Source organism: Argentina silus (assembly GCF_951799395.1).
Source record: "Argentina silus genome assembly, chromosome: 3".
NCBI classification, from domain to species: Eukaryota; Metazoa; Chordata; class Actinopteri; order Argentiniformes; family Argentinidae; genus Argentina; species Argentina silus.
Window position 1 is genome coordinate 17731872 of NC_139657.1, and position 72089 is coordinate 17803960.

The 72089-nt window shown below is 41.1% G+C and overlaps 1 protein-coding gene across 1 annotated transcript; it reads right to left on the reverse strand.

Moving 5' to 3' along the window:
- Nucleotides 1-4451: 4451 nt before the first annotated feature.
- Nucleotides 4452-47988, reverse strand: galnt18a (UDP-N-acetyl-alpha-D-galactosamine:polypeptide N-acetylgalactosaminyltransferase 18a; the record flags this gene model as incomplete). Its single annotated transcript, XM_083666485.1, has 11 exons — nucleotides 47751-47988; nucleotides 27535-27730; nucleotides 27152-27318; nucleotides 23342-23525; nucleotides 19868-20065; nucleotides 19080-19194; nucleotides 16927-17112; nucleotides 16553-16690; nucleotides 13653-13748; nucleotides 9239-9403; nucleotides 4452-4601 (listed from the first exon to the last, which is right to left on the reverse strand). The coding sequence occupies exons 1-11, from the start codon at nucleotides 47983-47985 to the stop codon at nucleotides 4452-4454; spliced, it is 1830 nt and encodes a 609-aa protein (XP_083522611.1). The 5' UTR covers nucleotides 47986-47988.
- Between the last annotated feature and the right edge of the window lie 24101 nt (nucleotides 47989-72089).

Below are 72089 nucleotides of genomic sequence, written 5' to 3' on the forward strand. Positions count from 1 at the left end.
CTGGAGATGCCTCTTTTTCTCAGAGATTAACACCATTAGGGAGCAGAGAGGTGGCATGCGTCTGACAACACACTCACAACACACTCACAGCAAGGTCAGAGATGCTCCACCCTGTCATGTGTTTCCCATGAAAATACAGCTAATGTGTATACTAGCTTCTAGACACCCACCAAGAGCAGCAGCTGTAGACCCAAGAGCAATACTAATGTGTACAGCATTAACATCTGAATCAACCAGTATAAGCAGCACAAAACCAGAGGGTATTACTGTAGTCTAGATCCCCCAGAACAGTTGTTGAGTGGTCTGGTCGGCCCCTTGGTGGCATCTCTCCTCCTCCAAGCCAAGATGTTTTCTTGCATTATGCCTGTAATGTCCTAACATCTTATTATCTGACATGAAAGGCATAGAGTTTCTCCTGTCCCTCCAGAGTCCATATGGGGGGAGAGGGTTCTTCCTTGTTGCTGTTTTACAGGTCCTTGGAGGTTGGGGGTGGCGGAGGGCATATCGCTGGTACATCGGTTAGTGAGATATTACAACATGAAGGACCGGAATTCACAATTATCCACAATTTCTCAGCAAACTTGCTACTTTGCTCCCTCCTGTTGCTAGGGAATTGTGGGTAATTGTGAATATCGGTTGTTTGTGTTGCGTTATCTCACTAACCGATGTACCTGTAATGTTGGTTCTTATTGATTCTAAGAGTACAGTATTACATCTGCTATGTTCATGCATGCATTTTGTTATGGTGGGTGGTCCAGCACCCATTGGCGAGGAGTGTGTGCAAGTCTTTTGGTGGCGGCCTTCCACTTCTAACAATTGAAATTGTTGCTCAAGGCCATTCACCTTTGAGTTTTTTTTTTTTTTTAATTTTAACTTTGAGATGTTTCTTTTTTTTCATATTTTTTTTAATTTTTTTTTTTTATAAGAACCATGTAAAATGGTTCTATATGGCACTTTTAGGGATGCTTTATATGTATCAAAGCATGGAACCATTTTTGGTTCCAAATAGAACTGTTAGTTCTAAGAGTGTTCGACATTACCTAGACGTCTTCTATTTTGATGAAATAGAACTTTGCCTAGATGTAGCATAAGGACATTTTGCAATGATACCGTGTTGCTCCCGGGGGAAATACACACACACAATGACACAATGAAATGGGCTGTTCAGACATGTGGGTCTGGCTCCCAGAGAGACAGCCATTGGCGTATAGACTTGTGAGTAGGGATTACTAATCAATAGTCATTGTCCTGATCGTCCTTACTCCTTAAGTAATATCGAACATCCTAAAAGGGGTGCCCGATTTGATCCAAAACATGAAGCGAGTTATAAGGAAAATTCAATATGGCTGCCCAAATACGTACAGTGCCCTCCATAAATATTGGAAAGAGGAGTAATTTTGTCTTCTTTTAGCTCTATACTCCAACAGTTTGGATTTGAAATCAAGCATTTGCCTTTGGGGTCTGTCAACATGGGGACCAAAGAGACGTCAATGAAAGTCAAGGAAGCCATTATGAGGCTGAAATATAAATAAAATCTATCAGAAACATAGCCAAAACCTTAGACTTACCAAAATCAAGTTTGTAACTTCATTCAAAAAGAAAGAAAGCCCTGGTGAGCTCAGCAATCGCAAACGAGCTGGTAGGTCAAGGAAGACTTCTACAGTAGATGACCAAAGAATGCTCACCATAATTTAGAAAAAAAACAACAACAACTGTCCCACAGATCAAGAACACTCTCCAGGAGGTAGGCGTGAATGTGTCAGAGACTACTACTACTACGTATTCTATCCGCAGAATACGTCACCAGCTGAACTACAGAGGTTTCACTGCAAGGTGCAAACCACTAGTTATACGCAAAACAGACAACAACTGAAGGTGGCTGCAGTACTGGCCTGGCCTGCAGAGCATCACCACAGAATAATACCCAGCATCTGGTGGCGTCAATTGGTTGCAGACAGGCAGTTATTGCATGCAATGGATTGTCGACCAAATATTACAAAAGTTAGAGATAGCTTAAAGATAGATTACACTGTGTATATTACACCAAAGGATCTGAATGGTTATTCTAGCCCCTGTATTAAAATATCCCCTTTGGATGAATTGTCCTCATCGATAAATTAAATTCCTGCAACCACACCAACTGGCACTCATATAAGAATAGAGCTGTCGTTAACCATTGGGGCTTTCATATGCTGTGTTCTGATTTGTAGGTCACTTTCAGAGCATAAGATTAAGCTGAAGCAGGGGAAACTGTGGGAAGTAGGCGGTTAACAACAGGGTGAGTCTATTCGACACCAGCCTATATATATATCTTTAGAAATCTATTAGGGTAAGACCCTTTAGACTGAGGGTTTAACTCGTTAGACGGAGGGCTGGACCGGGACTCCTGTATAGGGTATAATACCAGAAGGCAGCTGTCAAAGGGCTCTCAGACAGCAATGCCAAACTGTGATCATGAAGACGCAGACACAAGGGTCTTGAAAAAGGTGCACAGACAATAATTTTTCGAACAGTGGATACAGACATCATAATCTTACTTCCTGGTTTGTACTGTACTGTTCCAGTGGCCATTTGCCATATTATGTCCAAAACATTTAGTGAATGAGGGCACCCCTTCAAAATCGGATTTATATATCCCAAAGAACTTTTGTACGAAATTTAGCACTTTTATCCGCCGTGTAACAATTTCATAAAATTTTGACTCAAAGGAAGCGGACCATAAGGACAAAGTGCTTAGTGCTGTGAGATTGTTGCTTTATTGACCTAAGGATAACTAGTCAATACTGCCAATTGTGATAGTCGGAAAGACATTTGTAACCTGAAATAATATGAGATATTATTTTGCCCATAAAACTGTCAAAAACTCAACTTCATCTGCAACAACTTTAAAGTAATGAGCTGTCTCTTTCAGATTTGTCCTGCCTCTTTATATCCTCACAAATGATGTGATGTTGGCCAGTTCCATCTTCTGTGGCAGCTTTGTATTTTGCAAAGACAATTCAAACACATCACCATCATTACTGCTGCAATGACTGAGAATCACAACATTCTACCAGTGCATCTCACAAAATAAATTACACAATTGTATGATTGAAATAAATGTGTACACTTTATTCCATAGTAGTGTAACGGAAACATTTTTTTTACTTGAATACAATTGATTTGTTGCCTCTCTGTTGTAGAATCCTCTTCAGCCACAACTGTAATGTGCCTTTGCATTGTTTCAAATGAATACTGTAAATTGCTTATGTGAGAGGGTAAGTACAAACAGCAGCCTTAATGCAGTGATGTTATAATATGCTGTGAGAGTGGAATCTCATGCATCTTTCATTACCTATAACTCTTCAGCTCAGCATCAGTGCAGAAGAGGATGAGGACTGACCTGTTAGACAGATGAAAACGTCTTTCCTCCTCTTTAGCAAGTCATTATAATTTAAGTGGAGATATATATTTCTCTGTAGGACACGCAAGCTGTGGAATGGAACTGCAGACATCTTTGTGTGATCATGCTATTGGTATAAACTTGAAAGCATCCCTTCTCCTATTCAATCCTCTAATACTACTTTAAATTCAGAGTATCCAGGCACAGCAATACGTCATCTAATCTACAAGGCTAAATCATGAAATAGCCATAGGTGCGCGAACAAAGCTGAACCACTTTGATTGAATTTCAATTTAATGTGAGGGCTGATAATTATGTTTTATTTTCTGCAGAATTCACGATAGGAAAGCAACCATACAAAATCATTTAGCAGTCAGCATTTTTATTGTTGTTTCTTATAAATATCAAGTACAGTATATACTATATACACTTACAGTATAAAATAGCTTGAATATTTCCCCAACATATTGTCTTCAAAACTCAACAATTGATTTCATAATAAAATCAATCTACAAACCTGAGACACAAATGAACATAAGTATAACTGAAAGGTTAACAATTACATGCTACTCAGTAGCAAAACGTATATCAGGTATAACAGAGCCAATGCAAGCCATAACAATCCGCTAAAAAATACATTTACACATTTCAGTCTCATATCGTAACCCAGTCTGCCTATTCAGCCCCACATATCACTATGGAAAATGTTTAACATTTATCAAATGATGATGTCTTTGGGTCAAACAGAGACACATCAAGGTGCTTACAGTAAAGTGTCGCCTTACATGTAATCAAATTCCTTCCTTCCTCAATATTTTTCTTTTTTGAAGACATTTAAGTCTCTTGTGAGTCCAGTGTTTGCTGTGACCTCATCATGGGGTGCATTCCTGGCCAACTATGTTGCAGTCAGTCAGCACGCATCAACCAATGGTAGCGTGCAATGTCATTGACTGCGCAGTAGGGCATCAGATTGCTTTTTCATATGATGTGGTAAGCTGATGTATTAAACACTTATCCAGGCGTTGTTAGATCTGCAATGAAGTCGACCTGGAATTCACCGATGATCTCCTCATTGGGCAGGAGGGCCTGTCAGTATGTTGGTGATTGTCCACTTCTGACCAGAGCACTTCTGTATCACCAGCTTGTAGCCAAACTCTGAATCGCTGCTCTCCACCAGCTCTAGGCAACGCATGGTCTTCCTGTTTTGAATGGAGCCTCCCTATGTGGACACAGGAAGCCCAATTAAATTTCATTCAATTCAATTGAATTAAATACAACCTTATTTATCTCCTCAGAGGCAAAGTATCATCAATAGCAAGTGCCTGTGGATGGGGAATAGTGAAGGTACAGAGAAAAGTTCAATATCATCAATACCATAGTCACTGTCTCTGCATACATCACTGCAGTCAATACAACTGCAGATGGTAGGAGCTCAGATAGCTGTCAGACAGTGTATATGTTACAGGAAATGTATGAAAAAGGCAAATGTATACATACATCTATACATTTTGCAATTTAGCGGTTAATGTATACATATCCCAGTTAATATATACATTTCACAACTCAATGATTAATGTATACTGTGCATATCGCTGCTTGCGGTAAATCTGTACATCCCCGGTTAATGTGGACAGAGACACATGTTTAGACGGCGGTAGGCCAGTGCGCTTCATCACCGCTCCGCAATTGCAAAGCAGCCTGACACACATGAGAACAGCATCTCTCATCAGTTGTGTATGTGACACGAAAAGCTTGGTAGGCCTACCCAACTAACAGAGCAGAGAGCGCATAAACTAGCTACTAAAATGTGATGGCTTAAACCAAGTTTGGAGTTGATATCCATAAGATAAAAAGCTAGATAAGTAAATCCGCCAGCTACCAAGTCGGTTCGGTTTGCTGCTTTGAGGAGTTATCGATGACAGCAGATGCGTTACATAGAAGATGATAGGATACTGTATGTGAATAAACATTCGTCGTGCACGGAAACCACACGCGTGCGCGCGTGCACCAATCATGCGAGCGTTGCCAAATTCTTTAACGCTCCCATTCTATTCAATCATTTCATCCACACCGCTTGCGTGGTCTGCGAGCGTCTGCAAGCGCATGTTTTACCCCGCGTCTCAAATAGAAACTGATCCTATTTGAGACGCTGTATATGATATTTCGCAAGTCCCGCTTCTCCCATCTGTTCATTGGATTGGGGAGAAACCCTGTTAGAATACTCAAACGTGCATCCATAGGCTACTTCTCTCCTGCTTGTCGTAATGGAGTCTGATGTGGGCACCTAAATGTTCGGCATTTTTCACGTTGGCGCACGCGCGCGGCCGGTGTGGTTTCGGTGTTAAAAACCATGCGCGTCTCATTCTGCGGCTTTCATTCATTAGCAAGTTAGCTATCAACTATCCAACCGGTTTGGTGATCTGCATTTGATCAGATAGGTCATGTGCGATAATGAGCATACAGTTAAGTAGGCCTAGTGTAAAGTGTGATGGGCATACGAACATCAGGAGGAACAAATGTTTGCACAGTTGCTTGGCCCACATAATAAGAGATGTCCACATGGCTGTATGGAGCGCACCTGATCTGGACCGCAACTGCAAGTGGTTAAAGCGCAGTTTAAACATGCGTCTCTGCCCACATTAACCGGGAGATGTACAGATTAACAGTGTAATGTATAGATTAACCGGGATATGTACATATTTCCCGTTTCATATACACACACTAAGCCTCCATCCCTCAAGCCATTAGACATAATTACAGACTGAAATTCCCCTTTGTAATGTGATTAGTGATAGTTTAAGATAAGAGGACCAGGATGTTGGGTATTCTTTAGAAACACCTGGTGTAGAGCTATACAGCAGGCTTTAATGACAGGAAGGATCCATATAGATAATGTTGACACAATGTAATTGGATGCATTGTTCTTTGATGAGAATTACCGAAGGCCTATTTCATATCTCATTCGATTAGTGTATGCAAAAATGACTAAAAATGCTACGAAGGAGCTTCGAAAAATACTACAGGCAAAATGGCTAAGAAATTGATACCTCACCTGCATCTTGCAATAACTATGATTGATTTCACCACAAAACAAAACCAACAGCTCAGAACAGAAAAATGAAACAGCTGCAAAATGTTATTGTTATCCTTGAGTCTTTCATTTATCTCCAAGTCTGAAGAGGAGCAAATGGATTAGATCACCAGCATTTCACTGTCTCTCTGTATAGTTCCCTATGCAGTGACCAGAGTGGTTTGTCTAAATATCAGCATGTTGTTGACTGTGGTGCCCTAACATATTGAATCAGCAAGCTGTGATCTGAAAAACAAGGTGGGTTGACATTGTTTAACCTCCATGAACAAAACATTCAAAATGCAAAACATTTAAATGACTGCATATTGCAGTTAACTTTAGCCTCAAATAAACAACATGAGAATAATTGTTCTCCTTTCTTAAGTGTGAACTGTCCCACATGAGAAATGCATTAGCTTTCTGTATGCATATCACCTTGAGTGCCATGTACTTAGGAATCTGTACTTTACCCCAGTCCCTAGGGAGAGTGTATGAGATGGACTCTGTCCCAGCCCTGCTCTCCACGAAACACACCCATCCAATCTCCTGAGTGGGCCAAACCAGAATATTGATTTGCTATCTAAGTGGAAACAGAATTCAGTTGGCTGTAAGGGAATGTGACCTGAGCTCTGATTCTAGAAAGGTGCGCCAGGGAATATGAACTTGGGAATCTCACTGTGCAGTATTATCTGAAAATGTTAACCTCCAAAGTTGCACTCACCAGTACCAAGTAAGTGATAGCAATTTATTTGATGGTGCACTTGCTCTCCTAAAACTTCTCTAAAAGTTTATTTGAAAGTGATTTATAGTTTTCAACACCTTATACTGGCTCTGTCACAGTAGCAACCCAATAATCAACCAACTCAAGATTCTGTCCTGTTGTATGTGTTAAATTTTCATAGGTCTTTAGATAGCAGTATTACTTCAGCAAAACGTACAGTAACACATTGCTCTCAAAAACATCTGTTTTGAAGAGTGTGCAGAGTAGACTGGGACTAGAGCATATGTCCTGCAGCCTAGTAAATGGTGCTCTCTGTTGCTGCACATCCTTCACTCTCAAGGTTCTACCTAAAGCTTGTCCCTGTAGTACAGCTCTTTGAATAACCCTTTTTGCTTATTGGTTCCAAAGGGTTCTCCCATAGGGACAAGCTGAAGAACCCGTTTTTTTACTGTCGTCAGCTAAGCAGATGTGACATATAAGGTGTTCCAACGGAGCGTACTGTAAGGATAGGTCCTCTACTGTGCTTCACATTTGTTATTTTAGATTACCTTTTTTATTGGGAGATTGCAAGTGGTATGGTGCCTCTAAAGGGCCAAATAATAACCAACCAATAAAATAAGAAGCTGCTAAAAAAATGTTTGATGTCGACTCTCATAGATTTATGATGCAATTTCGCTTTCAACCCTTAGGGGTCAAACACAGTTCAATATTTCAAAAGATCTCTTATCAATAATTCACAGCTCCTGACTGCCTTGAGATGAGACACCCAAACCCTCTCGCTCGTTCTTTCCCCTCCTCTCTTGCTCCTTCCCCTCCTCTGCCACTCTTTCCCCTCCTCACACAGAAGAAGAAAGGACCTTTGGCTTCAAACACTCATTAAGCGCTACAGTACATCTCCAACTGTCAGGTTTTAAAGGGGTCCTTGTGCCTTCTCCTGGGACAGCCCCACTGCTTTTGATCTAAGAGCCACAGAGAGACAGTACTGTTATGTTACACCAGCAGCCCACTATTTCCCTGTGGCACCATTGTTAATGGAATGACAGGTTGAATACTAACAACAAATCTCCATTCATCATTACTAACACATATCCACAAGGATATATTTCTGAATATAAAGTTGAATGACAATTTTTTTATTCCAGTCCAATTATTCATCCAGATTTTCTACTTCCGTAGAAAACAGAACTTTGCAAGGCCTATTCATTTCAGTCTTCCTGCTCAGCTTCAGAAATGGAGGGTCCATCATTTGAGCCCTTGGGGGAAGCGGCCTAATGGGTTTTGCTCTCAAAGTTATCAAAGTACAATGAAATACGTTTTTAAGTATGAATTTTGTCGTTGGCCCTAATTAGGGTGAGACTAACTGCCACAGTCTGTCTTTCTATAGCTTCTACAGAGTCATAGATGATGTTCATTGTTCCCCACAGAGAGAAGCTCTAACTAACATGTTTAATGAGACAGAGTCCAGTGATCTGCTATGGCCTTTCATTAGAGGTTGACGTTCCTTGTGACACTGCTTAATGAGAATCAAGGACACTGAGTGCAAGTCTGTGAACCCAAAAGTACAGCCTAGTCACATCACAGGCCAGTCACAACACAGCTGCTCTTCTGTACTCTGTAGATGCTCAACAGAGCAGAACACGTCCTAATTAGCCTGATTCATCTAGACACCTAATTATGACTTTGCTGTATAATTTCTAATGGTAAAAAGGTCATAGAGAAGATACATAGAGAGGATATTATAAACTCATGCATCACATCATGATATAAAGAGCTGATAGGGGCAGGCAGATCAGTGGTTAACCTCTGCTGGCATGTATATCTTTTTTTATAAATACTCTATATTTAGGTCTCCTTAAAAAAAGATTCTCATACTTTCCTGGTAAAACTTTTTTGTTCCTTTTTTATCTGTTTATCTGCTCCTTTTTTCTTTCTTTTGTGCAGCATTGTACATGACTTTGAGCTGCATTCTTATGTATGAAAGGTGCTATATAAATAAAAGCATATTATATTATTATTATCATTATTATTATAAAATGTGCTGCGTGTACAGTATAATGTCCTTTACCTGAGTAAAGAGCCAGGCGAACTTCATGTGCTTGGCTGTAGCATAGCTGCACTCTAGCAGTCTCGGTCGGCTGTTCACGTCCACCAGGCACTTGTTGTCATCGTCATCGATGGTGGGGCTCAGGACCCCCAGGTGTAACTGCTGTGTGCTCGTGTAGTACACGTTCTAAGGGAAACAAGACGACAAGCAACAGATGAACGCCAAGCAAACAGAACAGAGTTGAAGAAATGGCATGCTTTCTGAACAGAGCATACGCGTCAGAGGTAATTGGGTGGAATGATGTTTGTCTGTTCATTGCAAACAAAGCATTTAGAAAAGCAATTATCCAAATGTAAACCAACTGTTGAGCCTTTAAGCTGCTATTTTCAGAACCTGAGAGAGATGACGGAGGTGATGTGTGTGAGAGTGTGTGTGTGTTTGTGTGTGTGCGTGTGTGTGGGGGTATGTGCGTGTGTGGTGTTAATAACAGTGATTAAACATAGATTGATATTCAATGTATAGACTGACATTCCATTAGAAAAGAAGCCTCACCAGTCAGGTGTCATCAAAGGGTCTCAGTGGAGGAGAGGACTCTCTTTCTCCTCCCTCTCTCATTGACTCTTTCTCTCTCCCCCCCCCCCCCCTCTCTCTCTCCCTGATGATATCAACTGGACCAAGGAGACACCTTGAAGTGTGTACTGGATATGCCTATTGATACACAGTATCAACACTGCAGGTAGGAATCTTCATACACACGATAATAGGCCTATACATTCTCCCACATATATCTAAAACACTGTATAAAAACACTGTATAAAACTTGAAAAATAAACGACTGTAATGTCACGTTTTCACAACCCTGACGGATGGTGTCCCTCTCTTTTACTCAGCAACATAAACCAGCAAACAACAGTAAAGAATGAGGAGAATGAGGAATCCACTAGAGTGCTGATTTAAGGGTATAAATATGTACTGTAGTGAGACCGTAATTACTGGGGTTTGGTGCTGCCACTTGTTCTGACTGTGGAGAGGAGGTGGGCACGGGCAGCAACAACAGCTGTGGCGGAGAATACATGTTGTCTCCATACGTAATGATGAGGTTTCACTGTGTGGGCAGAGCTGTGGGGGGGGGGGCAATGCAGCTGGGCTGAGGAGCCGGGAGAGCGGGAGGAGGCAGCACTATCATGGCCCAAAAAGGAGGAGGCAGCACTAACATGGCCCAAAAACCTCCACACATACGCAGGCAGGTACACACACACACACACACACACACACACACACACACACACACACACACACACACACACACACACACACACACACACACACACACACCATACACCCTCTTTCATAAAGGGGAAGGAAATAATGGAAATGGTCATGGGGAAGGAAATAGTGAAAATTGTCATGGTAACTAACTGTGTGTGTGTGTCATACCGTAAGTGATATCAAGCTGTGTATCTCAGTTTGACCCGTCGTCAACAAAATAACAACTTCCTGCAGTACGTATGTATAGTATGTATATAGAGGTGCTCAAATGTCAATAAAAGAAAAGTAGTGAATAAAAATATTATGCAGCTAAATTTTGATGAGGGAAGGTGTACTGGACAGGTTTGGAATGACAGCTCTAATCAACTGTACAACTCATTTGATACTCAGGCCTCAGTGAAACTCAAGACCTACAGACCTGCAGCCAGACAGCCCCTACAGACTCAAACTCAGAGGCCACTACAGTCTGCCAGCATCACTACTTCTCTTATATCTTTGTCTTTGCTTGTTTCATATACCGGTATGTGGAGCTCTATAACAAAATTCCAAGTACGTACCCCCATACCTACAAATGGCAAATGATCTTGAAACTTGAAACTCAAACTGACAAAGCATCAGGGACCAGGCTACTGATTGTTGTGCCATAATATAGTTATGGCACAACAACATGAGACAACATATCCATGGATTGGATTCTACAGTGAGAGCAGAGGAGAAATACTGCAACGTAATTTCAGGATGGAAGCTGTAGTTCAGGCTATATAGATCCTCTGATAGAACCCAAATATCCATTATGGGTTCTACAGTGAGAGCAGAGGACATATACTGCAACTTTTAGGATGAGCGCTGGAGGGCATGTGATTCAGCGCATCACGGTATCTCATGTTGATAAGATTTTACCCCATCTTAATTGGCTTACAAGAGAGTCATCTTTGAAGCGAGCTTCTGCCTCAATGAAACAAGCATTTCAATGTCTTGATTTCACATATCCTCCTCTTATGCCTCAGAATAGTGCTGCGTTTTCCACACTCCATCTATCTAATATGATTCACCACCCTCTGAGCAGGAAACAAGTTCAATGAAAATTGCTTTGGGAAACAATTGTTCTTCCTCTGAACAAGAGAGGTCAGAATAATGTGTGATTTTACAATAAATCAAGTTTCGATTTTGATCCCAGTTGCGGTAAATGATTCTCTTTCGCACAGATGAACATGTCTGAAGTACGTCTGAAAGTTTAGAGTTGGATAATTGGATGTTAAAAAGACTCCCTTATGTTTTTAATAATTGATGCATTCTAAAAACATAAATCAATGTCTTCTGTACCTTAAAGCTGTGTCTTTATAAAGCATCAGGGCTGTTGGAATAAAAGTCCTCTGTCCCCAGTGGCAGAACGCTTTTCAAACCAACATCGATTACATTTCTTCAGCTGGCTGACTTCAGCCAGTACACAAGTTATTTTACTTTAATCTTGCATCAAGATCAATTCCTGCTACAAAACATCCAACAAGCCTTTCTTCTTGAGAGTTCAGTTCTCCCTGCGTTTACTCAATAGCTTGGTAATTCAGGTTTAATTTTCACAGGATATTGATCTTCACCAACCAATCTCTCCACTCAAAACTAGGACCATATCTGATTTCCATTACCTTTAAGACTTCAATACACACTTCTTCTTGCTTCAAGTCAGTTACAGACACTCAGATACTGTTACTGATACCACAAGTCTTTTAAAGATTTATACAGAATGACTTCTACGTCTTTAACTGAGCAAACAAAAAGTCTCTACAGGAGCAATAAAAAGAGAGTGTGTACTCTGCACACTATGCACCACTGACATATAAAAGCTTATTCTGTATTCATGAGAATCCCCAATGGATCGTTTAAAGTAGCAATTGTGGAATAAGCAGAATAACTGAGCTGTTTAAAGTTGCTTGTTGTTTTCAAGAGACTGGCGCTCATTGCACAGGAGATTCTCTCCCGATTTCAATTACTACCATGCGTCATTAGTGTAGGGGGAGGGAGGGGGGACATTCCTGAATGTGTGTGTGTGTGTGTGTGTGTGTGTGTGTGTGTGTGTGTGTGTTTGTGTGTGTGTGCGTGTGTGTTGGGTGCGGGGTTATCCACTTACTGTAAGGACTGAGGATTTGTACATTAAACAGCCAATGTTCACTCATCCCTCTTCAATTAATTCACTACGACATGAGACCCTCTATCTTTCTCCCTCATGATGCAATCCTTTTATTCCTAGGACAGGATGAAATCTCAATCTGTGTGGTCTCATTTATCATCAGACCGACTCCCACATACATGCAAGTCCTTTCAACAAAAAAAGGTTCAAACTGTTTGGGTTACCATAATTAACAACAACATGGTGTTTCCCTAAATGAATGTTTGTTTTGTTTTTCACACATTCTTTTTGAATACTAAATGCAAAATATTCTCTAATTTCAGTCATTCCAGTAGTGCATCTCACACAACTAAAGACAAACTGTATTTCAGACTTTGGCGCCTTCTATTTCCAATATCATCTCTTGAATTTCAGCAGAAAAGAATGGTGGTTTAATTCCATTTCTATGTCACAAGCTGAATAAACGTCTCTGGGAAAAATGTAAACTGATTGTGACAGCGAAACATAGAAAACTGCAAGCGCAGCAGTTTGGGAAGATAGATACAGTAGCTGTGTATGACCCAGATAGAAGTCAAGGGTTTAGAATTGCAGGCAGGAGTCGATTGTATTGACTTCTCCGACAATAGAGCACTGCAAAGCTGTCCCAAAATACTCAACAAGATGCACCACCAGGCTGTCTTGTTGGAGTTATGTGATGTATTTATGCTAATGTGAATATGTACTGTAGACTGCCAGACATAAATATTTCATTAGCAGAAAACCCAATTTATTACAATAACGTAACAGGGAGAAGTCAGATACTATATGCGAAAAATATATACTATATGAGAAAATACCTTTTTCTGAAAACTTTTATGATGAAGGTATACATTTGGTGGATGTAGACAATTAAACAGGGATGATTGTACTGAAGGACAGAGACCCAGTTGTAATTGTTGTGAATGTTCGTATTAGGACAGTATTGTTGTGTTTTACATGTTACTGGGACAGGGTTACATGTGTCCTTGCAGATGGAAGGGTCAGGGGTCAGAGGGCATTCACCTGTGGTGTCATCCCGTGACAAAGGTACAGGATGGGAATGTTGTCTGAGTCAGGTCCCTGGTCCAGACACAGGTCACCCCTAAGACCATTCTTCAACTGAAGGAGAGAGAAGAGAGGGGAGAGAGGAGGTGGAGGAGAGAGGAAGAGAAAAGAGGAGGGACGAGAGAGGGGAGAGTGGAGATAAGAGAGAAGAGAGAAGGATGGAGAGAAGAGAGTAGTGAAAACATAGGGGAGAGGGGGAGAACACAGACTGTTAAATAACAGAAGAGGAGGGACAGAGACAGAGACAGAGACAGATTTAGAGTGCAGAAGCTTCTCTCTGTACTAGTTCAGTGACAATGTGTTTCTGAAAAGCCCTTAAGCCTTCCTCTGTCTAGGCACCCAGGACTGTTAATTAGACTTTTATGGAAGAAAGAAACAGCACACAAACTGGTGTGTGTGTGTGTGTGAATACAATTTGAACAAATGGAAACCACTTTAGGCAGTTTGCATTAAGGATATAGCTAAATAGTATAAATGATTGTTTTCCCATTATCCTTGCGCCAACACAATGCTTTTAAGGAAAGATTAGTTTCCAGACACTTAGTAAGTACACTCACTGAACACTTTATTAGGAACACCTTCTCATGGTGGAGGTGGTGTAGCGGTGTGGGGAATGTTTTCTTGGCACACTTGGGCCTGTTAATACCAATCAATCATCGCGTGAATGCCACAGCCTATTTGAGTATTGTTGCTGACCATATGCATCCCTTCATGGCCACAATTTACCCATCTTCTAATGGCTACTTCCAGCATGATAATGCACCATGTCACAAAGCAAAAGCCATCTCAAACTGGTTTCATGAACATGACAGTGTTCTTCAGTGGCCTTCCTAGTCACCGGATCTGAATCCAATAGAACACCTTTGGGATGTGGTAGAACGGGAGATTCACAGCTTGAAAGTGCACCTGAAAAATCTGAGGAATGGCGTGATGCAATCATGTCATCATGGACCAGAATCTCAAAGGAACGTTTCCAACATCTTGTGGAATCAATGCCACAAAGAATTTAGGCTGTTTTGAGAGCAAAGGGAGGCCCTACACAGTATTAGTATAGTGTTCCTAATAAAGTGTTCAGTGAGTGTATGAATGCATTAAAATGTAGTATGGGGATAGGGTAAGACTTATGGGGGAATGTTACCTGAAATCAATTTTTATGTGTATTTCTAGTCAATCTATGGTGCATACCATCTCAAACTATCATCATGTTGTGTGCAGCAGCTATCTGTGTTTAGCTCCTAGAAAAGTTTCATAACATCAACACATTTTGCACTTTGATCCTGCTATACTATGCCAGTGGGACCCAGAGAGCAGCAAGCACTAGCTGTTGTGCTGTTCAACAGAAGGACCTTGCGTAGGAGGCAGAGGGGAATCTTGGGGGTTGTAGGAATTGACTTGGATCATCAGGACTGATCTGGGCATTCTAAGAGAAATCTTTTGACTCAGAGATCATTTTAAATCATGATTCTTTGTGAATGTGTCTAGTATGGACTAAAGAAAACAATAAATTACTGGGTAAAATGCTGTTATACAGCTGTATAGTATACAGTATGTTATGTATGGCTTCAAGCTGAAAAGTAAATAAACAATGTGAGTGAATTTGGACATTGTCTGATTCTCCTTCATTAAGATAGAGAGGGGATGAACTTCTGTCATGTGCATTATACAGTAGGCCCCGCCAAGAAATGCAACCTTGCTATTACTGTACTGTACAGAAATACATCTCTCTATTTTTGCCCTGCATTTGCCCTGTATGATCTACAGTTTGTCAGATATTCAATATGATTATCATAGAACAAATAGCGTAATCATGCAAACATCACCCTTAGCACACCCAAGTGAGGTAGTTTTGTGAAATATGTACTTCAAATATACACCCCTCAGTTGCACTCACAGCAGCACTCCCACACATGCTCAGTGATGGCATCAAATCATTCTAGCGCGCATGTGCACACACACACACACACACACACACACACACACACACACACACACACACTCATGTTTCAATTAAAGTGACCTATTTTTCAGGCATCCTCAACCAATCATTGCTTCAGTGCTTCAGTGGTAAAGTACGTAGGTGTAGTACACAAGCTGAGGGTAGAGACTGACTCTTACAATGGTGCCTTGCCTTTATAAAGGACATTTCTGTATAAGGATAAATTGTTTAACGGATGTCTCGCTTCACTTAAAAAAAAAAAAAAAAAAAAGGCAGGTGATTGCATATGACCTCCAAATGAAATTATTTATATTGATTATTTTATATTTATTATTTTCGCCAGGTATGAGCAAAATTCCGGGCGCTCGCTTCAGCGTGAGCCGTTGGTGCGACAGCACAAAAGCTGAAAAGTAAAAGCCGAAAGCAGAGCAAAGGAGAGAATTCAATGTTAGAAATCGACAGTTAGACAGTTAGTTAGACAGTTAGTTTAGATTTGTGTAAGGCAAGATCTGATTAACAAAACAAAAAACTACAGTTTTCATATTTCAAAATGGCTGTCAAAATCTGTGAAAAGTTGGCAATTGCTTTTAAAAGTTGCCTTCAAAATTTCAAAAACATTAGGCCAATGGGGGTAATATTACATTCGGAGGTCATACTGCATAGGTTTCAAGTTTCTACCATGAAGCATCTCACAGGAAATTGAGCGATAGCATCTTAACAATAATAATAATAACAACTTTTCTCAGTATTCAAAGACAATTTACATCCATGAAGAAGCTTTTTGTTGCTGTGTGCCTCTTTTTGGAATGATAATAATGATAATAAGTCCTCTATCTCAGGTAAAGCCATTTTTAGATTAAGCAACATAGTCACCTATTTAATTTTGACAAGAAACAATGGTGAGCGCAGACAGCATACTCACCACTCCATAGGCAATGGTGTCACTGTAGGTTCTCATCTCAGAGTAGATGTTTGATAGGAACCATCTGAATGATTTACACTGCAGTCTATTCCTCAACGCCTTCCTCTCCGAGATGTCTCCTATGTCGATCCCTGAGTTCTGGATAAAGACACATGTACAGACACATAATCTATTCAATTCATGGTTGGTTATGATTGCACTGCATAAACAGCAGATTCTCAGAGACAGATTAGTTTACTACTGGACTAGAAATCACTCTCCAGGCTCTCCATTTAACATGATCTTTAGTCCAGTACTAGGCTTAATCGTGGTCTGGGAAACTTACCCTAAGATGTGTAATGACATAGCCTACTCTAACATCCCTGTCCTATTACCTGTGGGGGGATGTTCCAGGCCATGTAAACATGGTTCTTATATTCATCCATCCACACCTCTGCCACCCTTAGAGCGTTCCTCCGCACATGAGCAGTCAGGTTTTCAGTGTAGGGCTTGTGAGCGCGCTCAATGTGCGCTATCCGAGAACAGGGCAGAACCTCAACACTGCCCCCACACTGCCATACCTGGAATTACACAAACAAAAGAGTCTAAAAAAATCTCTCGAAAGAGGGAGAAAAAGAGTTACATTCATCATTGGAAGTTCATCTGAAACCCCTATGCTCTTGATTGAGTGAACCCTCCGTTGGCATCACCACCAAAGCTTGCCTGTCTGAAACAGCATACTTTAGCACCTTCCCCAAAAGAGATTTTAAATATCACCATATATTTGTAAAGGGATTTACTTTACAGGGATATTAGGAGGAGCTATTCTATAGTATACAATGCAGCATATCAGCCCATGCCAAAGTGTGTGTGTGTGTGTGTGTGTGTGTGTGTGTGTGTGTGTGTGTGTGTGTGTGTGTGTGTGTGTGTGTGTAGAGTGGGAGGGAGAGAGAGAGAGAGAGAGAGAGATAGTGGGGGAGGGATTAAGTCACTATGACAGTGCAGTAGGTAAAGAGGAAGAAGACCAGTCCGTGGGTGAACATTTTTAAGTGAGTCTCCCACTATACTCCTGTTCAGTATAGCCTCAAATGGCTCATTGGGAATATATGGGGTGTGCTTACTTTTACTGACTAAAGACAATTGTATCTGCAGAAGACACTTCCTGTGATGTGTGAAGAAAATTTGAGAGTGGCCTGGGCTGAAATGATATGGGAAGCTATCAATACTGATTGTTATATGAATGTGTTCTTGGTCACAAACTGAACAGAACTTTATCAGGGATTTAGGGAAAAATTAGCTAATTGAAATGGGGTTGAATGGGGCACTCTAACAAAAGCGTTGTAAATTGTAATTCACCCAGAACCCAGACTGCCTGCTATGATAGGACACTAAAACAATCTAAAAGGAGACAATGAGCAGTAAACCCACACAGGAAAAAAATGACTTAATGAAGATCTATGAGTCTTTATTAAACAACAGCGTGTGGTTATCAGAGAGGAACCATCTGTAGAAAAACAGACAAATCACATTACCGATGATGCCACCCCCACTTGTTCAGAAGACCTAAATAGAACAATTCATTACTGTGAAAATTATACCCTGTGGACAGATGTGTGATTTCTGATACTGTAAAAAAATAGACCATTTACATAATTATTGACAACAACACTGATGATCCACGACTGGAGTCTCTATTACAGTATCTAGAACATTAGGGCCAATTATGTACTGGCACGCATAGCTTGTTAAAGAGAATGCTGTTAAAGGGATAGTTCACTCTATTTGAAGTTTCAGTCACAAATTTAAGGTCAAACTTAAAAAAGTGAAGGCCATTTCATAGCAGAACGGAAGTTTGGCATCCACTCGATACAATCTCTTAACTACATGTTCCTATGAAAAAAGACTGCATCTTACTTAAAAATCCCATTCAATACAATAATGTAATGCAGTTACTTCGGGATACATTGAAATTCCCCTGTGCAGATAGAAGTTGGAAACACAGCTGGACTGACCCAATATCTTAGCACTGGGTCATCAGGGTGGGAAGATTTACTCCTTAGTAATAGTCTTCACAACACTGCAGGACCACAATGATGCAAGGCCACATGGCTGCAGAACCACAAGGCTGCAGAACCACAAGACTGCCAGACCACAATGACCCAGGCACTGAGCTGCACACTGGAACTCACTGTGTCTCATCTCCCACTCTCAGTTCGCCATGGAGAGCTCCTCTACATACTGCAGCTCCTCCCCTGGCCAATCTGGTGTGGTACTGAGCTAACTCTACCTCCTCCAGCTACACACAGCAGTGCAGCAGGTACTTACACACAGGGCAGTGGTGGATTACTCACTCACATACACACACACACACACACGCACGCACGCACGCACGCACGCACGCACGCACGCACGCACGCACATGCGCACACAGACACACGCATAGATGCATGCACACACACACACACGTACCACAAACACACACCAGTGCTTCTAACAGACTCCTCATATGAGAAAAACATTAAAAAAAAGTGATAGAAATTTGACTCACCCTGATACCAAGCTCCACATTCTCTCCACCATAGACCTCCATCCCCTCGTCCAACAGGCCGATCTCCTCAAAGTACTTCCTGTCCACCACGAAGCAGCCAATCAGAGCTGGGCTCCTGGTTAAAAGATGAAGATTGGATCACTGGTGTATCATATTATTCTGAGCTCTTCTACTTACCAATGGTAATAGCTCTATGCACTTTGAAATAAACATAGCTGAAGTGTGCACATTTGGTCATTGTCAACATTTGTTTTCTATACTAAACCTACAGTACAAGAGGTTGTTTGCCTATTCACATTTTTCCAGTCAAGAAAGAGGATGATGTCTTGCATCATGTTACTGAGTTAAAGGCTGTCGAAAAAAAGATCCAGGAGGAAGAAAACAACTTTCATCTACTCGTCAACACTGATCCAACAGTGGGAGACTTTGTCCTAGATTTATATCATTCTTACATCATTCTTATCAAAGCCAAATAAACCACATAAACAAACCTTGTGTGTGTTTCTCGTTGCAATAGAAACACAGATTGTGAAACAGCATGCAATAGCAGCTAAGGCATGGCTTTACACAATACAGGGCCGACCCAAACTGAACTGTGCTGGATTGGACATGTTCTTTTCACATGGTCCTTTCCAGCATGAGTACAGCAATTACATTACAATGCAGTATACAAGCGTAAGTATGTTGGATGCGTAAACAGTCCAGTTAGTACAGCTCATCACGTCTCAGCTTGGTTTGGCTCTGTAGTGTGTAGTGTGATAACGGAATAAGTCTTGTTTCCCACTAACCTGATAGGAGTGGTGTGGTTGTGCTGGGTCCACCAGGCTTTGGGTGGGTTCAGGTAGCGACACCACAGCTCCCAGTCAAAACCCTGGGCAGAGAGTGGATACTCCTCAATTTCAAACGTATCGTATTTGATGTTGTCAAACGATGGGGAAACGATGCGAGTCCTGTCCTCCTGGATCCTGTATAGGATAGGTTCAGCCCTGTAGGGGAGAGCAAGCATGTTGAAAAACGCATGGACTGTCTCTATATGGCTAAAATCCAATATATACACATGCCATTTAGAATGCATGGAGAATATATACTGTAGCTGCAATCTAAGTAGTACGTGTATCTCAATGGGACTAAACTGGACAAAACAATAAATATAACAAAAACAAATAAAATGCTTGTGTGGATAATGGAACACAGCCGCTATCTTCCGAAGATAGCCCATTCACACAGAAAAAAACAGCAGTTCTTACATCATATAAACAATATCTTTCAGCACTGTCGTAACATCACAGGGAAGAGAGGGAGGAAACCAGTGTGACGATTATTTTTTCATCCGAGCCCACTAATTCTTAACGGCTCATTATGGCAACTCCCCATAAGGCTGTATGCTAGTGCTCCACACACAGAAAACACATCTGAGGTAGAGATGGGGAGGTGTTGATATGGTAAAGAAACAAACAACAAGGTTGGATAAAGTTATCTTATGAAGTTCACATCAAATGGGCCTCACATAAATCAAAGCCACAATCAAGGAAAAGTGCTTTTATATCAGTAGGACTCCAGTCTTCAGTCACAAAACATTTACACAGGCATGTACATTTTCAGTAGTGGAATAATTTAATGGAGGACATCAGGAAAGACAGTTAATCTATTGCTCTCTGTCATTTGGACAGAGACCAGATAATTTTAACATTTACTAGTGGAGTGAAGCGATAAACACAGCAGTCAGTCATTTAATGAGAGCATTTCTGAATAATTCATTCAAAATGACCACATTACGGCTCTGCGAATACATTTGGAACAGGAAGAGCTAATTTCACAATGCAGACATCAGAACACAGGCTTGTACTACGCTGTAGAGCTTAGATTAATGTTAACACATCTTCACAAACCTGTAGTTCGCAGAAATGTTTGTGTACATAAAAGATAGGTTTGGGCCTTGCCTGTTCCTCTTTAAACACCGTTGCTGCACTGAGGCGAATGATTTCCTTAGTTGTAGACTTGACACCCAATCTATAGCTGGGAGGACTGAGAGTAACTATTACTGTGTGTTCTTAGACCTGAGCCAAAACACATCAGAAGTGAGTGGGGTTGTTTTGGATCCTGCCCAGACTCTTCAGTGATTGTTGTGTCAGCCTGTCAAGCTGATTAACAGCCACAAATGACAGGAAACTCTGATAGGCGTACACTCAGTTGCCATTGACAACACATTGAACTCTATACTCTAAAATGAATGCTGGTGTTTGCAGACCATACATAAAATACTGAAACACATTTTTGTGATGGTTTTAAGACATGTTTTAGGATGTATGAAACACTAATCATGAGAGGTTTTGAAACATAACATGGGGTAGTGTTACATCAATAAACCAAGAGTTGTGAAGCACCTCTAAGAGATTTGAACTCTAATCGAGAAGTGTTTGAGCACCCATATGATGCAGTGCAGAATCAGTGCAGTGCAGAATCAGTGCAGAATCAGAATACCTCTTTTTTGGGAGCTCCAAGACACTCTTTCCTCTGAAGTTTCCAAATGCTCTTAATTATATGAGGAGTCCCTGCTCTACTAAGGTGTTTTCATACACTTCTCATTGGTTATCTCATCTCTGTGAGGTGATAAACTCCTCATCAGTACCTCCTTATTAAAAAGGCTTACTAGTCAAAAAAGTGTTTAAAAACTGTGGGTACATTCATGTTTTTCATTGGCTGCTGAGTTACAGTACATTTAATCACCAGCACCCATTGTTTGCTCAGCCAATTACAGGCAACAAAAGCATTAACAAAATATAGACACATCTCTGCCACTGATGCTGAGAATAGAGTTGTAGAATGTACTGAAGCATCTCCCAACTTTGCTCTTTGAGGTTTTAATACTGTGCGTACATAGTTGCAGTGATCACGTGTGTGTGTGCATAACCATAAGGACATTGACTAAGGAAGTCAATGTCCACTCCAGACTGATGGGGCTTGGAGACATTGCTGTGGTTAAACTGCTTGGGGTTTGCGGACGCCTTTACGTGCCTTAATGAAAGTTGCCGCTGGTATAAGGTGAGCTCACGTTTCTAGACTAAATTTTAGCCTAGTGGGTTTTTAATCTATCAGAGTCTATGAGAGCAGGGCACCAAAGAGCGGGCCATGGTGATAGGCGCGCACTGAATGGGGAAGGAGTTGCAGTGCTTAACATTCATTCAAAAACGTAAAACTTATTTCACAGTATTATTTGGAAGCAGTCCAAGGATTTGAGAGTTAGTTTGGGATAAACACAATGGTAGCAGCCAGCATATCGGACACGCTACTCGATCAGGGATGCGCCACTTACACGTAATGTCAAAAAATCATTGAATCTGATTCAGCTTACCCATTTTCCCTCTGGTTGCTCCCCGTCTCTCCCTATCCAAGTTAGGAGTTGTTGCCTGAGGCCTATGTTGTAGTGTTTGTTTGATATATTAGCAACCTTAAAGTATTATTTGAAAACAATCAATTAATGTTCCTTTTTGTAAACCGAATGAGCATTATCCTAGGTCCTCAGAGTCTCCATCCATCTAGTTAACATACATTATCAAATGTAAACCTTCTGGTTTTGTGTATAAAAGCTCATGTTTGTAGACCACATGAGTGATTCTTTGTGTGGATGTATGAATTTACCTTGCTTTATTTCGTAGCATTATTTGAAGCCCACAGATTTGAGATGGCAGTCATTATAGAGCGAAGTTTGTGCGAGTCACGTGACTATATTTGTAGCCCAAGATGTAGTGCCTGTTAATTTCAGTATCAACCTAGCTTTATTTTAACATTTTGCCTACTTGAGAGGAAGCCCATTGAGCCTTGGCATTTGAGGGTTAATTTAGGAGTTGAGGTGAACAGAACATTGTGGATGCGCAGTTGTTAGCCTATGCCATGGACTCGACGCGCACTATATGGGGACACAGATCACATTCAGTGTATCATAAAACTTGCATTGGGTTTACATTTAAACACCATTCAAATACCAGATCTTAGCTTTTTTTTTGTTTCAAAATAATTTTTTGAATCACGTTCTTCTAACAGTGTACTGTACCTCTAGACTGAGGGCAACTTCATATAATTCAAACAATTGTCTGCCTCATCTATGACATGCCTTATTTTATTAAGAAATGACTGTGAAATTGCATCTATTCCACAACTAGAATCTGCATCTAATCAAGTAGACTCCAAAGACCATAGACCAGTCCTCTCCTAATAAACATAGACAATGTTGTGGGAATGGATTAACACGTGTCGTCTCTCACCATCCGATGTTGAACTCCACGTGGGCATCAAACAGGGCCACGATCGGGGCGGTGGCAGCCCTCCACCCACTGACCCTGGAGCGGATCAGACCCTCCTGCTTGTCATGGCGGACTACCTTGATGAAGTCTGGATGCTGCGCGTTGGTCTCCTCCACAAAGTTGTGCAGGTTCTCCTTCAGTTCGGCTACATGCACATTCACACAATTACAGTATGAGTGTGTACACACACAAGCACACACACACACACACACACACACACACACACACACACACACACACACACACACACACACACACACACAGATGAAGGAAAAGGTTAGTGCATGGCATTACCTTGGAAACATGACCTTACCTTTACCTTTGAAAAGTCTCATACTGTGCAGTCACAAATTCTATCCATTCAACATAAGCATGGGGATTTGAAAGGAATTCTGTCAATCCTTAATCAGTTTTTGGTTTCTTCTTGAACTGTTGTTGACTTTCTAGTTGAAATGCCAATTGTCAATTACAGAGGTTTCTTACTGGGGATTCATGTAAAGCCCCCTTTGTATTCCTTATTGATGTCTCACAGCTCTCCTAGAGTACCGTCAGAAGGAACGGCGAAGTGAGTGAATTCTCCTTTCCCTCAATCCTTGGTTTGTTTGTTTTAATTTGACAGCTGGTTATCACAGCGTGTCACCATGGCAACCAGACGGTGTGATCAGGACTCATGAGGTCAGACATTGCAGTGTCATGATCTACCATTCAGAGCATGGCAGGGGAGTAATGCCACATAAGTGGAAAATGATCTTTAGACATCCAGGGGCTATTTAACATAGCTCATAAACCCAACAGAGACGCACAGAACAGAAATACAGAATTTAAACTCACAGCTGCTTAAATATGATTGCTGTGTTCTCAGGTCTGTGGTTTAGAGCACACGTAAGTTTAACCTTGATCTCAATTGCAATGTACTGCAAAAGTCACCTCACTTTCCACTAAGGGTCAATGAAATTGCGTATCATCTTAACCCTGGTAAATCGATGGTTTAAAGGGAGATTATTGAATATAAACCACTTTATTTTGTCACTTACTTCAATACTCTGATATTTGAAAACCTGAATTATATAATAATGAATATAAATAATCACCATTATTTATAACTGACATTATTTTATCTGTGAATGTTATTTTAGAGCCACCCAGCCTTCTCCTATTCATGTGGTTCGTAGAGGCTGGTGCCGCTCCGTGCCTTGGCTGAGAAGGTCTGCTTCCATGATGCTTTGACGGCTTCTAGGCATTTTGCGAGAAGAGGCATGCGCTGTCGCACGGACGGGAGATTACTCTACAGGCTTATCCCATCTAGCCTAGTCCTCTTGGAGAGTGGGAGGGCCCCTGGGAGCTCCATTTTGAGACCAGAGGAGGCTCTGTGGACATGTCCGGCTTGGAGAGGACCTCATCCTTCGGTTCCTACATGTAGCAGGTTGTGTAGAAGTCCCTCTGCAGCAACGATGCCCTCCACGTACCTTACCCTCCATCCAAGTGCCTCAGTATCCAGCAGAGCCTTAGGTCACAGAACGAGGTGTAGAGAACGGCAGTCCATGCTTGGATTAAACCCAGTGAAAATCGAAACAATCGAAATAATCCAAACTTGGCTTACCAAATTCTTCAGAAATCGAACACCCCAGGAGAATCATACGATTCTCGGTAAAATAGAGTTAAGAGTGGAAAGGATGAAATGGTGTGCTTCACTTACAAGCGTCACCAGCCTGTACCAGGCGTGATATGAAACTGAAAGAGAACCCTTGATGTCACCTACAGGAATGAGTTCTTCGTATTTTTCGGAATGGGATTGGTCTGGGTTGGCCACCCTAGCATTTAGCCATGTCCTCTTGCTTCACAGTGTATCAAGAAATCTACAGAGAGAATACCGTTGGCCACAAAGGAACATTTACATCTTCATTTCCACACTCTGTATGCTGTGGCCTTGGAACATAATGCCTGCGGGCTACTGCTCTGTCTTCAAATTAATTTACTTTATTAAGGACATTCTCTTTTTAATCTAATGATCCCAAATTGACAGCCTGAAAAAGCAGGCCTTCTAAAAATCTATTCATAAGAAGCAGTCAATTTTAAATCCTCGATTGGAACCATTTGATCCTCATTTGTCATCATATGATCTCTCTTCATGCTCATACACACACTTTCATGTTGAGTTATTAGTCTAGGGAAAACAGACACGTTAAATCTTCATCCTCGCCCTTGGCTGGAAAGCCGATCAGTATGCAGCTCTGTCCTGCTGCAATAACTAAGCTTACAAATACATTAATTGTGAGCCGTGTGGAGGAAATCCATAACGTTTATATGCAACACCAACAAATCTTTATCAGTAATTGCAAATATGTTAGCAGTAAAATACATTTCACGCCACTGTATGTGACTAAACTCCTGATGTGCAGTCTGTACTCGGGCATGGCAAATGTGAATAGATGTATCTTACAATGTCTACAGTGTGTATCTAGGTATAGAGGTACAGTACGATGTAGAAAATGTCTGAATAACTGTTTTCATGAGTGAATTTATCTGGTGCAGTGTGTGAAAAGATCCATTTAGAATGTACTGTATTGTATATACAAGGTTAAATATTTAGAATGTGGGTCGCTAATGGTCTTATTACATTTCTTGCTACGGTGAGCGTTTCATGTGTTCCAGAATCATCAACCAACCTGGGTCCAAAACTAGGGCAATAGTTTTATGAACTACTTTTATAGGCGGAGGGCATACACCAATATACAATATATCAGGAGAACTAAACATTTGGATTGTTGCTATCGGTGTAAAACCGTTGTTTAAAAGCAATAACACAACTCAAGGGTGTGCTATATCGTGAATATTGGAACGGCTGTGTGCGTCTTGCCCACCCAATCAAAAGTTAAGAGTTATTATTGTTTTTGTTCTGCCAATGGAAAAATAGCACAGAAAATACCAGTACCGTTTCTAACTTGTGATTGGGTTGGCAGCCTATAGCCCGCCTCCAAAGTCGCCCACTGCCCACCCCCTCTTCTCATCGTGTTCAGACACAAACACACAGAGCTCTCTCAGACCAGTCCGCTGCACAGAGTGTCTCTCGGAGCATGCCGAGGGGGAGGGGTGTTGCTATGACAACTATGAACTCTGATGGCTCAGATTGCACACACACAGGGCAAGGCAAAGGAAGTAAAAACACACACACAGTCCCACTGCTTGTGAAAAATCACACACTCAAACGCATAACCTGCTCTAACTCGTGTATGGATTGGAACAAATTAGTGGTCTAAATGTTAGTTTAACTTTAATTAACTTTTTGTTTATTACGCTTATTTTTGTCAGAGATCATGTACAAAAACAGTAATCTCGGAGAGAGGAGATGCTTTGCACCAGATTTAGCTGAAATTAATTGAAACAATTCAGTGCTTCCTCAAAGTGAATATTGCAAGCGCAACACAGACTATCTGCTCTTGCAAAGAAAAATATGCATCCTTGATACATTTGACATAGTCGAGTTTTTTCCTGCAGTGTCGTGGCTCGGTAGCAAGCAAACTGCTGCTTAGAAATGTTGTGATGTAGAATTGCACGATGTAGAATTGCACAAAATGCATTTACAGAACACCACATTTTCCTGGGAATTGGACTCCCAGACACTCCACCGAAATTGAGCATATTGTGCATTTTATTATAGTTTTAAAAAGCAATAGGAATTCCCGCCAAGCTTGGGGAGCTAATGGATGTTTTCAGGGTCTTAGACAAGCTTACTGATTACGGGAGATTACTATCACTGCTGCACAGTCTTACCATTGTTGCTGTTGTCGTCCACCAGGATGATTTCTTTGAGGAGGTGGGAGGGGGTCCTGTGCATGGCCGTGTGTATGGAGCGCAGGATGACAGACAGAGCCTCATTCACAAAGATAAAGATAATGCTGACTTGGGGGAGGTTGGAGGGATAGGAGATGTTCCTGCACCTGAGGAGAAACAACAAACATTGGGTATAACAATGAACAAGGATCACAAGAATTTAATGGTTTGAAAATGCTGGTAAATGCTGTCCTTATTCCACTTGTGTAATAACCCAAACTTCCTAACTCCATTATTATGCAATTACCACATGAAACAACTTGTACAGTAAAGAGTGACCAAAATGCCTAAACATTCAGAGAGTCTCTACTCTCATTACTAACCCATCAGGTCTAAGGTCTTGGATGGGTCTGTCCAGGGACAGGCGGTCGCTGAGGTAGCCGTTGTAGCCATAGTACTGGAACTTCTTTAGGGCCGCCCGGCGGCTCTCTGGGCCAAGGTCGTGACCCCAGCGAACGAACAGGGAGGAGTCTGAGACAGACTCTGCTGCTGGGTCTTCGCTGTCCCTCTGAGGTGCCTCTGAAGTACAGAAGAGGGAGGGGGATAGGGGGAGAGGGGGAAAGGGAGTAAGTGGTGGGGGAGAGAGAGTGTAGGAGAGAGAGTGAGAGGGGACAGGGGGTAGAGGGGGAGAGAAAGAGAAAGGGGGAGAGCAAAACAGAGAGAAGAATATGTGAGTATGGGCATAGAAAGCACAGTATTTACATTCATAAGGCATAGCGACATACAATAGAGAGATTTAATACCAAAGGGGAAAAGGCATACAGACTTCCTAGATGCATTTGCATTTGAATGGATCCATCATCTAAAATGCCATGTGCTTGCTACTGTACTACATATACTGTGGCCTTGGAACTAAATGATGTCCTGTCTTGTGAATTTCTCCTACAGCTCTGCTAAAAGTAGCAGAACTACAGTACAAAGGGTATAATCCTTTTGTCTGGACCAGACAATACATTTCTCCTTCACGGCTAACACCAATATTGTGCTCTGGCAGAATGTGGAATATCGCTGAGCTATTTATGTTGAGTAATGTCCTCCCCAAAACTCAGCAAGTGACGAAAGGGCTCTGAGCAGGTAATTACTGAATGCTAATTATCCACAGAGGTTATTCAATTACAGCCACTGCATTGCACTCACTCAGCACACGATCATTCATCTCTGCCACGGCCGGGACCAGAGCAGAGCATTAGCATTGGCACAACTGCATCAGGGAAGGGTATTGACATAAAGGGCTGTGGCCTTGCAGGGCTCTCTCAGCACAGTTACATACAGATCTGTCTCTACAATACAGCCTTGGAGGGATTTGTGGTAGTTGGATGGCAGATTGCATTGTGGTTATACCTCTTGGTTCCTATTGTTGACAAAATAAATGGTTTCAAAGACCAGAGATGAGAGTTGGGAAGGTAACAGCCTATCTTACCTATCTAAGGATTAGCAGTGCGGGTCTGTGTGTACTCTCATACTACTGTGCTAATTGCTGTAAAACAATTTGTGATAACAGCTGCGAAGTTGAATTGCCAATTGTTGTGACTGCAAAATAATATGCAGTGTTTTCTTTTGTCACTGAGATACCTTTGTTGAGGCTGAATAGCGTCAGCTCAAAAGACAGGGATATGAATTGAGCTCCAGTAAGACTAAAAACAGAGATGATGATCACAGATAACATGTTCTGGCAATCATGCAACAGAACAGCGTCTCAGCTGAGGTAAAATAAAATCTTGCAGCCTGCCTGAGGTGATTGTTTCCTATTATCCATATGTTCAGTGAACGTTTTCCCCAGAGTATTGGAACCAGAATAACGATGAGCATTGAAATGGCTGGCGGCACAAGAAAACATTGTTTGGTCACAATAGATAATAAGATTATTATAGTTTTGTTAAAATATGTACTGTTGTAGTACAAAATATGTAGTGCAAGTTGTATAGCACACTGTACATCACATAGCACAAGAAGTTCCATAAGATTTCCAAAACATGTCTAACATCTCCTTCCTATATCAGGAACAGTTCACCTGCTATGGGAAATTAACTAGATTCTGTTGTTTTTCAAAGCTATTTTCAACAAACAGAGATGTATGACTTCACCATGAACTGTTAAATAAACATCATACAATCTGTAAAAAATCATTAGGCTGCAGCTGAAATTATATTAATCTAACATAATTCAACAAAATATTCCACTTCTATCCAAGTTCTGGTAAAAATCTCAGAACATTTAATTGCACCTCCAGCTAGCTTTGATGTAGATAGATAGATAGATAGATAGATAGATAGATAGATAGATAGATAGATAGATAGATAGATAGATAGATAGATAGATAGATAGATAGATAGATAGGTACTTTATTAATCCCAGAGGGGAAATTAAGGCATTACAGCAGCTCACATCACAAACAACAAAAACAAAATAAAGTGACAATAGAATAATAAAATAAAATAGACATCTGAAACATTATATACAGTAAGAACAGTCCAGTGTGATTTAACATCCCCCAGCCTGACTCTGATCACCCCGATCGAGCCAGCCGGAGGAGGACTTTGTACAGTCTTATTGCGGCAGGCAATATGGGTATGGGTAGTCATTTTCGCCTTCGTAATGTAACATTTGCAGTGTACTTGGAAATGCAGTTCATTGTCTCTTCTCTCCCCATTAATATTCATTACCAGTCTAATAGCACGGTAAATGTTTACACCGTGCCCAAGGCAGGCTTTACTGGAAGCTGTTAAGCCTGGTCCAGCACACCTCAAAGCCACAGTGTACCTCTGTGGTTAAATTGTCAGTTCACCCAAAATATGAAATGACTTGTTTCCTAATTTCTGAAAGCAGTCTATGGACAAGAGAAAAGTGTAATCCACGCTTTCGTTTGTTTACCTAGCCACTGTAGAGCAGGCATGGCGTGCAGGCATGTGGGAAGGCTTGAATAGATAGCAGTGTTTAAGACACTGTTTAAGAAAAGGAGCCACTTTATATGTGTACTCAGTCACATAGGGCAGGAATACTGTTGATGACTGACAGCCAAAAGCGAATTGCACTGTAAGTAGTGCATGACTTTTATGAAACATTTACATTCATGATTTATGAGTGTACTGTACAGCAGCTTGTTGGATGTCAAGCTACTATAATTATTGATCGTCTAATTGTTGGATTTTGGGGGTGTATGTTTCCCCTGTAACATTGTTACACCTGAGATCACTGAGTACCCTGTCTGTTTGATACAGTGCGTATTGTGAGGGGTTGGTGAATGGTGTGTGTGTGTGTGTGTGTGTGTGTGTGTGTGTGTGTGTGTGTGTGTGTGTGTGCGCGTGTATGTGTCAGAGAGAGAGAGAGAGAGTGAGCGAGTGAGCGAGCGAGAGAGAGACACACTAGACTAGAGAGAGAGACTAGACTAAAGCATACAAATCCCCAGAGGCTGACAGTTAAAGAATGCCCCCCCAACCCAACAAGCCCCAACATCAGACTGAATACCGCACATGGCTAAGCAGTAAGTCCATGTCCTCACTCTTCCTGATTCCCCTCCACAAGTCCCTCCCTTTTCCCCCTTCCCCCTGCTCTCCTTTCCTCAGTCCACTCCTTTCGTGATGTGGCATGCTCTCTCTTTCTACATCTAAGCATTGGTGGTTCAGTGGTAGAATTCTCGCCTGCCACGCGGGAGGCCCGGGTTCGATTCCCGGCCAATGCAGGATGCTTTTCTTTAATGCTTTTCATTCACAGCATTTACAGAAATGCACTTAAAGGATAAATAAGTCAATTACATGTAATCTAAAAATAATCTAAAAATCCCTATGGAAAAAAAAACATTTACAGCAGGCTCTATACAATCAGAAAAAACCCCAGCAAGAGAACCATTTTGGTTGTACGAATTAATACAATTAATAAAATTGTAAAATAATTATAGATTTTTAAAAAAGGACATACAAGACACCAAAGCAGAGATACTATAACACACACACACGCACACGCACACGCACACGCACACTAAACCAACAACAATATAGCCACAGAGCATAATCTCACAGACATATTCACCCATGAGAGCAGAAACTGCCACCAAACACTGATGTCATAGCAAACAGACATTGAAAACAAGCCGGAATGTTCTCTGCAAGGTCACTTCAGCCTGCTGAAGTGACCTTGCAGAGAACATTCCGGCTTGTTTTCAATGTCTGTTCAGCTGGAGTAACACAAACCAGACACTCTCAATCTACAGGGTTTCAGGATGGAAAACATTATGATGAACATGAATATTGTTACTCGCACTGTTAGAATGTATCGCAATATCGCCAAGAAACTCAGGGGAAGACGAGTTTTGTAGTTTTGTAACTGTTGTTTTGTAACTGTTGTTAATCACAGAGCAGCATGTCACAAGGAGGATGTTGTACGGTTACATTATCATCCAATATTACAATTTTGCTAACAATTCTTGTGATAAACATGTTTTTATGTCCCTGCATCTTGTTACAATGTATGGTTATATCTTGTTACAACAACCAGCACCAACACTAGAGTATATTAAACAGATCTCAGACAGCTGAGTGACCAAAGAACTACAGAAGGTCAGCAGTTTCAGCTTGGTCTTTTTAGGAGGTCACTCTAGATTATAACAGTGGTGGCACACATGCCTTCTGGACTCCTCTGTTGTGTGTGTGTGTGTGTGTGTGTGTGTGTGTGTGTGTGTGTGTGTGTGTGTGTGTGTGTGTGTGTGTGTGTGTGTGTGTGTGTGTGTGTGGAGACAGAAGACGACAGTGGCTCTGTATATTCTGTGAGAGAGAGAGAGAGGGAGAGAGAGAGAGAGAGAGGGAGAGAGAGAGAGAGAGAGAGAGAGAGAGAGAGAGAGAGAGAGAGAGAGATACTGGCAGGATGTGGTCATCTACATGACCCCTATGAACCAATCAAACAAGGTCACAACAGCTTTTAGAATAAAGACACAGACTTTAGGACAAGGAGTTCCTAAAAAGCTTGGATGCTAACCACATTTCTTTGGTACAGATTTGAGTTGAAGTCTAAGTCCATAGCATACAGATCATTGGTCCATAGTCTCAATATGATACACTATGGATATGCATCATTTATGGATATGTCTTTTTTCTTCTTTTGGCTCTACACTCCAAATGTTTGGATTTTAAATCAAACAACTACTATGAGGTTAAAGTAGAGATTCTCAGCTTTTATTTGATGGTATTTACATATTTTTATGCATAGTCCCCCTGTTTCAGGGTACCCAAACGTGATGGGAGAGATTGATGAAATGTCCAAATTAAGCACTCATGTTTGTATTTGTTGGACAATCCTTTGCATGCAATAACTGCCTGAAGTCTGTGACCCATTGACCCCACCAGACGCTGGTTATACTCTCTGGTGATGCTCTGCCAGGTTTGTCTTGCAGCAATCTTCAGTTGTTGTTTGTTTTGAGGTATTTTTGCCTAAAATCTTATCATGTTCCATGTTGACTTTGGCAAGCCAAAGGTTTTGGCTATGTTTCTGATTTTTCAGCCTAAAAAAGGCTTCCTTGACTTTCATTGACACCACTTATACGTGTCCTTATGCTGACAGACACCAATAGCAGACTCCAATGGCAAACACAAAACCTAGAATCAATACTAGACATTGACAGTTCTCTTATGCCTGCACAAATGATGTGATGGAACACACCTGACTTACCAGAAACACCTGTCAAGCCAATTGTCCCATTACTTTTGGGTAACCTGAAATAGGGGTACTATGCATAAAAAGTGTTGTCATTTCTGAATGGTGAAACCAATATGTACACAAATATCATTCAATAAAAGCTGAGAATCTCTACTTTAACCTCACAGTAATTGTTTGATTTCAGTGTAGAGCCAAAAGAAGAGAAAATGCTTTACTGTCTCATTACTTACGCAGCGCATTATTAGATACCATCTACTCTGCCATTTGTTGTTGTGATGTTGTTTTTCTCATTTGCGTTCCTCCAGGATGTTGTAACAGGAGATCCTATTGGCTGAGAGAGGAGTATCAATCCATGACAACATCAGTTCAACAGCCCCCTGCTGCTAAAGCTTCATAGGACAAATCCCAGCAGGCTTTGCACTTCTAAAGCAAACACACACACACACACACACACACACACACACACACACACACACACACACACACACACACACACACACACTCGAACGAGAGGATTTAAAGGATTTTTCTTTTTTTTTTATAGAGAATCTAATTTGCTCTCAATGTTCTGAACATTATCTCTCTCCTCTCTCCAGAGCCTTTGTGTTCAACATTAACAGGGTGAATTTGTGACAGTGGGGAACTTCATCTGCTTGTGTGCAGACTTGCACTATATCAGACAGAAAGTTCCCTCTTGTGCAGAAGGAATTGTGGAACATCCTGTGTGTCTGCAGCCCTGCGCCTCAATTCAGACATAATTAATCTAATCACCATTTGAACAGATGGTCATCACACATATCAAATGTGGAAAAAAATATTAATTATTAATGAATTATTAATTATTACTTATTGTAATTCACCTGGAATAGTATATAGTTTACACCTAGAGTAACAGGTGAGGTTTACACTTCGAGTCACAGGTGAGATGACACCATCTGTGTGAGATTATGTTAGGTGTTGAGCTGTTAAGAGGCTGTCTGAGCCATGATTTTGTTATCAAAAGCAAAGTTGTTTACCAAACGTTTAAATATCTATCAGTCACCATTTCTCCCTCGTCCTGTTGTTTACATGGTGTGACAGGCTTCTGTATCTGTCCAAATGGGCTTCGTATTTCACTATGTTCATCTGTTCTAAATCCCTCTCTGTGGGCTATGGATCACCTCCCCCTGCAGTCCACCATCATAGTGTCAAGCTGAAAACATGACTGGACAGTAATTCATAACTCAACTTGAGTCTTGAGTACGCTGCTACTGTAGCCACATCCTGGAATTAATATTGTATACTTTGAATAGTTCTCTCTGCAAGTTCATATAACTCTAACACAATGGAAGATACTATTTCTGACCTAATCACGTTACAGCATTGCTAATAAGGTTTCATCTGTCATACACAAAGAGATTATGAAAATCTAATTGCTCAGAGATGAACATCCTGTAAAGCTAAAGTGGAAACATACTATATCAAATGTGCTGCACTTCTCACACATATTCTCACTCTCATGTCCTTGAACATAGAATATGTTTTTCTTTTCTCAGACATGGGTGGGGAGGGGGTGTCTGGATGGCCTAACGACCTGTCAGAATTAAGAATTCAGTTCATTTAAGACACGTTCAGACAGAGAAGTCAGAGATAAAGTTACCGTAAAAATGGCATATGCTCTATGCAAGTTGTCATCCAGTACGCCATTTCATAACTGTGTATCTTATAAAGACACAGGGTTTTCCATCAATGGATTTCCCTAGTCAAGAACAATATTGTCCTATGTCCTTTAAAATAAAATATTCATTCCACTGGTTTAAATATGCATTGAAACAGATTGGAATTGTTTTCCTCCGAACAAGGCATTTGCATTTGCAGTCACACTCTTGTCTCGCTCACACAACAATGATATGCTTGACTTCTTCTCGTGTTCAGGAGAGTGGGGCACAAGTGTGCCAAACATATGGCCCCTGAGCCCAAAGAAAACCTGCTATTCTCCTCAAGAGCAATTACTCCACAGCTGGAGGGCAATGGAAGAAAAGTGATTTGCTGATGCTTTTGTTCAAAACCACTCATAGTCAAATCTGCACCTGCTCGGCTTGCATCTTCTAAAATCATAAACATAGCATTTAGCTATGGCTATGCTACTGCACAATCACAGAAAGAGTTTATCATGAAATAGAACTGGCCAGTCCATATACGACAGTTTATTCAACATTACCGTAAGATTTTTTGTTGTGAAGGCACCGTCATTGATTGATACTGTATAGGACAATTTACCATAGAGTAATTCACATTTATCAAAGGGCAGTGATCTTATTAGTCTATGAAGTGTCTATCAGTGAAATATAACTAAATAGAACCATTCAGATTGTGTGATGAGGACCTCTATGTCTTAACTAAAGCATTGCATGACCATGTTTATTCTATGAAATGGATATTCATTACATAAGACAAACAGCCCAGAAAGTTAATGAAAATGTTTCTTTTTAGACTTCAAGATAAATAACTGTGTATAAACCAACCGTATAATCTGATGCAGCTTTTTCCTTTATTACAGCTTTCCTTCATTACAAAGCCCACTGATTAAACTGATAAGGTTCCTCCACCACACAAACTCAGCATGCAAAGGTCTTCTTTGAAATATGAGGAACAAAAATGGTCTTTACAGAAGTGATACTGTCTGACCTTGTGGGTTTCTGGAGGGTGATAGCAATATTCTTTGAATGCACTGATAGTGTATGGTGGTGTGAATACAGGCACCAATACCTTTCTGTGAGGATGACATTTCACTGTGCTGTTGCCCCAGGTATGTTGGGTGTCTGTGTGTGTGTGTGTGTGTGTGTGTGTGTGTGTGTGTGTGTGTGTGTGTGTGTGTGTGTGTGTGTGTGTGTGTGCGTGTGTGCGTGTGTGTGTGTGTGCGTGTGTGTGTGTCAGCAAAGATATACAGTACTGACATTCTTCTCAAAATTAGATGAGGAGGGATAAGCCTTTTTTATACAAAAAGAGCTAAGTACAAGCTAATTATCCCTTGTGCTGGGAGAAGAGCTAAACAATGTGAAACGACAAAGAAGTTCCATTGCTTACATTTGACCTTTTCCCCACATTCAAGGCATCTAAATAACTAATTTGCAGCTCAAGCACTTACAAATCTATTCTATATTGCATCCTCCTCCATTAATCAAAAAATACATGTTATCTTCTGTTGATGTAGAGGTATGATTTTATCCTGTCCTACGTCCACGTCTCGGTCCCATATCTCTCTCACTCCACTGCACTTGTGAGAGGCAGCAGTGAATATTGAATGTCCTGTGCAGAATGGTAGAGTGGTGGGTAGCAGCAGGTCGAGAGAGGGTGAAGCGACTGACCATAGAGGCTGACAAAAAGTCTTATTTTCTCTGAAACACCCAGTGTCTATCAAGGTATTATGAGCCTGAAGGGAAATAAACGCTTCAAAATCAGAAAAAAATTCTAATTTGAAATGGCTGAGAAGGGAATGCTAAGATTGGTAGGAGCTGTTATGAAACCATCTAAACAGGCTACACATTCCATGTCTGAGTTCCTGGGAATGCAGCAAACTGTGAAAATAAAGCAATGTAATGAAACCAGGGTCAAGACCACTGCAATGATATTAAATCATTAAATAACAAGGTGTGACCTACAGTAAGAGAGGGCAGTGAGACAACCTATTTCAGTGGAGGCCAGGGATGGAAACATGCCTTGAGAGTCTAAGCACTCATTTGCATATCCTCTCCTCATCATCTCACGTCTCACTGTCTCTCCGCCAGAGAGGCTTATGGGAACAGATAGCCCACACATGTATCCTGGGAAATATATTTTATTCAATTCCTGCAGACACGCATTTACCTCAGCTCTCTGGGGAAGACGGGCCCTTAGCTGAGAGGCTGGTATGGATGAGCTATGCTGAGCTTGGCTAGGGCTGTGCTGGGTTGGGCTGGGAGGTGTTGAGATGGGCTGGGCTGGACTATGCATTGATAATCTATAATAACTGGATACAGGGAACTACGGACCGCCCACTGGATTCCTATGAGAGATACAATTGTCGCAGTGAAGCCAGGAAATGCCGTTTATGGGCACTGTCCTCTTGAATCGTCATGAATTGTCACCGACATCTGATTGGTGGCACCAGAACGTTGGCACCACCGCAGGCGCAGTCCATTGCTAAAGTAGAGGTGAGTTGTAGATCAGAGAGTAGAGGATTTCTCAAAATGGATGAAAGCCATGAGGAAACTGTCAGCCTTTTAAATGATTAATCCTGTCAGCTGTAAGACTTGTATCTGGAGATAACACCACACACACAATCATTCAATTTAATCAATATTAAATTAATTGTAAAACAATAAACTAACAATACGTGTTATCTATAGAACATAGTTAATTTAATCATGGAGATGTTTGCTACTTACCTACCTGTCAGTAATCATAATCAACACCATATTCATCATGCCATAACCCAACATCGTCCCACTAAAGATAAATTCCTCTCCCGTCAAATTCATAACAAACTCATATTACAAACAAAATGTACGGTATAGGAAGGACATTTCACTGCTCAAAACTAATACTTCTAGGTCCATTTAGCTCATAATAAATAGAGGATATACAGCGGTCAACTACTCAAAACTGGAGTGTCTGTCTGGCCTCAGTATCAGTTTGGCGTGATGAGGGTGATCCTAATCCACCAAAGAGGAGAGGAGTGACACCACGATGACGGCCAATCGTCTCAGTTATGACAGTTCTGAAAGCGTCTGCCTACAGTCCCTGACCCTCTGGTGCCGCAGGAGAAAAAAAGCTGAAAGAGACTATTGGCAACAGAGAGGATAACCTCACTGGCACCATTACCTACTGGTAGGTTCTGCCTTGACCATCGGTGTTATGAGGAATATTAGAATCTATTCCAAACCTTCCCCCATACCTCTACTATCCAAGAAAAATGCCAGAAAGTAATGTAGGAGGTGTGTGTGTATGTTTGTGTGTGTGTGTGTGTGTGTGTGTGCCCGCATGTGTGTATGGTACGTGTAGGAATCGCCCACACATCATTTGAGGGCAACATTAAATCAATCATCATACTGTGTAGTGTAGTATTTGACCTGCAGTCCTCCTACTTACAGTACACAGCACCTGTTTTGAGATCCAGAAGCACAATAGAATATTCAGAGGTGCCTGAGAGGCAGGATCTGATGTGTGGGGTGTAACTGAGTCACTGATGTAATCAAAACCGAACGCCCCCACACATCAAATAGGAATCAGAACCTCACACTAGAGAGCCTGCTCCGCTTCCCTTTGTGACATCCCCAAAAAATCAGATCCCCAAAAGCTCCCATTCCATCAATCACCTGCAATACCTCGAAGCCAGAGTCTCTCTCTGTCTCTCTCTTGTCTCCCTATCTCTCTCTCTTTTTCCCTCTCCAACTCTCACCCAGACCTTACGCAACCCAGTGAGCAGCATGGGGCATCTGGCATGGGAACTACAGAGACACTTGTCTGCCCATCGTTGTATCAATTCCCATTGCCTATACATGACGAGGCTCACTAAACTCTGAAGAAGGCATGTTTGCTGAAATGCATCAATGGTAATACAATTCACTAGGCTAACTAACCTTTTTTCTTCTTTTGTTACTATGGCTTTGGTCTTATTGTTCAAGATGCAAGCCATTGCCTCTCCTCCTCACATGCCAAAAGGACAGTTCGCACAGAAATCAGCACTGTCTCTGTGTGGCACAGTGGGTCTAGCTGGGGATTTGGGTAATGAATCAGATTAGTGCAAATGTCTGAAACATGGGGTTCCTGGAAAATTACCAATCACTATCCCGGTGGTTAGTTAGCTGGAAGTATACAGAAGCCCTGAAGGAGGATCTCTATGGTAGAAGTGGTTGTGTCTGTAGTTGATTTATGTATATTCCACTCTACAGCTGCTTCTAAGCAGCACCCACGCAGTCAAGTGTACTGATATCAACGGCCAGTTCATAGCGTTGATTAATCCACTTTTTCATTCACACTGTTGTTGAGGCGAGAGAGGGTAAAAAGCTGAGACATTCAGATGAAGATGAGTTAGTGTGCTGCTTGCGGAATGGATCCCCAATTAACCTCCATCACATGGCTCCATGGAGGGGGTCCTGGAGTTATAATAAGCCTACCGGAGAGCAGCCTGTGCTGGGCAGATGGCGGTTCACCCTCCCCTGAGGAGGATGAGGGGGATGCAGGTGCTACTGCCAAAAGGGATTTGAGGTAATTAAGATACCTAACAACTCAGGCCTGAAAATGGGAGCTATGCATTTCTACTACTCACTTTGAAGTTCTTTTTCCACAGGTGTTGTTTTCCACATTTAAAGAGCTCAGTTTTAAGTCACATCTGGGAGTAGAGGCAGATGTGGTGCATATTGATATTAGTTTGTTTCATTTAGGGGTAAAGCGCTGGAGTGAAGAAATCACTACACCTGAGTGGCCAACATGATCTAAATCGCTGCGATGCTCCATATTCTAAGTGATATTGCTCCATGTTATCCTTGACAGGGGAAAAGGAAGGGAGCTAGCCAAGTCACTCCAGGGATAAATAAAAATGTAGGCAATTCCAAGCTGTCAAACAGAATTATTTCTTAATATGTTGAGGGCATCTAGGATGTCTCGAAGGCCTCTCCTTAATTTCATGTGATTTATCTGAGACAAACTGAATTGACATCAATTTCCAATCAACTTTTTTCTGGTAATCTTGTTTTCTTATGTTTCCATCGCATGCTGCTGCTTCTGTGGAACGAATCATCATAGTGTCATGATCTTATATGATAAATCATGTATCATAGAAAACATCCATAAAAACACTGTTGAAAATGGAATGTTATGTACAATACAAAACAATTCTAGAATTGTTTATTACAAGGCTATTATTTACGGATATTATTTTTTCTTTATAGCTATACAGTGTGTCCCTTTATGATACAGAACTTCCTGCAACAAGCAGATAGGCTTAATTTGTGGATTAAGTGGTACATTGCAGTGGCTGTGTGTGTGTGTGTGTGTGTGTGTGTGTGTGTGTGTGTGTGTGTGTGCGCGCGCGTGTACATGTACGTGTACATGTACGTGTACGTGTACGTGCACGTGTAGTTGCTTGCTTTTTCTTCACTCTCTCGGCTGCTGAGATGAGGGGTTTCCCTCTCTCTCACACACACACACACACACACACACACTCTCTCTCTCTCTCTCTCTCTCCCCCTCTCACTCTTTTATCCAGCACTCACAAGTTTCTCTGTTTGCCTAACTCATCTGAAGTTACTGTACATCCCATTGCCTTTAATTACAACAGTAAACCCAACATTAATCCAGGAGATTGTCATTATTGCTCTGTGCTGCTTGGGCTTCATCTCTAGAGTCGTCCCCATAGAGACAGAACAGTGCTCAGTGCTGACAGTCACAGCCTGCTTTGGCAGTCTGAGCACAATATAGTTCTGACATACATTTTTCACCATAGTGCTTATACTATCCAATCCTTTTAGATCTACAGGAATGGCTTGGGGTTGGGAGCCAATTCTGAAAAACACTGATCAAAAAGAGGTCTCCCAGAGGGAAACTGGGAATATTAGGTTATTCTACAACATTTCCACAAATGCATAGTACATTTTTTGTATGTCATGAATGTTCATCAAGATCATAAGAAAGCAAGAAAACCTGTGAAAACGTCACCCCTAAATTCATCATTTAATTTAAATGTGCACAGTACTGTACAGTATGTATTGCCATTAATTAATATTTCCTATCTAATGCCCCTTGGTAGTTTGCAGGCACAGAAAAATACATCCTCAGTCATTGCCAGTGGAAAATGACATAAACTACTTAATTTCTCTAAGTGCTATAAAAATAGTCTGTTGCTCTGGAAACTTGGGATTCTTCTCTGCCTAGACAGACAATTACATCAAACACAAATTATCCTCAGATTAGGACAGTCTGTCCACTTACTGTCTGCTGATGTGAAGCATAAAGATCAAGTGAAAACTGGAGGTCGGTGTATTTTTTCTCCTTTCTACAGGGGGAGATTAGGGTCAATAATCTGTCCAGCACAGATGGGCAGCCACACAGATTTATCCTCTACACAGCAGAGAGCAGAGAGCAAAGCCTCGGCTACAGAGCTAAAGCGCAGCACAGAGCATGTGTGAGCTCAGAGACAGAACTAGAGAACATCCAATGAAGTCAATCCCCCTCCTCCTGGTTCATTTGCCATGCACAGTTAGAAAATAATAAAACTGTGGGGAGTAGTTATCGCTGAGAACTAACAAACTGCTTCAGTGGATTCACAAGGTCCACGACCCTGTTCTGGGTCAAAAGCTATTTTGTTGTCTTTTTTATTCAAGCAAGAACTTCATAGTTGACAGGCCAAGGGCATCCATAGCAAAGAATCCCTGCTGCGCTCATCCGCATTGCACGACCAGACTCCCCCCAAACATAATCTAGTGTGAAATCCATCTTGTCAAACAGAAGACTACTGTTACGATCCTTCTCATTCTGCATATTTAGCATTACATCCAACCACAAGACTGATCTATACAGCCTACTGGATACTCTCAATGCAAAATAAAAAAATAAGACATACCTGAAATTACCTAAAAATAAAAGCAGTGATAATCGGATTGCGTTAATAAACACCCCCTTTGCTTTGTCACTCTTAAACTAACTCAAATGCAAAACGTTCCCCAACAACACAAGATGTTGAACTGAGTCCATTTGAGTATAATAATAATCGTTATTAATATATCTAATAATTATTTCAGAATGAATACCACTTAAGCAATCAGGTTCTCTAAGTTTACATTTTTTATGAAGTTATGAATTTTTTTATATTTTTAGTTTTGCCTTAAAAGTGTAGGCTGTGTAAATCAGTCGGAAAACCCCCCAGAATTTCATGTATTTCAAATTTAGACTTGCAAACATTTTTGAGAAGGGCAAATAGTGCATGAGTGTGAATACTTTCAAGGCAAAAGAAGAAAATTACAAAAAATAAATTACAAACTGTTTCCTAAATATATCCTGTGTCAAGAGAAGGGTTTAGATAGAATGACGTTTGGTTAATTTCTCCAACAAAGATACTACCATGAGGCTTATCACTTCATATTTATCACTTCATACTTGAATTAATTAACACTTTAAAGAGCTTATCATGAAGTCTAGATTGGTATATGTCCATCTGCTACTAATGTAAAATGCTTTCTCTAAATCCATAGTTTTTTAAGTCAAGTCAAAGTCTATTGATCATATACATAGGATACAGTTGTAAATTGTACAATGAAATGCTTACTTTGCCAGCTTCCTCTCAACAGTGCAAATATTAGGACGTAAGAATAAAAATACAACAATAACACAAAAGATAATAAGTGTAATAGGCATAAGTGTAAATCAGGAAATAACTGTAAGATGAAGTGAGCAATACAATACAGTAATACATAGCATGTATATGTGTGTGTGTGTGTGTGTGTGTGTGTGTGTGTGTGCATGTGTGCGTGTGCGCGTGTGCGTGTGTGTGTGTGTGTGTGTGTGTGTGTGTGTGTGCGTGTGTGCATGCGTGCGTGTGGTAGGAGAGAAAATTGTCTTAGGTACAGGTGAACAGCAGGTAGTACAGATGGGCAGGTAGGGTTAGCTGTTCAAAAGTCTTATGGCCTGGATGTAGAAACTGTCTTGGTACCTGTGGGTCTGAGACCAGATGCCCCAGCACTTTCTGCCAGCCAGTAGCAGAGAGAACAGACCGTGGCTGGGATGGCGGAGGTCCTTGGTGATCTTTCAGTCCTTCCTCAGACACCGCCTGTTGTAGATGCCCTGAATGGCTAGGAGGTTGCTCCCAGTGATGGACTAAGCCGTCTTCACCACCCTCCGGAGAGCCTTCCGGTGGAGGGCGGTACAGCTGCTGAACCAGGAGCTGATGCAGCTGGACAGGATGCTCTTGATGGTGGTTCTGTAGACGTTGGTGAGGATCTGAGGTGTCTTGATCACTGTTCCGGTGTAATTAGTCAATTGTAAGTTCTCAGTGATCCTTGGTTTTGCTGATGTTGAGGGAGAGGTTGTTGTGCTGGCACCATTCACCATGATATATTCATAAAAAATGCTCATACATAATCATACACCAATCAGAGGAGAATACCAGACAGCATCCTGGACTCTTCCTCCCTTCATGCCTTCCTTTCTCATTTTTACAAGTGGAAAGCTAAAGTATCACCAAAGCATCTCTCGTATCTCTCACATCAAAATATCTCTCATATTTTAAGTTACATTGTAAGAACAAAAGTAGTCAGAATCTCAGCCTGATGGTGATTACAAAAATGTATTGTCTAGTCAGAGATCGGACACACAGACAGACAGACAGACAGACAGACAGACACACTGACAGACATCAGTGAATGTGTAAAGCTCCCCAGACATCAGACAAGGGCAATGATTTTGCTGCATTTGCCGCTTTGTGCTAGAGAGATACATCAGTTTTTTTTTTATTCAAGGAAATACCATCTGCAGAGCTAATCAAGACCTTCAAAATGTTTGATTGAGGAAAATCTCACTCATTCTTTCTCATCCCAAATTTTTTTCATATACCAAAGATTTTCCAACATCTCTTTAGTTTCCAAAAGGACAGCCATGACTTAAATTGAGACAGGACTGGGATGTTTTATGTCATCATAAGGCAACATAATGCAAAAAATAAACAGTCAAAAGAGCTGAAATCCTCTTCAGGCAAATTAAGACTAAGCAATTAATTGTCAAGCAAAAGCAACATAATGAGCTGACCCAAAATAAATTACTAGCACTGCAGTGTGCTTGAAAGTGACTCAGAAACCCCCCCCCTGATAAGATTGTTCTACTATTCTAGACACCCCGCTGATCCCTTCCAGGAGCCACAGTGAGGAAATGGAATGAAAATGAACACGTTATTTCTGCTCCATGAAGCAATATCCTCCCCGAAGACACACACACAAAAAACAAATCAGCTGCTTTGCTTTCTTCCTGTTGCCCCCCCCCACCCCACCCCACCCCACTCTCCCTAACCCCTCCCCCCTCACCCTGAAATCACCTATGGATTCATGAATATAGAAAAAACAACAATTTTATTTGTCTTCAGGGTGATTATTGTTGTGCACACTGTAGTTCAGATTCAGAGGGAGACAGCAACCTGATGACTAAAGGAGACACAGACAGTTCACTACTCAATGAACAGCAGCAATTTTTCTGAGCTAGACTCTCTCAGAGAGTTTGAATGGGCAAATGAGCAGTAGCATATGTGCTACATTAGTCACTCTATTGTTTCTCCATTTTCGTTTTAGCGTCAGTAGGCTACAATATCTTAGATGACCAATTTCTTGCACCTGCACGTTGCAATTTTTCCAATAGTATAATAATATGATGAACTTACAAAAGGTTTGCGTTGCACTGTGGTACGTGTGCGGAGGACTAATGGCAGCAATGGTAAGCCATGAATGACGTCATGCCATCTTTATGCATGTTTGCCATTGAATGGAATGTCTGCAAGTGGTCCTTGAAACCTGAAGAATAATTTGCGCTGCACTGCACTGCAAGAGCAAGTGATCAGTGTGGTCGGGTAATCATGGCCAGAGCATTTCCAGGGTGACCTCCACCAACCCTGGTCCAGCAGCAAAGAAGAGTGAATTCAAGAGCACTGATCACTTTGAGACAGACAGGCTGAATTAGGTAGTTGATAGTGATCTCTTCCTCCCCTTCAGAAAAGCAGTGTCTTCTATACAGGAGCCAGACTCAGAGCAGAAACTGCTGCTGCACTAATGTGTCATTCTCCTCAGATGACAATGTAATCAGACATCTCAGACAAGTGTGAAAACTGGACTCCATCCTTTAATTGATTCTGGGGGAAATAAGCCCTTGTCAGGCAAAAGGCCCTGACTGCTATCTTCAAACTGGAGAGAGGGAAGGAGGGAGGCAAGGAGGGAGGGAGCATGCAAAATAGAGATGGCCTGATTTTCTCCTTGTCAAGATAAGAAGGGTGGGGTGTGATGGAGATGTGAGCTTTCCCCTTCTACAATGATTATTTAATGTGTTTTACTTTATAACTACTTTACAACAACTTTCTGGTTTAAAAAAATCTCACAAAAGCATTTCACTACAAATGCCTGATGTATATTCTATAAAGTTGACTCTAAGATTTGAAACATAGGAACTGGAGGACAGACTCTCACTTCATCAGTCTGTAGGACCCAAGCCAAGGTGCGGGGGGGGGGATTTTTCCCATCTTGCCATAGGGTTGTCAAGTAAATAGCTACAGGGCATGCGTATTAAACTGAACCCTTTACTTTTAGACACAGTACATGGATGGATCACCAACGAGCAGTGACCAAGTCTCCAATGACAGTGAACGACAGTGACAGAGTCATGCAGTATTAGATTCCAAGTCAAAGTGATCACATGTGAAATGGGAACAGGCCCTTTGAGCAACCTGTCATCATAGCAAAGTCTTTTTACACACTTGGTAAAACACTCTGCTAGGTAGGAATGAGACAGGCGTATGCATGGATGAGTATGGGAGAGTATGGGTGTGTGTGTGTGTGTGTGTGTGTGTGTGTGTGTGTGTGTGTGTGTGTGTGTGTGTGTGTGTGTGTGTGTGTGTGCGTGCGTGCATATTATAACCCTAAACCACTCCTGAGAGTCCCTACAGAGTGTCAGTCCATTATGAATCTCCTGAGTGAGGCTCTACGCTGGATTGACTGCAGTATGGTAGTCCTTCTTGATGTCTTTTATTAAATATTGCCATATCAGGTGGGACGACCCAATAGTTAAGAAGTCTTTTGCATTTTAATCATGCAACCTTCTCAGCTTGTGTTGGGAAATATTCTTTATAATGCAAGACTTGATATACCTTCTACACATGCAGGAAACACATACGGCTAATGATCAGTTACACACAAGACTCTCACACCCCCCACAGTCCACAGATAAGATGCGACACTTTCCATGTCCAGGTCTCTCCCGAAATATTAATTTTATTTCAACGAGACTAAGCTGGATAAATGAAGGTTCAATAAAATACATAGAATAAATAAATGTCATCATCTCTGCTTTGTGAGTTTTTTCCAATTATCATTTCATCATACATAAGAAAACTGAACATGCACATTTTAGTGAGAATCAATAGACTATAAGGTTTTTCGAGGTCCCACATGTTGTGAAGCCATCTCCTCAGCTCCTTGCCCTCGGCTCCCTATCGATGACAACATAAACAGATCACTCTATGCCGAGTAACCTAATACGGCACCAGCTACAGGGGGACCGTCTATGAGAGTACTTTGCCAAATGCTCTAAGTGCTAAATTTACTCATCCGCTCGGCGCTCACTCTCCCCAGTATTGGCAGTACAGTAGCCTACGTCACCATTCTAAAATACCTCACCAATGTGAAATCTGCAACCCCAAGTGAAAAAATATACATAAGTACCATTTTTCTAGTATACTTGACTTTAAATATACTTATTAAAGGATATATTATATATCATTATGTATATTAAATGATACTAAAATGACCCATCTTAAATTGTACTGAAGTTGTATTTAATATACTAAAATGGTAAATGATGTAGATTAAAATATATATATATATGCCTTCTATATATAGTAGTCAATTAAAATATACTTGAAATATGTTAAAATGGCCCCTATTAATTCATACTTAAGTGTACTTACAATAGATTATCTGAGATGTACTTTCAACACGCTTGACACTAGAATGTAATCTTAGTCATATTCAAAACTACTGTGAAATTGTATTAAGTATATAAGAAGTGTGTTAATAATGTGTCACTAGCATATTTCTGTGTATACTAAAAGAACACTTCAATTAGAATAGAAATGCATCAGTATTTATGTTTTTATTTAAATGTTAATATTCAACCTTTATTAAGGACATAACAATAAAAGCATACTTTTTGTAAGAACACTAAAGCACAATTTAAAGTACATGAAATTCTTGTACATTTTTTGTAAGTATACTAAAGCACACATTCAATTACATGACAATCATACTAAAGTACAATTTAAAGTACATAAACTATGTATACTTTGAATGAGTAGGCTACACAGAAGTACAAAGTCAGTACAACTTTAGGGTACTTAGGTTAGTATAGAAATTCATGAATATATTTTCAGAATATTATTTCTACTTTTAATTTATTTTCAATACACTTAAGTATACTTTTCTTTCGCTTGGAATACCAAAACCTATACATGTCTATACCATTGTAATGTAAGGTGTATATTCATTCCATAGTGATGAAGTTGAGAGAATTTTGTTATCACACAAGTGGAATAAGGACTGTTACTTATTCCACTTAAGTAATGCCACAGACAGCTCAACAACATAACTATGCAATTACAAATCAATTGTAATAGTAATACAATGAATCAGAAACTGTAAACCTTTCACTAAAAACAAAAAATGCTGAAAATCTGTCACAATCTAAATTACAACTGTAGGATACCTGCATGCAACTGAGAGAAGCCCTCTGAAGTCTGGAGCTTCTAGATTAAAATATAGGAACTGACAGTAGTTAAAATATAGGGAATGACAGTAATTACTGCCATTCATCTTAGAATACCATTTTTGTGTTATCGTCTGAAAATGATGAAGCAAGAGTTATCGAGTGGTTGAAGCATTTATAGATAATAGGTTATAGGTTATCTACTGTACTTGCGTCACAGTTCATCTCACCTGTCCTGATTTAGAAGTAGCCTACATAACGCATTTAGTCCACCTTGCAAAGAGAATTTGAGCATTTGTCGGGTGACTGATATCAGCATCATGGAAACTGTTGCAATTTCTTGAGATGAAATGCGACATGATTCCTCGTGATGATGGCATTTGAATAGGCAATAACTCCCTGAGATGTAAACAAACATGTGCTTTACCTTGAATGTGTTGGTTGACAACATTTTCCAGTCGGTCCAGTCTTTGTATAATCTTCAGAGTTTCTCCCTTATTGTCCTCAAACTTTTTCTCCGGCTCGGGCTCTGGGACTTTGGTGTTCACATTAGCGACATAATTAGTGATCCAGCCGACGTAGAGGAGACAGACAATGTTGGTCATGCCACTCAAAATAACGCATGTCGACACCAAAGTTTTGGTTCTCCTGGTGCAAACCATCGCGACATCCCTCCATACGGTCTAGTGCGCATACAACCGCAATATAAAAAGACAACCAAATTCAATGACAAAACGATAGTTTCATTGCAGAATTGAATAATGTTATATTGCAGTTATGGCTGTAACAATCCAGCAGCAGAGAGAGTCAAACACCGCAAATACAGATGCGCTGTGCGTGCAACTGCAATCGGAAGCGCACCAGCTAAAATTCACGGCTACGAAGTAATCAGAGACACACGAGCGGAAAGATAGCGGCCAATGAAATATACTGGAAATGTACACTGCATATCCGATCATTACACAATCCAATTGTAGCGTAGGAGGCGTGTTCTCTGCAATTCACTCGTCCTTCAAATAGTGGAGGTAGATAGTGTGGGCTTATCTGAGTTTTCTGTTTGTGTGTGTGTGTATGTGTGTGTGTGTGTGTGTGCGTGCGTGCGCATGTGTGTGTGTACGCGCCTTCTTATTTTCTGAATATAGAGCTGTCATCATAATCACATAAAAGGGTTCATATTCAAAATGTAACCAATAATGACTTCAAACCAGGCATTCATTTTGTAAGATACATACAGGAGACTCAACTTATATAGCATATACCCCACTGTATAGAGAGGTAAAGTTGGCCAACAGAAGAGACAGCAGGTTCTAGTGTGGAGCAGTGCTGTGACAGGTCAGGTGTTGGGTGATGTGACAGACATTAGTGCTAGAAACATCTTCATCCCCATCACCTCTCTGTCTCCCTGATCCAGACCTGCAGGATGAGAGCCACCTGCTAGCCTACAGCTAAGACAACTTCAGAGTAACTCTCTGAGTAACTTCAGAATAACTATCCCACAGATAGTGCCTTCAGGCGGCGGCTTTGATCTTTGTCTTTCATTCAACGATTCACCAAATTACCACTTCACCTTTATGGCGGCACCATAAACCTCATTCTCAACGAGCGCTGGAGAGGAGGCAGCTAACTTATGAAATATGCATGAGCATTGAAATATTTAGGGGAGGTGTGGTGGACTCTACCCTTTTTTACTCACTCGGAACCCTGGGCCCGTAAAATGAATTGAAACGTTCACTTTCACTATAGAGAGGAAAAGTACAGTATAATAGCTAGATACCATGGAACATTATAAAGTGTTATATTCATTTCAAGGTTTTGGAAAGTCCCTTGTAGTGATAACAGAAGCAGCTAAGACTGTTTAAGGAACGGTTGGCTGTACTGCTTTGACCAGAGGCTCAGGATCCATGCTAAACAGGCCACTCAGCTGAGGTATTGGGCTGTTATCTATTCTGAGAAAGCAGGAACATTTTCACATCTCTTTTAGGAGGCAATATAATGTATGCAATTAGAAAACATAATTGTTCTCTTCTGGCTGAACATCATCATTGTATCAGTGACAATGTTTTTTAACAACCAGGCCAAATGGTGAGTCACAGTCAAACATATGTGTATTTTCATACTGGCACTACTGGATCCAGAAAGCATCAATACCAGTTCCTGTAAATGGAAGTGTTGTTGTACTCCTGTCTAGGCCATCGGATTATGTTCTTGTTACGCAGATATCAGAAATAGTAACTAGCTAAATATATACCTCTATTCTGATTGAGTTTAAATATCCACCTGCTCTCACTGACGTTGGCATTGTGTCCAATAACATTCTAGTCCAGCGCTCAGCTTTCAGACGTAAGCAGCCATATACATTGATTCTATTTCTATGGTTGCAGCAGCCGCAGAGGAGTCTCCACACACTCTCCCTCCTTGTCATCACGTTACTTCATTGATGACAGGATATTGTGTAAATTGTTATGGAACCAACAACGGCCCCCGTAATTGAAAATAATCTCTATGGGATACAAGGGTGTCTCATTTCGACCCCAAGAGGATTTAATAATATTTCAAACCCACGGGAGGCTTATAACAGCTTTCAGACAATATCAGATGATTATGTAGGGTCATGCTCCACTGTTGGAGGAGAGGCGTTAATTAAATCAAGCTGTGGGTGAATCAATTGAAAACCTCTCTGTCTTGATAAGTGTTTACTCATAGTGAAGGATCAGCAGCAGAGTGGCCCCGCACTGGAATCTAGCTAATCACATAATCAACAGGCATAGATGACAGAGACAGACTGTAGTGAATATAGTAGGCTACTGGACAGTAGTGGTGTGCCTATAGTAGAAAGTCCCCTTAATTCAATGCCTCAGTCATGGAATCAGTTGAAACATCCATTATTTGTATGGACTGCTATTGGAATGGTTTTTGCATACAACTGTCATAACTGTGGCTTTACCATGAAAAGGGTGGGTGTGTTATATGTAGAAAGAAAGAGACATGGTTTTGCATAGCATGTTTGAATGACATGGGATTTACAAAGAAATGTATGAGGGTAGCTCACACACAAAGTTTGGTCTTTGCCTTAGCATAAGGCTATTTCTTAGCCATGCAGAGAAGGAATACAGGAAATAGGAATGGCTTTTAACCTCCTGCTCTGTTGCAATCGGAAGAAGGCTTCACTGTCACTTAGATGTTGAGAAAAGCAAAGAGGTCAGGACAGGTCTTACAATGAGCACATACAGTATGTAAGCATCACTATGTGACAGGTGGGGTTAGAACCAGGGTCTTCCACGTGGAAGACATCCTCAAGGTCTGAGGGCGACACTTGAGTTTACATGTCTCAGACAGGGCTGCCTCATCACAAGAAAGTGATTCCAAATCACTTTTGCTACATTCACCCCCATTTTACCGGAAGACCTATCCGGGCCACAACACCAATGTGACGGGCAGGGCTCGAACCCGGGTCTTCCACATGAAAGAGACAAGCATCTATCATTAGGCCAAGAGGACATCCTCCAGGTCTGAGGGGGACATTTGAGTTTACATGTCTCAGGCAGGGCTACTTCATCACAAAAGCCTGATTCCAAATCACCACTGCTACAATTAGATGCATGTTCTAGTCATGGAATTAATTTATTACAGAGCCCATTGTCCTCACATATATAGGCCTCAATGGCAAGAAAATGCTCTCTTTCAAATTACTGAATCTATTATGGCTTTGAACTGAAATGGCTCTATTGAAGCATTCAGGCTAGAGTGATTTACTCAACGGAAATTAATTTTGGTTCCAATATAATCTCATTCATTTTTTATGTCTAGGCTTCAAACCGGAAAAGCATTTATTATAGTCACACGGAATGCCAAACCAATCCTATCAAAAGTGATGACAGATGTACTTTGCAAATTTGCAAGCCTTTCTAAGTCTCCTAGGATCTCAGTGGAAATGTGCATGTGCGGTCTTTGCCAAGTGCAATAATTTGGGTGGTTCAAAGTAGACTGATGTGTCAGAGGAGAGGCCTAATGAAATGGAGAGCCCTGATTTGTATAAAGCTGTCTGCTGTGGCTTTCCTCTACCATACAGTAAGTGAATTCCCCCTCAAATACAGTGAATCATTATTGAAATAGCATTCATTACAGAAGGTGAATGCTCACTTCACCATCACACCAGCCAGGCTGCTTTTCCTGAGAAGGAAAAGATCAGGCCACCTCCATTTTGCATACTCCCTCCCTCCCTCCCTCCCGTTTGAAGACAGCAGTGTCAGAGCCTGAGAGTGGCTTATTTCCCCCAGAATCCATTTCAGAGGCAATTTGGGATTGGTACATAAATGTTTGGACTTTTAAATTAATGATATTTTGCTATTGTTTTGATAGTATTATAATAGTATTGGTTATTGAAGAATATAACTTATAAATGCCTCATGATCTTAGTTCAACCATTCAAAATATAAGCTTGTTTGCCTCAAGCTCCATTGTTTTTAAACAAAGTAATTGTAAACAAACACTATATATCTTCAAAACATGATCCAAACTATAACTTTGATCTCATGGATAGTCAGTCATTGCATCCATAGCTCCGTCTATGAATTTGAGAGTGGTTACATTTCTCCAGCCCCATCCCTCAGCTGTTTATCAAAAAAAGTGGCGGGGACACCGCTTTGTTGTTGTTTGAATCCCAGATTGCCCCTTTAAAGGAGAGAGTCCAGGTTTCTCACTTAGATGTTTGATTACATTGTCTTTGAGGACAATGACATATTAGTGCAGTAGCAGCTCCTGCTCTGAGTCTGGCTCCTGTATAGAAGACACTGCTCTCCTGAAGGGCAGGAAGAGATCACTATCACCTACCAGCACATCCTCCCTTATTGAGCCTGTTTGTCTCAAAGTGATCACTCTTGAATTAACTTTGCTAGACAAGGGTTGGTGGTCAGGAGATTGGAAATGCCCAGGAAATTCCAGATGCATGCTTACTGGAGGGGCATAGATAGATCCCGCTAACAGCAGGATACTCATAGTTTATAATCCCACTAGTCAATCAAGACTTTATTTTGTTGTTCATTTGTAAGCATTTTCCTTGCTTATGAGGACAGAATTGCAGGACATGGAACATGTTTCCATAAAGATATGAATGCCTGTATAACCACTGACATGTTAGTGACTACAATGCAGTCAGTTGTCCTTACATACCCCTCTGACTCATTTCCTGATAGAATGGAGGCTAATCCTTTTTTCTGTGTACGATCCACTCTCAATAGACATTTCAAACAGCATACTATCCTATAACTTTACCGCTTCACATTAAAGGCTGCAAAGGAATATTGGAGAATAGATTTCCCACAACCCAAGTATTTCATACAAACCCCAAATGAAGCATTGGAGAAGTGCAGCATATTTTGTAAAGAAGGGAGGAAGGGTGGAAGAGGTGGAGGGAGGAATGACGACTATACAGCTGTAACAGTCATCCTATAATTAAAAAGGGATAGAACCACCAGAGAACTCTCTCCGTAATGAAAACGATCAATTGAAATGACACCAGAGAGTAAACATTGTGCAGAAACATTACAGTGATTCAGATGGACGCATTTTAACACATCTCTCAGCAGGCAGCCCTAAGTCTGCCCAGGAACTTCTGGACACTAAAGCACCATTCTCTCTAGTTATGACAGAGCTTGCTTGTTGTAAAGAAAACTATTCACTTCATTATCAGTTTTCACATATAAGTAATAACGACTAACAATGTCCACCAACAAAAATAGTCTAATACAAGGGGTAACGTATTTGTAGATTCTGTGTACCTTTAAAAAATCTAATCTGTCCATCATCAACCTCATAAATTGAGTGTGCTATCTCCCCTTCACAGGTGTCTGTCAGAAAATTGTTCCTGCTAAAGGTGAACAACACACCGTTGTTTCTATATTAATGAGCTTATCACTAGTTCTTGTGCTTTACTCTAAGTGGCAACAGTATAGAAAGCCCCATCTTTATAACCTAATGTTATGAGCCACCATTCCACCAGTCCAGACATCTCTTGTGAAAGGAGAAAAGTCAAAGTACTTCTGACACAGTAAACATGTTCTTGAACTGTTACTCACTGAAAGCAAAAAAGCCATTTCACCATATTAGGGCATTGACCCAGAGAGGGCATGACAACAACAGTTCATGTCGAACTTGTCCATGACTGGTCTGAAAGACCCTAAACTCTCTTTTGTTGCATATTTTTTTTAAAGGCGTTTACTCTTTCCACACTCAGGTTAATGCACATTGTTCTTTATTAACTTACTGCCTTGTCCCTGTGTGGAATGTTGTTTGAATCAAATACTGCTGTTGAATAAGAGCATTATAAAAGGATATTTGACCTTCATCTGACCACACTTTGTACACAATATGAATAGGCTAGGGTGACCTTTTCATTCTGGTGACTCATAACAAACCTTGGTAAACAGCTTGCAGATCTTAGACACTCTCTAATTCCACCTAAAAGGTATGCTATACTCATGCAATATGAAAAAGGTTCCTCTGGAAAAGCTTGGATTCTAAAGACATTTTTCTCGGGCTAGTGACAACAGTAGTAAATGTACCATTCAATAATAGAATACAAACAAATAAAAAAAGCAAGGCCAAGGTCGGCAATGCAAAGTGAAACTTTTGACATTTGGCATATTTCAACTACACTCCTGAAGCTTATCCTAAAGTCTGTCACACACACACACACACACACACACACACACACACACACACACACACACACACACACACACACACACACACACACACACACACACACACACACACACACACACACACACACACACCTTCACTTTTTCCTGTTGCTTCTCCTCCCAGGGTCTATATGACCCTACTGTACCCTCCTGCCAGCATCTTGCATCCGGCAGAACTGTTTGTTCCAGACCACTCATATATCTTCATGTTCTCTTTGTCAAGTGCACACACACACCTGAGACTGGAGCAATTATGAGAGTCACTAGAGCTGTTCTGGGGAGAAGCTCATAGCGGAGAGGTTAACTGTGTTCAATGAGATATTGCTATTGGGCGATCAGCGTCAGTTATGGCTTCGTTATGCCTACCATTGAAAATGTCAAATCGCCTTCACTAATTTCTCAGCTGTGTGGCCATTAATTTGTATGCTATTTCGTATGTCTGCTCAAAAATGTGCATCAAAATTAAGAGATTTCTCTCGTCAGACCTACAGCAATTTCCGACACAACCGATTCTACACAACAAGATGCGGCTTGACAATGGGGTTCAATGAACATATCTGGTGTTGAATGAACCTATCTGGTGTTGAATGAACCTATCTGTATACTAAAAGGTGATATATTTAAAAAGCATTTATCAAAATGGCCTACGCTATCATTTTGCTTATTTGTGTAGATTGTCAATACCACTAAGTAATTCCCTCCTCGGTTCAGAGGGGACTGTTGATAACTCCATGTGGAATGAGGTCACCCTTCTCTCCAACACTGCCTGCCCTGTTGTGTTTGGACCATGCATGTAGAATTAACATAAGATGCTACAGAAGCAAACAACATCTCATCTGATTCTAAACATGTCAACACGCACAATGCCAGAGGGAGGGAACTGTTATGACATGACCCAATGCCTATGATTCAGATTAAGATGTATTAACCCCATTTGAAGCCATGTTTTCTTTCGTCACATGGTATTGTACATTAGCTAAGACGACAGTCCCTTACTAAGCAGCCTACTGTATGTGACAGGATGCATTGAAAGCATTAATTCCTTTTCCCTCTCAGAACTGCTGCTTAAGCATCATAAGCCTGCAAAATAGCAAGAGCAAAATATGCAATTCAATTCACAATATCCCACCTAAGATGACAATTGGTTTGCTTTGAGGTTAAATTCATATTGGGATCAGGTGTAGAATGACAAATAGACAATTAATCAGAATAGACATATGAAAAGAAGAGTGGATACTGTACCTGGCCATGGAGAAGAGAGAGAGTAGAGAAAGAGAGAGAGAGAGAGATAGGAGGGGGGAGAGCAAGAGAGATGTCATGTAGTCCCCAGATCCACCTGATGCTCCTGGCCGGCACAGATGTCCACAGACCATCGTGGTCCTGGAGGAGATGATGACTCAACAGTGGAGCCACTCTGATCTAATCAACACAGTCATGTTCCTGCTGTCATCACTGTGGTACCACAGACTGGGAAAGACAGCTCCAGAGATGAGGCCCTAGCAACACAGAGCAATAATGACCATCTTCTCTCCTGGATTCATGTTGGGTTGAATGTTGTAATTAGAGGCAATGGGATGTAACTCCAGATGAATTAGGCTAACAGAGAAACCTGTGTATAGTGTGGGATACACTAGGGGTGAGAAAGAGTAACCTCTCAACTCAGAGGTGAGCAGCAGAGTGCAGACACACACACACAAACACACACACACACACACACACACACACACACACACACACACACACACACACACACACACAATTTATCAACGGTATTCTTTTTCCCTCTGGAAGCCAATTAACTGGTGTTACAGATAGTCCTGCTTATTGTTTCATCCGCCACACATATCACCTCAAGGCCCCTTACACAATATCTCTCTGGCATGCTTATTATATTTAGACTATCCTCTCCAATTACTGTGGCAATCCACGAGTCCCTGGCCACCAACAGACCCTGGACAGTACAGTACCATGGCAGAAGGGACACTTGTTTTCATTGACACCTGATGAACAGAATAACACTGAGCATGTCCTCCCAATCATAGAGTCAGAGCCAGTAAAGTTGCAGTCCCCTTCAGAAGGAAGAGATATATCTGCTTTGACAGCTTTGCCAGCACATGCCGTCACATGTCTGTCTGAGAGGAGTTGCAGTGTACCACTGTTGGAGTGAAGAACAGACAAAAGGTGAATTAATTATGAGGGTAGGTAGATGTTTGTAGCAATCTTGTGGTTGACTGGCAACAGTTACACAGGCACAGAGAAAATATGAGAGAGATGAAACAAAGGCTTAGACGCTTCCTGCTTTTGTTTGTAAATGGAGCTCAATTATAGCCAAGTGTTGTGAATGAGGAGGCTGCCTTCTAAGATTAACCAGACAAAACCCTGTATGTTTTCAGTTTCATCGTTATAGGAACCAGTAATCATACTTTTCTTGAATTTGAGAACTCCTTGCTTAATAATAATTTCTTCCATACAGCAAGACCAAAAGCCACGCATTTTCCATCTGATGATTATTGAATAATCTGCTAAATTAAATTCCTAATCATAATATACAGTATACGCCCATATTGAATTTATATGCAATCATGTTATACCCATCTCTGTCTCACTCTCTCTCTCTCTCTTTCTCTTTCTGTGCATGTGACTGTGTGTGTGTGTGTGTGTGTGTGTGTGTGTGTGTGTGTGTGTGTGTGTGTGTGTGTGTGTGTGTGTGTGTGTGTGCGTGTGTGCGTGTGTGCGTGTGTGCGTGTGTGCATAGCCTCCTGCCACTGACAGGCCTAGTGGGTAATCCTCAGACATGATGGATAATGATGGTCGTCTCACTGCGGAGGGAGTTGATCCATAGCCCACAGAGAGGGATTTAGGACAGATGAACACAGTGAAATACGAGGCCCATTTGGACAGATAAATACAACCCTGAACGCTTTCTGATCTCCGCAAGATGAGCCATAAATTCCAGATAATGATGCCGCATGAACACTTAAGCTATATGTTTAAAGTCACCTTGGTATTCAACATATATCCTTTAACACTCACAAACCACAACAGTCAGCACTGGGTGATACCTCACTCTGCTAAATTAAATCTATGGGGTTGAAAGTCTGATAGAGATTAAGTATGTTTTCTTTCTTTATGCATATGTTCTATTACTCTCCTTGATCACCTTTATAAGCCAGTAATAGAGTGAGCAATCTGTAAAAGTTTCCTGAGGGACATAGGTTGGCTGTTTTGTCACCTAGTTCAGTCTCAAATTTTGTTCATGGAGCTCTTGTCTTTTGACAGGGCACATTTCCATATCTTTCAACCCCAGCCCCTGTGGAAAAGCATGAAACCAAAGGCAAGAGAAGGCAGAGAGATAGATGACATGTCAATCAAAAACACAATAGCAATACCTTTCAAGTTCAAGACCAAAGAGATCACATGCCTATTTACCGCTGTGAATAATTTCAACAAGGAGGCATGAAATTGCATTGGGAATCTCACTCTTGCTCTGGCTGTACATTGGGGTTGGGAATTGAAAATGTATGCACATCAAAGCTAAATAATCATGGTCACTTTTCTGTGAGCTTCAGGCCATGCTAACTGTAAATGACCTTTCAACCTGACTTGCAGCTTCTAGCTCTTAAATTCAAATTCAAAGTTTGAGCAAGAGGGATGATTTCTCACAGCCGCAGAGAGATACAAACAGAGAAGGTACAGTAAGCTTTGCAATAGAGGATCCCCAGTGAGATACTGAAAGTAATTTTTCAAAGCAATTCACGAATTAGCTTGCATAACAATAATCACGTGACAAATTACCTGTTGATCCAGAGAGAACAGCTCACCATGGGGACCAAATAGAGCCCCATAAGGTGCTTTAAATTATGTTTGATTATGCCTTACAGTAGGTGTAATTAAGGTAGCTCTATGGTAAGCTTGGTCCAGAAATGACATCCTGCCTCCCTCTGCACTGGCCCTGGCATAGTAAATATGAATGTGCCAGTGAGGCTGAGAAATAATGACAAGATGTCGGAAGAATTATTCAGCCGAGCGAAACGTAATAAAACAGTATGAAGGATACTAAGCCACAGCGGACAACCTCTGGCATCTGGCACTGTGTTTATTCTTCATATGACACATTTCATGACTATCAATTAATCATAAGCTCGTATTCATGTGAATGTTGTTATTCTTCTCTATGTCTCGACGGCCAAGTGTTAATTACCATAGCACCCTTGACTTTAACAGGGATTTATCGATGCAGTAGAACACTATGTCAAACTTGTTCATTAGTGGAGACATTGGGGATGAGATGCTCCTGGATCTCAATTTGGATGACTTCCAAATGTTATACCGTACAATATGTACAAACCTGAATAAGATCTATAGGGTATTTTTCAGCCAGACAACCATTTTGAGTTAATTTGTAATGTTTTCCCCCAGTGTAACTGATCATGTTGCAGCTGGAACCTTCAGAAAATAGTAAGACAGTAGGCCTTTATCGGCTCTTCACCTACTATTAAAGCACCTTTATGAATCCAATTATATCGGCAATGCCCCCCCCCTAAATTTGCCTATTAATGCATTTCATTTGGGAGCCCCCTGCTCCCAGTACAGTATAGTTCTATTTCATTAATGAGGAAAGAAGCTGGGTCTAAATGAGAGGAAAAAGGCCAGGGGGCTGACTACTGCAACAAGGGGAAATTAGGTGGTTGGATGTGTCTTTGTGGCTGTCAGACTCCTAATTTGCGACTGTGAATCTTGTTGCAAACTTGGCAGAACCCTTTTCCCACTCTTTAATTAAGAGTATGTGGCCTTGCAATGCCCTATTCTCACTCCAGGCGTTTGTACCCTCACTGAGCAGCACAAACACCAAATCATATCTTTTCCCTGCCTGGCTTTACTTCATCATGGGATTTTCAACACTGCTGTTCGACACTTGTCCTGTACGTCCAACTGTTGCACTGATGTGATATCTCTTCATGTGAGGGGTAGCTGCTGGGGCTTATGGTAAATTTAAAGACAATATAAGGGTTGTGATCCCACACCTAGGGGAAAAGGTCACAAGGACACCAGAGGGTCCTGGAACATCTCAGAGGGGTGAGATCAGATAAGTGGGGTTGACTAGAGAGTGTGAATGCTTTGAAGTAAAATGGTACACAGCTGTATAAACAGGATCGAGTGATCTAGGGACAGGATGGATGGGTAATAAACACAGTTGTAAACAGCCAGGACAAAAGGCTTTAGAAAATAGCCTAGGTCAATTGATCTCTCAAGTAGACTGACAGACGCCAAGTCAAAGGGGGCGTAGCCCTGGGATGACGAAATGTAGTTCTTAAATATCATTGGTGTAAGTAGACAGGAATTTGAATGAAGGGCGTTGACCTGTGTGATGTTTATAAAAGGACAGGTAACGGAAGTGAAATGTGTGTTCAACTTTGCAAACCTGACACGGCTTCGTTCTCTGTGAATAAAGTCTCTGAATGAATCAACAGCTCTGGTTAACGGTATGTTATTTCAAAATACCATGATTTAAATTCCACTACAGGCTTATGCCTGAAATAAAATGGTTGCATTTATTTTAATTTCTGAAAGTGTGCCCATACTTATCCTCAGAGGCTTAAAGAACATACAGGAATACAACCTATAGGAATACATGCAGATAGTACAGCGAGGATTAGTAAAGATCATAGATTTTTCTGGTGCGCCCAGCAGATTTACTCTATTCCATATAGACTTGGTGATCATATCTCCTGAATGGAAAGGGCTACTTCGTGTCATCGACAAGGACATCTGACAAAAAGGTTACTCCTCCAAGCAAGTCTAGTCATGGTGCATTTCAATATTATGTCTGAGAGCATTCATGTCAAACCATCTCACTGGAAAGAACATAAGTATGTTTGTGTGTACATCTAATGAAGAGGAATGAACTGCAGGACAACTCATTCTACTGTAGCATAGTTGTGACCCACCACAAAGGTTATCATTGTACCACAAGGTGTCCATCTGTACAGAATGCAATATCAGCCTAACCTTGAACAGTAGTCCTTCGTTCTGAACATAGTCCTTTGTTGTCTGGGACAGCTTGAGAACATTAGTTTGAAAACATCTTTGGGAACTAACTCTTAAATAGATACAGCAATCAGTTTCAGCTATGGATTGAATTTCCTCCCCTCTCTGTCTCCCAGGTTCTGTTTTGTCTGTCCATACTCCACTAAGCTTCCAAGACTTCCAATGCTTAGATTGACTCTGACATTTCCCTTAATACAACTAACTAATTAAAAAAACAAGGGCAGTAGCTGAATAATTACTGCACCCGTACAGCTTCCATTTTCTCTTAATTACAGGGAGTACCAACGTGCGATGGTCAGGTCATTACTGCAGTGGTTTTTTTTAGTTTTTTAGTACAGCGTATCCATGGCGACAGTGATGTGAAACCAGAGTGATGCTTGATGGACTTGAGATACACAGTAATTGACAACCAGGTTGAGTGCTGCCTACAGCTCTTTGCTATGCTATATTTGACAAATGAGAAAATCTATTAGCAGGAACAGATTATGTATACGTAAAAGCACAATCATATCTCAAACATGTCTTGTTACATTCGGAAAAGGATTCACAAACGCAATTGTTGATCTTCGCACTATGGCACAAAGCTATTGCTCAGGGGGCGTTTTAGAAATAATGTTGCAAGTTTCATGGTGATATCGGTCTGTGTACATGCCGGAGTCTTGTCATTTCTCATCTTCTTCAGAGAACCAGGGTTACATACCATAATTCAAAGTTTTGGTGGGCCTTAAAGACCCCCTACAGTCAGAATCAAACATTTTAAGCTGAAAATAGACGTTTTAAGTATATCAATATACAACCATTTTGGTCTAAAATAACAATAAAAAAATAAAAAAGATATTTAGACAATGTCAAAATCTTGAAAATCTGAGATACAGTATGACGTGCAATCGAGGTGACTCTGCCCACCCTGTGCAACATTTTGGGGGAAATAGGTAACACCTCTCAAATAGTTTGTAGTGTGTTGCCAGCCTGTAAGGTCAGAGCGTCGACTGATGTGCCCACAAGACTGTGTTATATTATTGCCTGCCTCATTTGTTCCATATTTTAACAATCCAACCTTTACAAGCTGAAATTGCCAACACACTTGCATTTCTTACTGTTGCTTTGCGCCCAGCCAGAAATAGAGACCTACACTATGCATCTCATATTGTCAATGGGAGGTAAAATTCATAAGTAACATTGCACATGACAAGCAGCTGATTTCTATCCCAATTCATAACAATGGTCAGTGTAAACTACTAGATTGCCCTCTCTGAAAAACATCAAATATAAACTCAAGGTGACTTGATGCTATAGACACACACATGCTATAGACACACACATGGCCCACACACTGTATGCCCTGCTGCTGAAAGAAGCTCTGCAGAAGCACAGAAGCGTTTGCTTGGCCAAGTGTGCAATAGGCAGCAGTCTTACTAATAGAAAGCAGGCAGTGGGCAGCATATAGTTTATTGTTCATTTATTCTCTTTACCTCACTCTCTTCAATGGCAAGCCCACACACACACACACACACACACACACACACACACACACACACACACACACACACACACACATGCAGGTACACACACACACACACACACGTGCACGCGCGTGTGGGTGTGTGTGTGTGTGTGTGTATGTGTGTATGATTCAGAGCTCATTGGCAATACATGAACAGTTTCCAAATGAAATCAAATGGGGAGCAGATGTTTTGGAGGACAGAGATATAACTCATTTTTTTCCACGTCACAGTGGCCAATCAATAAATGCTAGATTGAAATACCTAGAATTTTGTGAAGCCCGTGAAATTCATTTTTGATTGATATACAGTATTTTTCACTGAGAAGTGAGTGAGAAGCAGACACATGGAAAAGGATATCCTGTTACATACGTTTAAAGGGGCCGACCATATCAGAGGAAATATATAAGAATACTGTAGATCTGGATTAGGAATAGGAGTGAGTAGACACCATACCACAAGTTAAGGTGATGCACCATCCATCTTGGCTTTAGGACTGTATAGGAAAAACAGTCCATAATCCCTTCAGGCAGCAGGAGTGCCAGCCAGTCCTCTTCATGATCCATTCATAGAGATCCAGTCCACAGGGAGAAAATAACATAGACAGATGTTGATTCCTTACATCCATAATGCTTACTCTGTGTCAAGTCCTTCACTTGAGAGAGAGAGAGAGAGAGAGAGAGAGTACCACTGAGGGGGAATGTCTGGGGAGGAGAGAGCAGTGCAGAAAAAAAGAGTCTAGAGAAAAAAGAAATTTCCCTCAAAAGCCCCTCTGATCTGCTTTCTCAGGGATAGTTGGGGTTTATTTTTGGGCATGTTTCGACTAGAGGCTTCCTTATAGTTGTCATCTCAAATGGCACCCTATTCCCTATATCAGGGCACTACGTTGGACCAGAGGCAGTCATATAGGGTATAGAGTTCCATTTGAGACATAGCAAAGGAAAAAGTAACACCCAAAATAGAGAATCGGGTGCCATTTGAGACATAGTCAAGAGGAAATGTTGCACTGCATTACAGTAAGAGATCAATCTCATGGGCAGCCCAGGCTCTTGGACTTGGACATGGACTGACACATTCAACCCTGAAGGGGAAATATTCCTCCCCGGGTTCTAGATGAGCTACAGAAGTAGGATGAAAGGAGATCATGACAGACAGACATGTATTACAATATGTCTCACTTGGCTTTGTACTGTATGAGGGGGACTCACAGGATAAAGGGATGATCGTGACAGCTTTACAGATTTTTCTGGCTTACTTTTGGGGTTTATGGTTTGGTGTTAGATCATATTGTTTGTATTGTCATTATTGTTTATATTGTTTAGTATTGTTTTTGTTGGGAAGCACTTTGTGACATTTGTCTATGTAAAAAGTGCTATTCAATAAATGTGATTGATTGATTGATTGATAGATAGGGCAATCTCTACTTTAGATGAGGAGCTGACCAGTCCTACTGATAAAAAGAAGAGCTCCTCTAAAATGATTGCTGTTGTAGTGAATTACAAGAACCCAAATACAAAATCGAATTGACACCAAATTTCAAGGTTTAGAAAACTAAATCCTGTCTCAAATCTATATTCTGTATCTCCCCTATACACATCAACAACAAACATTTGGTAACACTTTATTTTAGTGAACACATATTAGGCACTCGCTTGTAGCTTATACTGTAAGTGTTTGCTTTCTATTTAGGCCCTCAAGACAACCCCCCCCCCCCCTCCACACACAAACAACAATGTTATTGGGGGCAAGGTTGGCCTTGAGGTTAGGGAGGCTAGCCAGTAACCCCAAGGTAGCTAGTTCAATCCCCGGATGTGAGCCAGTGATTGGAGGGTTCCTGAAATCACAGTTACTGGCCAGCTACAACATGAGTTATAACTTGATAATAAGTAAACACTAAATAATGACCTAATAAGTGGCTAATAATAACACTTATAACCTACAAAATATGGGGAACACTTATAAGGCACTAATTTGTATAGTGTTTAGGAAGTAGCTAATTGTCAATTGTAACAATTGATAACAAAGTTTTGTTGTGTTCATTCCAAAACTTTGAAACTCTCTTAAGGTAAGTAACACTCAATGCATAAGTAATGGAACAGTGAAGCATTTTTTCTTCTTTTGGCTCTACATGTGTGTTCCGTCACATCATTTGTACAGGCATAAGAGAGCTCTCAATGTCTGGTATTGATTGTAGGCTTTGCATTTGCCTTTGGAGTTTTTGGAGTCAATGAAAGTCAGGGAAGCCATTATGAGACTGAAATATCAGAAAAAAAACTCAAGAAACATAGCCAAAACCTGAAACCTACCAAAATCAACAGTTAAATCATCATTAAAATGAAAGAAAATACTGGTGAGCTCAGAAATTGACCTGGTAGGCCAAGGAAGACTTCTACAGTGGATGACTGAAGAATGATCACTATGATTAAGAAAAACCCTTTCCAAGAGGTTAGGGTTAGGGCATCACCAACAGAACTACAGAGGCTACACTTGAAGGTGCAAACCACAAAAACAGGATGAGTTTTCAGAGTTCTGGAAAAAAGGTATTGTGGACAGATGAGACAAAGATGAACATGTACCAGAGTGATGGCAAGAGTAAAGTGTGGAGAAAAAAAGGAACTGCCCAATATCCACAGCATACCACCTCATCTGTGAAATATGGTGGAGGGAGTGTTATGGCTTAGGCATGTATGGCTTCCACTGGAACTGGTTCACTTGTCTTCATTGATGATGTAACTGCTGACAGTAGCAGCAGGGTGAATTCAGTGTACAGAAACATCTTGTCAGCCCAAGTACAAGCAAATGCCTCCAAACTTATTGGACGGTGCTTCATCATACAGCTGGACAATGTCCAAAAGCATACTGGTATAGCAACTTGGGAGTTTTTCAGGATCAAAACGTGGAAAGTTGTCGAGTGGCCAAATCAGTCTCCACATTTAAATCCTATTGAACATGCATTACATTTGCAGAAGAGGAGACTTAAGTCAAAACATCCTCAAAACAAACAACAACTGAAGATGGCTGCAGTACAGACCTGGGAGAGCATCACTAGAGGAGATATTCAGCATCTGGTGGGGTCAATGGGTCGCAAACTTCAGGCAGTTTATTGCATGCTAAGGATTGTCGAACAAATACTATACATGAGTATGAAGTACACAGGGCACTGTAGGTGTATTGTCATTATTCATACAGGGCACCAACACCACATACTGTGCAGCTGATGAGGAAAACCACAAGCACCTATTGTGTACCGGGCCATGAATCGTAGAGTACCGCTCCCCAGCCAGAGCCACCAGAAAATGAAACAAAATGAAATATTGACTGACTGTCAGAAAGGCAAACACAATCATTCATCTCTACCAAGGCTACATGAGGGAATCAATCTCAGAGAGAACGCAGGCCAAAGAAATGACTGCTGATTTCTCCACGGTGAAGTGGATGATGATGATGAGATATGGTGAGGGGCATGGATTTGGGTTGTGTTGTTGTTGTCTCATCGACTCACTCTACTCAATCCTTATTACCAGGGTTGATTCCTGCTGGGTGGTGACTCCCATTTCTCCACCCTTTTCCAGAACTACACACTTGTGCACTGCCCCACATGGATTTAACGGCATAGGATTTAGGTTTTAGCATGGGGCTCTTTAGCCCAATACAATCCTATTCAAAATCCATGTTGTGGAGTGCACAAATGCAAAAGAGGTTTGGTAGGTGGGAAAAGAGGTGGAGAAATGGGATGCAGAAAAAGTCTCATATACTCCATCCTTATTAGACAAAAGTAATACTGAGCTTCACCTGCTGGGGTGGTGACTCTGTGCCCACTGGGCCGTTCCCTCGTTAGAGAAGCCATTTACCTCCCACCGTCTGGGAGCTCAGATAAACATCCTGAGGAGATCTGTCTTCATCACTCTCAATTACATGAGCAGGCCACAGTGTAGCCCCGTAAACATAGAGTCTCATTTATGTGAATAGCCTCAGTGAAGTTGTTCAGGTTTTGGAAAAGTTTATTCAGACTTTGTGTGTCATTGATTTTCCAAAAATAGAAGAAAAAAAAAAGATACATCAGATTGTGAGAAAACAATGAACAATGGGACCAGAGAACTCCACACATCTCCTGAATCCTAAATTCTATTTTTAGGATCATCAATAGTATATTGACTAATGCTGAGGGATAAACAGTCAACTCTGGTGTCCATTTTCTGAGTTGTATAGACTCCCTGGACCAAATGGTAGCTACATTCTGACTCCATTAACATTCATGACAGTATATGTGGTGGTTCTGTTGACTGAAAATATCCTTAATTGGATACACCAGTTATTTGTTGTACTTTTATGTCTCATAGCTCTTAAATGTACAGCATATTGATTAATTAAAAAATGTAATGGGAAATAAATTGGTCGATATGAAGCACTGAAGTGGGACAGATACTTAACTGGTGATTTGTCAATTAACTTCTCAGAAGTAGTTGAAAATGCCAAGCTTTAGCAAGGCATGTTATTATTTTTCTCATTTCACTCTTTAGTGATTGTTTTCAATATGTAATAGTTGCAGGGGAACAGAATACTAAATATAACAAACAATGTGTGACAAATACACAATACAAGACAATCAATACATTTCCATTCAGTTTTTGTCAATTGCACAACACAGAAGAATGCTAGATAACAATGGAGTAAACAGTGTTGAAATTCAGCATTGCATTGCATATATAGAGAAGCAATTATCATTTACGATTGTTGATAGTCATAATGCACCCCAATCAAACACAACATAGGTTATCTTTCAGAGAAAATGCATACAGTAACACATACTAAGTTTAGGTTATCTATCTGCAGTTTCCTGTCCCAGTAAGCCTAAATAAATCATTTTGATTCTGGACAACTTTGAAGAGAAGATTGTTCTCTGTATTCTAGCATGTCTGGCCTTATCAGCCCTGCTCTCATGCTGAGGCAAAAAGTTACAGCTCATGAAAGATGCATGCTACCCCACTGTCAGGACCCCAAACTTAGGCAACTGATGTGAGTGGAGTTTTACTTTTGTGTCACATTTTATGAATTGATCTATTCAATTCACCCTCACTCTCTTGTGTTTTTCTTGGGGTTTTTTTGTGGGCAAGCGTGACCATCAATTTATAAATGCAGTTTCCTCATGGTGTATTTTAAAAGATTAAATAGCCTAGTCTTTTGAAATGTTGCTCTGTTTTGAGCTGACGTGTCAGTGTCAAATGTTGACACAAAAAAATAAAAAGTGGAGCAGAAGATAAGCTGGTAGTAAACACAAATCATTCAAGACAACACAGTACAGCACAGTACAGGATACAACCAGAGAAGAAGGAAACCATGAATACTGTATGTGCACTGTTCTGCCAAAGCAGTGGGCCTTCAGGCTCTGATTATACATCGTGCAGAGGGACAGAACAGCTGCCACTGCAATATCAAAGCCCATCTCCACACACAATCCATTTGTAATTCCATATCATCAATATCCCAGCAGAAAACACCACAACACCAGTGTTTATAGAAAACCTCTCTTCTCTCTGTGTCCACATCGGATCAAAGCACAAGAGCATCTGAATTAATCAATATATATTTTTCTGAATCAATAGAACAGCCATCTCTGGCAAAAACAAATATCTGTGAGATACAGAAATGGAACAACTTCAGAAGTTGAGAGTTTTTGGGTTAACACTAAATGAAAAGACATGTACTGTATATGTCAGATGTGATGACAGAACGTTCAGAATAAATGTATGAATTGAACTGGACTGAACTGAATACATGAAGAATTTGCTGGATTATTTCAGTGTCCCCCCTTACTGGATTTTAAATGGGAGGGTTTTATTATGAAATTCACCAAAGTGATTTGAGAAATCTGCCACACACCCAACTGTAACTGAGATGTAGGAGATGAGGAGCAATACCCTAAGAAGGGAGTCTCTGCACAGGAGCTCTGGATCAATGCATGATTTAAATGTTATTCCCTTCTTACAATTATAAAATTCACTTCCATGGCTACAGGGTCAAATAAGGAAAAAGTTAAGAAAATTAAATGAATATTCAGCAGCTTCAGTCTCCAGAACTCCTGTGCTCTGATGATTACATGGCTCAGTTGTCTTGCAAGTGGATCACAGTTTAATCACAGTCTACAGCTTGATGCAGTGCTTGGCAAGTGAATTGAAGCACAAGCACTCTGAGCCAATTTTTAAAATGAGACCTATTGTCTCCTCTGTACCTTTTTCTTTAAATCATGCATTAACACTAAGATCAATATAAATGGATGGGGAAAAAACATATGTATCTTTATTTTTCATATCCTATCAGAAATGTGATCACATCTTCCAAGCTGCTCCATTGACATTGACCTCACCTACAATTCTCCTCCATCAGTGTAATTCTCCCAGGTGTATTCACCTGACTTATTCAGGCGTCTCTCTCCTTGCTGATTTTAACAACCGCCAGGTGTGGCTGCTTGAGATAATTAAGAATCTACCACTGACAGACACACCATCCCTCAGTCAGAGCAGGGCAGGGCAGTCATCTATTGTGTTCAACACACATCTTTGCAAGCAGATAAGATTTTTTCCAACATAGCTTGTGAGTGCTGCAGAAAACAAACAATGGCTGGGCCTGTTGGATTTCCCTTTGGAAGGTAATTAACATTTAGCCTGCCGCTTCTGGTCCTTTGCTGCTGTGATAATTGTAATTTATTTAAAATTTGATGACCTCATTGTGATTCTGTCCAAGTGATTTCTGTCCTTTTTTGCAGTCTGTTTCTGCTCTGTTTGATTGAGGCAGTCAACTCTGCAGCTTTGCGAAGAGGTAAGAGGATATCCCAGTCAGTGTTTTACTACTACAGCACCTTGCACATCAAATTTGATCATCTGCACATTTTGGCTTGCTGGACCTCGTGACTTAATTCAACAGCCAGATAATCTATGCAGTCCTATGGACAGATAGCCGGAGACTAAGACACAGTTTGTAATGAAATCCTTCTTTCACTGACGTGTCGTGTGGTTGTCCCCTTTGACAGGCATGGCAATTTTTTCTTAAAGTAATTTAATATCATGTTAAGGGAGCTTACTTTGACCAAATCCCGAGTTGGTGGTAACTCCCTTAGTTCATTTTGTAGTTTACCCCTAGAGTAGTTAAAGTGTTATTTATTTTTTTGCAAGGCACATTTGGCTAGCTTGATGCCTGTCAAAGGGGGCAACCACACAATGAACCATCAGTCAGTAAAATAAGGATTTAATCACAGACTGTTATAGTGGGGTCATTTTTATTTCAATACATGTCATTGCAAAGTCTTAGACTATCTGTCCATGGGACTGCATAGAGGAGGATGCTATCCAGCTGAATTCAACCATGAGTGTGCTTAGCATCACTTATCACAGTTTTGAAAGTATCCATGCCTGATTTATCAGAAGGCTGCTTGATATCCATACAAATTAACTTTATACCCGTCATTAGCCGAGGCCACGTGGAAAACTCCAAGCATAGTGTGCAGGTAGTTGGCCTAAACCAGAGGGTGATTGGCTAATGCCATAACGTAAATGAAGAAGAGGAAATGCAATGGAAATGCGGAAGAGTGACATGTTTGGGGATGTCCACCATGGCTTCAGGTAATGAAGGGTATTACGTTAATTTGTATGGCTATTAAGCAGCCTTTTGGATATTTTAAACACTACACTTTGAAGTGTAAACAAAATTGTAAACACACTTCAAATGCTTGAATGAAGTGTCACATCAGAGCATATCAGTGAAGTGGCAATCTAATCTTTTTTTTTAGTAATATGTAGCCATTGAATATAACTTCCTCATGAGGTTAGCTCAACTGTCTTACTCCATCAGAACCCAAAATATAAACTTGTTTTACTCCATTGTTTACAAACAATGTAATGTAAACAAACACTGTATAGCTTCAAAACAAACTATAATTTTGATCTCATGGATGGTAGGTCCTTGCATCCATAGCTCCACTTTGTTTCCAGATTACCCCTTTAATCTAATTTATTTTAAGCATGTTTACCATTATCATCTAAAACACAATTATTGTCTTCTCCTACAACTATACATTTATTTCAGTGCACAGCTATGCTGAGAGCGGACAGGAACAGAGTCTCTCTGAGGAGCCACAGCCAAACAGATATGCCACTCAATCCAACCAGTATGGCATGGTCCAAAGCTCCCCCAGCCAGTACGGCCAGGCCCAGAGCCCCACACCCCACAGTAAAGGGTCCTTTGTTGGTTACAGGTCTAAAAGTGCTCAAGGTGTCCCTCCCAACTATACTGCAGTTGGACCTTCCTCCAGCCATGTTGGTTTAACTTCACAGAGCAAAGCAAGACCAAGGGGATTTGAAATTAGTTTGAAGATTCCTTTCATCAGTTCTACCTCCACCAAAGATCGACACAACACCCCTACTGATCCTGGCTCTATGAAAGGTTATTCTCCTGACCCCAACCAAAATTCTGATACAACTGACTCTGACGGTATCAAGCAAGGATTTGAGTTGAGGATATCTGGACCCTTACCAAACCACTCAACACAAAGTCCATCAAAAACCTCCACTGGCTCAAGTCAGCAAGGCGGTGCCCCTAGTGGTGGTTCTGTCCAGAGTGGCCAAGAAAATCCTAATCAAGTTGGGTCTACCTCCAGTGGCTCTGGCTATTATACCCTTGGTAGAGTTTCCCCAAACCCTGGTGGAGCTGTCCAGAATAGTAGAGGACCATGGGGTGGGAGAGGTCAGTGGGGTTATTACCCAGGTCAGACAAAACTCACAGCCCAGACTGGACTAACCAACTTTCCCAAACAAATCATTGCGATGGACCCTGTACCCTTTTCCTATGGTCCATTCCAGTATGAGCGCTCACCCAGTAGATATAGTCAGATTAAGCCCTCCTCCAACCAATATGGTAATGGCCAGACTGGACATACTGTATTCCCTGACCCCACCCTAGCCACTGACCATATGCTACCTACCTTTCATCCACCCCAGTATGAGAAATTTCTTGGTGGCTATTACCCACCTACCAAACCTTCCACCCCCACCACCCAGTATTCTGCTCAAAACCCAATGGCTGCCGTTGACCCAATTCTAATGAGTTATGGTCCGACCCAGGGTATGAAGTTTCCCAGTGATGCTTACTACCCTGGTCAGGCAAACCCCTCCATCACCAATATTGGCACTGGGCCAACAAACATTCCTAAACTATATCCAGCACCTTCAGGCTTAGGTCCCTCTCAAGGTAGATCATTCCCCAGTGAGACAAATCCCATTACTACCACCCAGTATGGGAACTTGGGGACTGGGGGAACCACCTTTCCTGCTGATCCCATCAAAGCGATCAAGCCTGTGCCTCCTAAATTTGGTACTAATGTCAAGTATGACAACTCCTATCAAGGGCAGGTGAAACCCTCCTCACACTATGGTTCACGCCAGACTGGACAAATCATCTCCCCATATCTGGAGCTCACTGATTTTGGTGATCAACAAACATTTAATAACTATTTTGCTGGACAAACCCGCCCTACCAAGCCCGTCATTGATATTCACCCTATACCACCATCACATTATGAAACGATTTCAAGTAGCCATTACCAAATTCAGGAACAACCCTCTACCGGTTATCCTAGCAGAGGATCAACTGGACAAATGTACCCTACCAAACCAATTGTTAATGTTCATTGGCCTGTGATATCTGGACCTACCCAGCAAGCAGGCTACAACCCAGGGCAGACACGACCGCCAGCTACCTCCATTGCAGGAAAAGGCCAGGCTGTTAACAATCCCTCCCCTGGTCTAGTGATTAATCCTGATTCCAGCCAAGAGATCACTGTGCCCCCTACATTTGGTCCTTCCGAGTATGGAAACTACTATCGAGGGCAGGTGAAACCCTCCTCACACTATGGTTCACGCCAGACTGGACAAATCATCTCCCCATATCTGGAGCTCACTGATTTTGGTGATCAACAAACATTTAATAACTATTTTGCTGGACAAACCCGCCCTACCAAGCCCGTCATTGATATTCACCCTATACCACCATCACATTATGAAACGATTTCAAGTAGCCATTACCAAATTCAGGAACAACCCTCTACCGGTTATCCTAGCAGAGGATCAACTGGACAAATGTACCCTACCAAACCAATTGTTAATGTTCATTGGCCTGTGATATCTGGACCTACCCAGCAAGCAGGCTACAACCCAGGGCAGACACGACCGCCAGCTACCTCCATTGCAGGAAAAGGCCAGGCTGTTAACAATCCCTCCCCTGGTCTAGTGATTAATCCTGATTCCAGCCAAGAGATCACTGTGCCCCCTACATTTGGTCCTTCCGAGTATGGAAACTACTATCAAGGGCAGGTGAAACCCTCCATATCTCACTTTGTTGCAGGCCAGATTAGACAAATCAAACCCATCATTGATGTTGATCATTGGCCTGAGATATCTGGACCTACCCAGCAAGGAAGCTACAGCCCAGGGAAGCCACAACCACCTACCCAGCAAGCAGGCTACA